The 66562-nt window shown below is 39.5% G+C and overlaps 1 protein-coding gene across 2 annotated transcripts; it reads right to left on the bottom strand.

Moving 5' to 3' along the window:
- Positions 1-1327: 1327 nt before the first annotated feature.
- On the bottom strand, positions 1328-37602 carry VANGL2 (VANGL planar cell polarity protein 2). 2 transcript variants are annotated; one of them, XM_051993661.1, is made up of 8 exons: positions 37361-37602; positions 16472-16732; positions 16004-16124; positions 10891-11498; positions 9426-9562; positions 8830-8965; positions 6636-6867; positions 1328-2074 (listed from the first exon to the last, which is right to left on the bottom strand). In XM_051993661.1, exons 2-8 carry the CDS (start codon positions 16540-16542, stop codon positions 1814-1816), a joined length of 1566 nt encoding a protein of 521 aa, XP_051849621.1. In that variant the 5' UTR covers positions 16543-16732; positions 37361-37602; the 3' UTR covers positions 1328-1813. The 2 variants fall into 2 exon arrangements, with proteins under 2 accessions (XP_051849621.1, XP_051849622.1); XM_051993662.1 differs by lacking the exon at positions 37361-37602 and having other exon boundaries at positions 8830-8958; positions 9398-9562; positions 16472-16638.
- Positions 37603-66562: the final 28960 nt, after the last annotated feature.

A 66562-nucleotide genomic window follows, 5' to 3' on the forward strand; every position in this document is an offset into this window, starting at 1 on the left:
GCTGACAACCCAAATTCAGAAAATAGGATTGAAGGACAATTTTGCCCACATTTGCTTTAAGTGATGAAGCCTGCTAGAAACATCTGGAAGCTGAGATGGGGCAAGGGACTATGTGATCTCAAAACAGCAAGGACTTAGCTCCTGATTCCAGTGCAAAGATCAGCCAAACAAAATGGAATCCCCAGAGCACTGAAGTGATGAGATCTCTCAGGTACAGGGCTTTACTTAAAGGGAGAAGAGAAGAAGCAATGAGGGCCCTCCCCAACACAGAAAAGTAGCACTTCTGCCCAGGGAAGAAAAGCCTAAGGGGGATATCATAGAGGGAGAAAGGAGATGCTTAACAGGTCACTCCTTTCAGGTACATCACCTTCTTGACAATGGAAAAACCTATCCAGGATAAAAAGAAAAGAAGTACCAGGTTCACTGACTTCCATAGGGGTCTCATCCAAATTCCATGTATCACAGGATCATAGAGAGTTACAAGACACATTCTGGTCCAACTCTTGTCATTTTATAGAAGAAAAAACGGAGACCTAGAGAGGTGAAAGTCACTTATCCAAGGCCACACAGATAGTAAGTGACAAAGCTAGGATTTAAATTCAGGTCCTCTGGCTCCACATTCACCTCTCTTCCCATGGGTCCATAGTGCATCTCAGGGGTCTTCCTGTCCCCTCCAGATCAACTAGTAACTAAGACTGAGTTGGGAAAAAAAAATCCATCCCATAAGCAAAGAGTTAGAGTAGGGAATTAGGAAAGGAAAGACAAATGAGAGAGATAAAGAGTAGAAGAGTGTTTCCCATGTCCCAGGGAAGAGCCCAAAGGGACCACATTCCTCTGGGTTCTTGCAATTCCATGAGTGAAGACATCAGAATAAGAGAAAGAAAAAGGAGAATTCTCCCTGACAAGGCTAGGAGAAAATGAGTTTCCCTTCTGGGGGGGGAGAGAGAGAGAGAGACAGAGAGAGAGAGAGAGAGAGAGAGAGAGAGAGAGAGAGATCGTGTGTGTGTGTGTGTGTGTGTTGGGACCAGGAGATCAAAAAGAGAAGGAATATAAAAGGAAAATAACCAGGAGACAGAAAAGAGGCTATAGTAGCAATAAGAAAAAAAAAAATTTCTGATGGAGACTCCTGACCCTCGTGACTTGTGCAGGAATTAAAAAGGCCACAGATCCAGGAGTCCTGTTTTCCCCAAAACTCAGAGTTCCTGAGATAATCCTAATGAGACAGGCAGGAAAAACAGCCTCATCTCACTTTGGATGCCAGAGAACTAGCCCTGACCTGGAATGATTTGGCACCATGGTTTGCTGTGATCTTGATTTCACCCCTTGGGAGAAGCACTTCCAGGAGGCTGCTGAAGAGAACTGCTACAATAACCTAGATGGAGAAAGAGGAAGAAGGGTGGAGAAGAAAGAGAAGGGGACAGAAGGGCCATGTCCCTGGTCAGCAGAGACTGTCTTGGAGAGGAGAGAACAGGAGAGAAGAAGAGAGAAGAGGAAAAAAGGAGAGGAGAGGAATCTATTCCCACAGGGCTTGAAGTTGAAAGGAATGGGAAAACCAGGATGGATATCACTCTACTTGCTGCCCCCATCTCAGGGTGGTCTTTCCCCATTCACATGGGACAGGGAAGGGAGGAGAGGGAGAGGATAGAGTGGGAGTGGAGAGTAAGTTAGGAATTCAAGTAAAAAACAGAGTTGGAGGCAGAAGGGACGGAAGCAGAACTGGCTGAGGCAACACTTCAAGCCCCCTCCCATTGCCCCCAGGAGTCTCCTGCAGCCCTCCACCCCACCTCCCACCTCGCCCCATTCTGTTGCACAGTTACACAGAGGTCTCAGACTGCAACCTCATGACAAACTTGTGCGATTTTGGGTCCACAAACTCCTCGGACAGCTTGAAGAACGGGACCTTCTTGGTGCTGACCACCAGGCTGAAGTCCTGGCGTTTGAGGAGAAACACAATGCCATCTTTGAGCCCATTGGTCACTGGCTCTTCGCTCACCAGTGTCCACTGTTTAGCCAGCCAGCGCTCCTTGTGGTACTGGATGGTGGGGCCAGCTGCCAGGTACCGCTCCAGAAAGGCCTAGGAAGAGAGAATGGCACAATATAACACTTGGTTACCCCCACCTCATTGCAGACCCTCCTTCGCTCTCTGCAGAAAGGGCTCCCCCAAAGGATCCCCATCCCACAATGTTACTCCTCTCTTTTTTTTTTCATTCCTCCTTCATTCTAATTGCAGTAGTCAAGACCAGACCCAGGTCTGGGAAGAGACCCAGCACAACAGACAAAAAACTAAACTGGGAATCAAAGGACCCATATGTGAATCTCAGTCCTGACATTTACTAGCAATATATTCCTGGGCAAATTACCCTCTCTGAGCCTCAGTTTCTCACAGGGTTATAGTGAGGATATTGTATAAACCTTATGGCATATCTACATATATATGCAAATATATGTGTGTATGTATATGTGCATACGTGTATAGGGAGAAGGAGAAAAGTATTTTCTAAGCACCCCAGGCACTCTGCTAAATCCTTTACAAAGATGATTTCATTTGAACTTCACATTAACCCTGTGGGTGGACACTATTATGAGCCCTATTATATATGCACAATATGTATGCTACAGCTTCGCACCAGATATTCCAGTCTCCCAAAAAGGAAGGTCCTTGCCTGGATCAATCATTTCATCAATCACTCTTTTAGGTTGATTACAGCCCCACATTTGTTGCCTGGCCCTTTGTGGGTAATGATGATCTGCCTGAGTTTTCTCTTCAGTAATTAGCATATACCCACCTGATCATACCCTCCCTATCCTAGTGATTTTGAATCCCCAGTTGTCATTGTATAACCCCCATTTCCTGCTACCCACTACTCACTGTCTTGTTCCCATTCCCCTTAACAAACCTTGCCCCAATGTCACTCAAGACCTACTCAATTCTTTGTGTTCTAAGATACCTTCTCTACGTGTAATAAAGTTGCCTTCTTAAAACATTTCCTCTCTCATTCTTCCATCTTCTTGTACTCACTGACTCTGTCCTGATGACAAAGCTTCCCTGGCCACCCTTTCCAACACGGGTTGCTCTTTCATTCATAACCAGATTTACTTGGTCATTTTGAGTAAGTCATAATTCACTTTGATTCCCACTGCCACTTCCACCAGGATCATCACTCAGAAACTTCTACTCTACAATTCACTCAATCTGTACTAACCACCTAATCAAGATTTCGAGAACTATTGCTCAACTTCTCCTTCTTTCCTAAGAGTTCCACAACTCTCTTCCTTAACTCCTGCCCTCATATATACATATTGATACTCCCTCAAACACCTGAACTTCTAGTTCCTTGACTTAATTCATTTCCTGTGTCCCACTCCACCACCATAGCTCAGCTACACACGAGATGGTCATACCTCTAGTGCCATCATGGACAAGTGTTCTATTTCCATGTCATACACTTTGAAATTACTTTATCTCATCATCAATTTTTTTCATTCCTTACCTACATCTATCATACAATCCCGGTTCTTCATCCTTATCACAACCTCAGATTTTTCCACTGCTCAGTTCTTTCTCAGACTATCACCCCTTCACTGACTATACTCTCTTCCTTTCCCCATCTTGACACCCTTGATAATCCGGTTCAATTTAACACCATCCTCTTTTCTTCAATCATTTGTCCTGTTTATACTAGAGCTGATCTTGCCTTGCTGAGGCCCAGCTTTCGATTTTTTCTGACATCTGCTGCCTTCAATCTTATTCATCAAAGGCCAAAAAAAAAAAAAAAATCTGAAAAAAATCACATAAGTATGATGACTGGATACACTGCAAATTTATGTTAAATAATCTCAACTGGATCTTCACTGTAGCAAAAAATCCTTTTATATCTCCCTAATCAATTCACTATCTTATTCAATATAATAGCTTTTCCAAACCTTTCCATCCCTTCTCATGACTATACCCAAGCTAAGACTGCTGCTCTTATTTCACTGAAAAAAAAAAAAAAATGGAACCGATTTCACTATAAACTCCCCCTTTTTACCTGATCTTTACTTAATATCATTCAGAATCCTTCTTCCATATTCTTTTCCTTCACCCATATGCCATGCCTTTCTTCTTAGAAAGATAAATCCCTCTACATACCATCTTATTCTACTCCATCTTTACCAGCATATTGCCCCTTCTATTAGCTTCACTCTCTTGCTAATCTTCAATTACTATTTCTACGCAATCAATTTTCAGGTTTATTTCATAACAAGTAGTCTTGCAATTTCCAACTGCCTTAGAATATCTCAAAGTGAATGTCTCATAAACATCGCAAGCTCAACTCATTACTTTTCCCAAAAACCCAGCCTTCTCCCTAACTTGCCTATCACTGTTGAGAGTACCAATCATCTTCCCAGTCACCCAAACTCACAATCTAGGAGGCAGATCAACTCCTCATTTTCTTTCACTCCTCCTCTCCCCCATCTATGTCCAATCCCTTGCCAAGTCCTGTTGACTCTACCTTTGTAATGTTTTTTATATAATCCCCCTTTCTCTGACATTGCTACCCCCTTGCTGCAAGCCCTCATCTCACACCTGAACTAATGCAAGTCTGCTGGTTAGTCACCGTAGCTCAAATCTGCCCTCTTCAGTTCATACTCAAAATCACAGCTTTGAAACCGGCCTTCCTAAAGCACAAGTCTGATCACATCACACACATCCTCCCCATTCAATAAACTTCAATGGCTCTCTAATACCTCCAGAATAAAATATAAAATTCTCTGTTTGGCTTTTAAAGCACTTAATAACCTTGACCTTTCTTACCTTTCCAGTTTTTTTATTCCTTAAATATTTTTTATTATATATTTTTTTAATTCCCTTCCATGTACTCTATAATTCAGTGACACTGGCCTCCTTGCTATTCCTCCCCCATGACACTCACCAACTGTGCCCTTTCACTGACCATTTTCCATGCCTGGAATGCTAATCCTCCTGGTCTCTGCCTCCTGGCTTCCTTTGAGTCTGAAACCCCACCTTCTTCAAGAAGCCTTTCCTAATCCCCTTAATGCCTTCCCTCTGAGGTTAGCTCCAATTTATCTGGCACAGATATAGGTAGATGGATAGATAGATAAGTATAGATACAAACACACATGTATGTGTGTGTTTGTGTGTGTGTGTACATGAAAAATCAGTGCTAATTTCAGAGGTGTGTTTGTACAGAGTTGTTTCAATGTTGTTTCCCCTATTAGAATGTAAGCTCCTTGAGAAAAAGAACTATGCATTTGCCTCTCTCTGTGTCTTCAGCACAATACCTGGTACATAGTAGGTGCTTAACAAATGTTTGCTGACTTGACATATATGTGTATGCCATATATATAAATATGCAATTATTATGAAAGTTCAGATAGAATAATATGGTGATATACAGTATAATAATGTGATATAACCTGAGACTCTGGACAAGTCACTTCTCTTTGGATCTCAGTTTCCATATATGTTAAATGAGGGTGTTGGACTAGAGGACATCTAATAGCCCTTCCAGTTCTAAATCTATAATGCAATAATATCATCATCCAGAATAGCTGTACTAGTCTCCTAAGTATTTGGAGTTGGAAAGGAGAGCAATTCCCACAACTAGCAGCAGAGGGCAAAAACAGATCACATTCGTGCAAATACTAACAGGTCAAAGTGAAAAATTGCCCTTGGTTGGAAGACCAAGATCTACAGCTGAAGCAGCTGCTGAGGTCATACCTGTGCTCTCTGTCTCTCTGTTTCTCTCTGTGTCTCTTTGTCTCTCTCTCTCTCTCTCTCTCTCTCTCTCTCTGTTTCTGTCTCTGTCTCTGTCTCTCTCTCACACATGCGTGCTCTCTCTCTCTCTCTCTCTCTCTCTCTTTCTCTCTGACAGTGCTTGTGATCCAAGGAACTTAAATAACTTTCTTTGATCACACAAGTAATAAATATCAGGAGGGAAGAAGGAAAAGAAGAAAGAGACAGAGGCTAGGAAAAGGGTAAAATAGGAAATGAGGGCTAGATGGAGAAATGAAAAAAGGAGAAAGGGATAGGAAGAGGAAATTAAAATAGAAAAGAGAAAGGAAGAGATTGGAGTAGAGAGGGATAGGGAGGGAGAAGGGGAGAGAGAGACATAGGAGCAGCAGAAGGAAGAAAGAAAGGAGGAAGAGAGGGAGGGAGAATGTGAGGGGAGGAAAGAGGGACAAAGAAGGGAAAGGAGAAAGAGTGAGAGAGGGAAAGAATTAGACCAAACTTCTCCAAATTCTGTGCCCAAAGAAGTGCCTAGAAACTCTATTTCACTCAGGAAAAAGGTAAAGGAATATGAACCACAGGGAGTGACAAAAAAAAAGTAGAGAGAAAGATGAGGGATGAAAGGTTAGAAGATAAAAGAATAACCAGGAAAAGGAAGAAATCAAGGGAGGGAGGGAGAAAAGGCATATGGCCACAATATCCTAGATCAAGAACTAGAATAGATTTTAAGGCCACTGAGTATGACCTGCTTATTTTAAATAAGGACAATGAAACTCCCAGAGCGATCATTTCAAATGGCTTGTCCAGAGTCATATAGCTATTAAATGCCTAAGGCAGGATTTGAAAGCAGAACTCCAAGGCTAGCACTCTCCACTAGGATGAGAGGCAAAACAGAGCCTACCTTGGGTGTCATGTCATGAGTGATACAGAACTCTAGATGCTGCAGGATGCTCTCCATGGTGTGGTAGGGCTGCTGCTTGGTAGTGCGTAGGTACTTCTGCATGGCTCGTGCCATGGAGGCAAAAATAGCTTGGGCAGCCTCTCTTGGATCCATCACCTCCCTTGGGTTCTTTTGTTCCTCTTCCTGTAGCCTCTTGATGTGTGTGAAGGCCTCTTCCACTGCTACCACCAGTCTGTTTGAAAGCAAGATACAGTTCACACTCACCTCTTAAAACCTCTTCAACCTTCTCTCATTAGAGAAGCCTAAGCCTTGTCTGACTTCTGCAACAAGATGCCATGTTGTCTCACAGCCTCCTAACAGAAAGAGGTAGTATCCTTTCCAGGGAGAACTCTCTAAATAAGGGGACCTCAAAACTTCCTTTTAGAACTCAGAAAATTCTTTCTGACATTTCCTATAAAATTCTACCACTACAACCAGTAGTAGCTTCCACCATATATACGTAGCTCTTTCTGGTTCACAAGGAATTTTGATCACAATACCTAAGTGTGGCAGCACAAGAATTTTTAATCTCTATTTTACAGTAGAAGAAGTTGAGGTTGAGATTAAGTGACTTACATATGGTAATAAAACTAAGTGGCAGAGCCAGGACCAGGCCCCCAGATCTTCAAGTCTTACATCTACACCACTCTATCTACACATAAACTTCTTAAAACTCTCAATAAGAACCAGTGCTTTAAGTAAGCTCTCACTCCACTTTCTTCAGGATGAAATTATTCCTGAAACTGATTTTGCATTATTCTTATCCTCCATCATCTTCCAAATTCTTCTCCTAGTCATTTTCCTTTCAAATCTCAAATTTTATTTTGTTTTGGTTTTTTAATTAAGATGAAGTAAAAAAAATTTTGAGACTATGAAGAAAGACCAAAAACATCTTGGATGCATACAAAACAAGACTTTGATATTAGGACTCCACAGCAAGGGAATAGCTACTCTTTCATTTACCCAAAGCTTTGGAGTGCAGGATATAGAAGAGTTTGAAAATTAAGTCTCTGAGAAAAAGCATTGTATACTTTGTTTTGCTTCCCATCCTAATGAATAGAGTGCTGGTACTGGAGTCAGGTAAATCTGTTCAACTCAATTTCTTCAGCTGTAAAATGAAGTAATTGAATTATATAATCTCTAAGTTCCCATTCAACTTCACCATTTCATGACCCTACAGACAAAGAATGGGACATTGCTGAAGGCTGTATTCCTTTCTAATGGAAATGCTAGTAAACCCAGGAGAGTGAAGGTATAGTGGAGAAGTATCCATAGCAGAGACAATTGGAATCAGCTCAAAGTTCTACTAGGCAGCTAGGTGGTTCAGTGGATAGAGAGTTGAGGCCAGAAGATCTCAATTCAAGTCCAGCCTCAGATACTTACTAGCTGTATGATTCTAGGCAAGTCATTCAATCTCTGTCTGCTTTAATTTCATCAACTGTAAAATGGGGGATAATAACAATATCTACTTCCCAGAGTTTTATAAGGTCAAAATGAGATATTTAAAAAGTTTTTAGCACAATGTCTAGCAAGGAAGAGTAGTTAAAACTTTGAGGACCACCAATAGTACCAAAACAAATGATTCTGGACTCTGATACTAGTCCCTAGATCAAATCTAGCCTCTACTCCTAAAGCCACAGATTTTTACCTATTTCTTCCTCCTGGGTATCAACTCCATTTTTCTTCCCCATAAATATGAGCAACTTGTTCCACAAGTCTATTCTTTTCAGAGACCATGAAGAGTCATTCACAACCTTCCTCCCCCAGATAAACATAATATACCTCCTAGCTGAATTCAAAGAATCATCAAAACATTGAGAGAAAATCACCTAATTCAACCTATACATTTTACAAATAAGAAAACAGGCCAAAAGCAGCTAGGTGACACAGTGAGTAGAACACCATCTCTGAAGTCAGGAGGACCTGAGTTCAAATCTTACCTGACACTTAATACTTTCTAGCTGTGTAACCCTGAACAAATCACTTAACCTCAATTGCTGCAGCCAAAAAAATAAAATAAAATAAAAAGAAAGAAAACTGAGACCAAACGAGAATTTCTCTGAAGTCATAAAGGTAGTCTCCATGCAATCTTAGTCCATCCTATTCCATTCACCTTTTTTTCACACATCCCCCTCTTCTTTCCCAGAACACATACCTGGCTCTACGTTTGCGCACCCTCCGCTCATGCTCTGCCTCTTCATAATAATACTCATTGTGGCTGTTGTCCCGCCTCCGAGCTGCTGCTGCAATCACTGCCCGAGACTGTCCAGTGGAATTGTTGGTGCTGTTCTCTGGGAGAGGGCAGGGAGGCAGAGGAGGGGATCAGAAGCGGGAACTGGTTTCCAGAAAGACCTGGGGCTGAGAACAGCAGCCAGACTATGCAGTTTTCAGGAGGCACTGACCCCAGCCACCTTTAGAAAAGGGCACCCAAGGAACAGCAGTGAAGGGCCAGGACTTCCAAGGAGATCCATAAGATTCAGGATTTAAATGGCTGAAGGGCTGAGAGTGCCAGGGCTGATGAGAAGCAGCCAAAGGAGATGAAACCTGAGAGGGCAGGATTGAGGAAATAGGGAAAAGGATCCAAAAGCTGGGACCCTCCACCTGGAGCCGAGGGGAAGGACAGTACAAAAGGCACTAAAGAAAGGAGTGAGAAGTGGAGGGAAAAAGGTAAAACAGAGAGAAAGAAAAAGAAGAGGAGCAAAGAAGTCCTGATAGGGAAGAGCAGAAAAATGGAAGATCCTGGCAGCTCACCCTCTCCGAGGGAGTACACCTTGAAGCCGGACACTTTCTTGGCCAGGACGGACTTGGGCAGGTTGAGGAGGGCAGGGTTGTAGACGGGGAAATCATGGTAATACTTCTCCAGGATCCACACTGCCACACGCTGGATGCTGTGGGGGAGATGGGAAGGGAAGGGAAGGGAAGGAAGAGAGGGAAGGGAAGGGAAGGGAAAGGAAAGGGGGGAAGGGAGAACACAGGGGAGAGGGAGGGGGAAGGAGGTAAGGGGAACATTCATGGTCACCTCCACTACCAGACATAAACAAAGGTGTCCAGAGGGAGGGACACATCAGGGCAGGATATTAAAACAAGAAAGAACAAAGGATGGGGAGAAGTTGCTTCTGACAAGCCCAGCTTAAGGAAGCCACCCTGAGGTCTCTCCCCCTTGGTCTCCTTCCAGCCTCCAGATCAGAGCCCTTTTCCTGGCCAGGCTGTGACAGTCATCTAGTTCCACACTTAAAGTCTATATAAGTGGGACCTTCTATGAGCTGCCACCAACAGCCTCTACTCATCAATGCCTTGGAATCTTGCTGGGCTGAGAAAATTTCCCAAGTAAGAGTTGGAAACCAACCAGCCTCTCATACTTGATCCTAAGGGACAATAAAATGGGAACTCCCAAGAACATTAGGGTCCAGGGCCAGGCTCAAGACTCAAGTTGCCAAGTTGCCAGATCTTTCTGGCAATGAAGTAGCTTTCTCATACATCCTGTCAAAACTACACACATACAGACAAAGACACATACACACACACATAAATGGACCCAAACAAATATACACACCCTTTCCCAAGTTAACTCATAAGCAGTGAACCACAGCCCTCTATTTTGGCCTCTCCTAATATAACCTTTTCAAAGTAACCTCCCTCTGCCTTACCCAGCTTCATTCATTTCACATTCACTGAGTCACCAGAAAGAATATGTTCTTGTGGCAGTCACAACCAAGGGAAATGTAAAAAGGATCCAAAGAAGCCATTGGCCCATATCCTTCTCCTACACAGAACTCCTCCCATCCCTTCTATTTCATCCCCACCTTCAGTACTCCATTTCCCCTACAAATTCTGCATGAATTCTCTCACCAAAATGCCTCAGCCTCACCATTCACATGCCCCGATCACTCCCTCAGTTCCAACACATTGTCCCTCCGCACTTCCAGCTATCCCCTGTGGCCTATCAACTGCTAGTGGATGTAGCCTTACACCCCAGGACCCCAGATAAAACTCATGCCCTCAGTCCCCCAGCATTCTTCTACTCCTTTACCCACCCTGCTCTAGAGGGTCTGCTCTAAAATTCTTTCCCATGCTAGTCTTCTCCCCCTGCCTTTTTATAACGCTGGTTCTAACCTAGTGTATCTCCTATTCCCCTCCCAGCCCATCTCACAGCCCTTAACCATCCTCGTGTTCTCACCCACTCACCCACACACACGTGCACGCACACCTGCCGTACCTGAGGTGGCCAACGTTGTAGAAGCGACTGGCCCCATCGGTGGAGCGCACGACTTTCAGAGTGAACTGAGGCTGCAGCTGGCGCAACTCCAACAGGACCACGGCGAGGTAGTGCACAAAGAGCAGGGCATCCACCAGGGAAACGGCAAACTGCACCACACCCTGATAGCTGCGCTCCCTCGCCTCCAAAATTCTAACCCCGTAGAAGAGCCAGTAGGAGACCACGAGCAGAAAGACGAGCACCATGAGTAAGGCGCGCAGCACGAAGACACGGGGCAGCGAAGCCTTGGGCCGGCGGAAAAACAAGGCCCAGCTGCCCAGCAGCAGGATGAGCAGCTTGAAGGCCACTGAGATGAAGAGTCCCTCGCACGCCGCCCCACACGGCTCCAGCTCTTCCCGCCACAGGAGCGGGGGCAGCAGGAGGAAGGCCAGCGGGGTGAGGAAGGAGAGCAGCGCCAGGGTAGCCCCAGCCACAACCCCCAGGTGACGGGAGCAGTCCAGGGGGACGCTGTCCTCCATGTCCTTGGCAATGCGTGTGAGGTCATCGTGGGAGATGCTGTGTTCCGAGGTGCCTGTCACCACTGTAGTTGTCTCACCCCAGTTATCATCCTTTGAGAGAAAGTGGAGAGGAACAAAGGGGGAAACGTGGGGGAGGGAAAGGACGACAGGAGAGAAGAAAAGAGGAAAAAGGGGGAGGAAGGATAAGGGAAAATCAGAAAGCAGAAAGAGGGAAGGAAGTTAATCAGCAAACATTCTGTTACTAAGTATTTATCAAGCACCTACCGGTATTCAACTGTATCAAGCTCCATAGTCAGAGAAATACAAAATAGCTTCTGTCCTTAAAGAACTTATAATGAAGAGAAAACAAAAATCACAAGCTCATGCATTGAAGAAATGGCTAAAATATTATGGTATATCATCATAAGGAAATATAATTGAGCCATACAAAATAATAAATATGATGCACTTAGTATTGCCACATAGAAGGTATTTAGTAAATGCTGACTGATTGGATCCAAAGAACTTGGATAGATGTACATTAAGTCATTAAAGTCTAACCTGAACAACCTACATGATGGCCATGATAATATAAAGAAAAACAGCTCCAAAAGACTATAAGAGGACTGAGGCTGAAACGTGCTTCTTGCTCTTTAAGAAAGAGGTACAGAATGAGACATGCATTTTTTAGGCATGACCCAAGGTACTGAATTATTTTCCATGATTATGCTAATTTGTTTTAAGTGAGCAATTTTACTGGGGGAAGGGATAACAGCTGTTTTTTTTTTTTTTTTTAATCAATGAAATGTTTTTAAAGTACATAGAGGGATGGGTTTTTTTTTTAATTTAAAGGACAACACAAACAAATGGAACAATTTTGTTTTAATGTGTTAAATTTAATACATACTATTAAAAAACTATGTATTATAGAAGCTTAAGGTTTCAATTCCAACCTCTTTTTTGATCCTTTTCCCCTGAATTATTGAATTGTTCATTAAGTTAATAATAATATTGTTTTTAATATAGCAACATATTTGGGAGCAGCTAGGTGGCACAGTGGATAGAGCACCATTCCTGAAGTCAGGAGGATCTGAGTTCAAATCTAGCCTCAGACACTTAATACTTCCTAGCTATGTGACCCTGGGCAAGTCATTTAACCTCAATTGCTAAAGCAAAAAAGATAATAACGTAGTTCAAAAGATCTATTGAGCTTTTTCCCTGCCACAGTCCTGCATGGTCAGCATCATAAATATCTTATCCCTATTTTGCAGATGAGGCAACTAAATTTCAGAGAAGCAAAGTTACTTTCTCATGATCACAGAGCTAGCAGGTGGCAGTAGATACCAAATACCAGATATCAAATGATACCTATTTTAGGTAAAGGTTGCTTTGTGATCTTTCCAACTCTGAAATCTTATGATTCTATCAAAAAGGAAAAAAAAATAATTCCCCTCCTGCAAAGCATCAGGATGTTAATTTGTAGTGGGGGGGTGAGGGATTTGGTGTGGAGTAATATGGTGGGAAGATCCCTGGGTATGGAGCATGAAGACCTGGATTCAAATCTCCTTCTTGACATTTCCTATATCTGTGACCTCAGAAAAAATCCCTTAACCTCCCTGAAAATCACTTGGAAACATAAGATCCCTTGTAGGAATATAAGGGACAAATATACCACTTTCATAACGACCTTCTCAATTCTCAGGATGCAGATCCTTAGATATTTGCATGTCCTCACACACTCTACTCCATGAGGCCAGCAGACCAAAAGGCAACACAGTCATTATTAAGCAAGTTCCCCAAGAAAATAAGTCTTGACCTTCCAGCCTCATCCACTGAATTTCTAACCTTCCCCTCTTCCTATTTTTTTCATCTGCTCTTAGTATCATATAATCAAGAACCCTGTCATAATGTCATTTGATAAGATGCCACCAGAGGGCTTCAGATTCTCCCCTACCCTCCTACTCACGGGATCTTCTTAGCCTCAGAATTTCAACTCTGCCATAAATATGACTATGAGCAGTATGGAAAAGGGGGGCAGGTCCCCACTGCAATGCCTATCCAGGATCCACTTTTTTGAAGCCCCCAATGAAAAAAGGACATAGTACAGGGTAGAAATAAACCCCAAAAACTCTGGTTGGAAGTCTGGGTTTGAATCCTTGCTCTCCTACTGATTATCTGTTTAACATTGAGTAAAACTCAAGACTTCTGAGTCTCAGTTTCCTCATCTATAAAATGAATAGACTGAATCAGATTACTCTGAAGGACCCTTACAGTTCTAAATCCTAAATTGGTAGCTTTTATTCTTCCAGAAATTTCTTCTACTTGGCATGGAACTCTGAAAGAGAATATTGATATTGCCATCTTAAGATTTTCCAAGCATTTTCTTTACAACATTTCCATAAAGTAGAGTTAACCCCAAATGTAAGTATCACCATTTTACAAAAGAATATTAGAGTCAGAGAGATTGTGACTTACCCCAAGGCCATCCAGAAAGAAACAGTAGATTCCCGTAGGGTCTTTCTCCTTATGCTACCTACCTACTGAATCTAAACTACCTGAACCTCAAGAGACTTAGGTCCCAGTTCTTAATCTACTACCAATTATGAATGAATGACTTTGGGACAGATCTATGCACTGAGATGGATGGACAAGGACTCTTCAGGTCACAGAAAAATAATACAGACAAAATGAAATAAAATAAGAAGCTAAAAGTCTCAAAAAAGATATTGAAGGCAGAATCTTAGGGACAGAAACCCAGATGAAATATAGAAATGAGGGGAAAACACTGAGAGGCAGAAAACTAGAAACAATCAAGAGTCAAAAGAGTCAGAGAGGAGAGTAAAAGAAGTAGGGAAGACACAGAGAGATAGGGAGACAGACAGAGATGGGGAGAGAGATGGCTACCCCACATTACTTAAGGAGCATATATATATCTGAATTTAATTTGAAAATGTATGCCTGGAAGTTTATATATGTATCACAGGAATTTGTGTTGACAAACTGGAGTATCCAGAAGGTCATGAGTGGTGTTTGTGCCCAAGTAGATTATGTCACTGTGTCTATAAGTAGTGACTAAAGTGCCACCTCCTACACGAGGCCTATCACAATCCCCCCAATTACTAGTGTCCTACCCATCAAAATTACTTTATAATTATTATGTATGACTTCATAGAGCTATAGACTTATAGCTAGAAGGCCATCCTCCCCCTCATTTTATAAATGTAGAAACCAAGGCTCAGAGAGTGCCCACGATCACATGGCTACAGGGCACCTGAGGCAAGATTTAAAAGCAAGGTGTCCTGATTCCCAGGCCAGGACTCTATCCACTCTACCAGAGCTGTCAACTCCCAAGAGTGAGCTAGAACCAGATGGAAATATAATTGGAAAATATGTAAAAATAATAATAAATAAAAATATAATAGAACACAGATAATGTTAATGTGTGGTTTTCGAAATCAATATTAAGCTGGTATAGATCTTTATATGCACATTAGTGGCTCCCATTATGTGGTTGTGATTCAGTTCATGTCCGATTCTTTGCAACCCTATTTGGAGTTTTCTTGGCAAAGGTTCTGTAATGGCTTGCATTTCCTTCTCCAATTCATTTTACAGATGAGGAAACTGAGCAGAGTTAAGTGACTTGTCCAGCTACTAAGTGTCTGAAGTCATATTTGAACTCAGACTTTCCAGACTCCAGGCCCAGAACCCTATTCACTTAGCTATCTAACTGACTTTTTTTTGTGGTTAGGAGTTGTTTCAGAAGTATTTTTTCCCCTGTAATTTTGTATACAGAAAGGTATATCTGACACCTTTTTTATACAGAATTTTAAGTTTATAGAGCACTTTATAAAAATTATCTCATATTTTATCCTCATACTGGGAGGTATGTATTAGTATTATATTTCATTTTATAGAAGAAGAGACTGAGCAGTTAAGTGACTTGCCCACATAGCTAGTAAGTATCTGCAACTGGGTCTTCCCGACTCCAATTACTTTACTGCAGCGTCTATTTAATAAATGCTTAGTGAATGAACAAAGTTCCATGAAGGCAGGGTCATTTTCATCCCTATACTCCAGCACAGAGAATCATGCCTTGAATAAGTACCTATATTCATAAATGTTTATTAAGTTTATTAAATCAAAAAAGAAAAAGTGGGAGATGGGAGACAAAATAGAGAAACAAGAGGAAGCAACTGTACAAGTGAGAATTGTCACTGGCCTGGCAGTCAAGAGACTTGTTTAACTTTTGCCTCAGACACTTCCTACGCAATAACAGGTTAACCATTTTTAAGATCGCTAGGTCAGAGTTACATAGGATCATAGATTTAAAGATGGGACCTTAGAGATTAAGTAATCCAAGCCCTTATTCTTACAGATGAGGTAAAGCAAGGCTTGTCTCAAGCCTGAGGCTTGAGATAAACCAACCACCATCCTGAGAGAGACTAGAGTTAGTCTCAGAAAGGGGCAATAAATGATAAGAGATGGGATTCTAAAACAGTTGCACCAACTGCATTTTCCTCACTTTTAAAATGAGGGGGCTGAATCGGATGATCTCTAAGGATAATTCTAGCTACAAAATTCTGCAATTAGAGAATCTCCTTCTCATGGCTTCTTACCCGTTCATCCCCTCTGGTTGATTCATTGTCCAGCAGGGGCTCCCCTGGTGCTTGTATTGTAACTGATTTGTCTCCTCGGCTTCCATCCCTGCTCTTGGAACGGTGTCTGTCCCGCCGGTCTCTGTGGTAAGAAGGGAAGGGAGCAGACATTAAAAGTCAAAGAGGACAAAATCACTATCACATTTGGGTCCACTCACACTTTACCTGCCCTCTTATCCTGACCAGCTGCCTTATCTGACTCCCCTCCCCAATCCCACTTCTACTTCAGAGAGATGCTTCTCTCTCCCTCCCTCCGTCTTCTTTTTCTTCTTCTTCTTCTCTCTCCCTTCTTCCCTCTTTCCCTTTCCCCCTCTCCCCTGTCAGTCTGTCTCTTTGTCTCTGTCTCTCTGTGTCTGTCTGTCTGTCTGTCTGTCTCTGTATCTATCTCTTCAAGTCCCCTGCTTCCCCCTCAGTGTCCATTACACTCACCTATGCTTCCGGGAGCTTCGGGAGTGGCCAGACTTGTAGGAGTAGCCAGAGTACTGGGACTCGGTGTCCATGGCCTCAGAGCGCCTTGCCTTGTAGCGCTCCAGGGCCGTGGGCTGGGGCCTCCTTGGGGGCCCCAAGGCCACTTCCTTGAGCTCTGGCTTCTTCAGGCCAAGAGGCACCTTCAAGAAGTCAACTGTCACCCTGAGGGACTCTATTTTGCTGGGCGGGTGGGTTCGTCTCAGAGAAAACCAAGCGGCACTCCTGACAGAAAGAAAGTAAAGTTAGGGTAAAAGATGGAGAATGGGAGACAGGCAATCAGGTCTCAAAGCTTCTGTCCTAACTCCTCAACTTGTGTTCTTTTCCTCAGAGAACTAAGAGGAGTTAGAGACCACTCGATTATGTACACAGGTATAAGAATACTCAGAGAGATATAGGGAAATAAGAATGACCCTAGATAGGATAGATCTGGTATTCAAAGCTTCAAGAAGGCTTTCTGAGTCCTTCCCACTGTTAGCATCTTTTTTCTCAGATTGTTTCCTATTTATTTTTATTAACAGACTCATTGATTCTCTCACTGAAACAAAGCAGCATAACAAATTATGTACAGAATGAGCCCCTCCACTTTCAATATCCCATCAAAGGATTAAGATTCAAGGAGAACCTCCAGACCTAGGAGTGGACAAAACCCAGCTCCAAAATCACACCATCAAATGCCCGCTGGTTATTACCATCTAGATGTCCCACAAGCATCTCAAACTCAACAAGTCCAAAACAAAGCTTGTATTCTTTCTGACTAAACCCTTCTTCCTAACTTCCCTCCTCATTCTTGTTGAGACACCACCATGCTTTCAGTCTCTTGAGTTCATTAAGCCAGTCTTCTCTCCTACTCTTCACTCTTCTTCACCTTGCCCCCCCAATACATCCAATTCAGTGGTCTAGTCAGTTCCACTTCACATCTCTTTCAGAAAGCTCTGAAGAACCACTTTGGCATGATACTGAGCAAGTCACAACTCTCAGCCTCCAGTTTTCTTCCCCAATATAAAATAAACTAAATCATTGTAAAGGTCCCTTCCAACTCTAAATCTATGATACTATGATTTCTTCTATCAGTGACTCCATTCCTCTTCTACACTCTCACTCACCATGCCCCTCAAGGAAAAAGCCAGAATAACTTTATGACAAGGTTTTTAAACTTTAGGTATGCTAGATAGAAAAAGTTCTTAAGGCACTAAGATTTGGATGAAGCAGAAGTGCCAGGAGATTCTTCCCTGGGGAATCAAGCCTTATCTGGAAGATTCCAGGATTGGGTGTCAAGTCAATGTTGTCCATTTACCAATGACCAGAAAAGGTGGGTTCCAAAGATATAATGGCTCCTGCTAATGACCGTATTATTCCTGTGAAGATCTGAAAGCAGTGTAGAATTAATAGAAACTCAGCAATCATCTAGTTCAATCCATACAAGAAATCAAGAATACCCTAAATAACATCTCCATCAACTATTCAGACAGCCTCCATTTCAAAAACTGATGAAACCACCAACTCCCCATTTTACTTTCTGAACATTTGTTAGGAGGCCTTTTCTTACAACCAGCCAACATCTGCCTCAGCAGCTTCTACTTTTTTGTTCATAATACTCTGAAGAAAGAAAGGAGAAGGAGGAGGAGAAAAAGGCAGAGGAAGAGGAAAAGAATGAGAAAGAGGAAGAAGAGAAGAAAGAAAAAAGAAAGCAGAAGTAGAAGAGGAAGAGGAAGAAAAAGAAGATGAAAAGAAGAAGGAAGAGGAGGAGGAGGAAGAAGAGGAGGAAGAGAAGAAATCTAATCTTTCTTCCATGTTGAAGAATTTCAAACAAATAAAAATAGTCATTGTAACTCGGTCTTCTCCAAGTCTTCTCACCAAGCTAACCATCCCTAAGTTCCTTCTTCCACAGATTCTCATGCTGCATGAACTCAAAGCCTTCCAAATTCTGAGACTCCACCGCTGGACATAACTCTCCTTTATCAAATGTGTTGACTAAAATACTATATAAATACAGGCTTACAAAAATGATCTGATCATGGCATAGTAAAATGACTACTGCTTTCATTTGCTCTGAATGAAAATTAACTAGATACTGTGCTAGACACTGGAGATAGAAAGTAAAAATTCAATAGTATTTGCTTCCCAGAAGCTTACATTTTACATGAAAGTTATAACATGGACATAGAAAAGTAAATACAAAATCAGTTTAAGTTGGATAGAGGGCAAAAATATGTTGGTAAATATTTAACAACCAGCTCTCCATAAAAAAAAAAAAGTAGGCTAGACACACTTTTAAGTTTAACTGCATTAAGTCTTTCCCCATGACTTTAAATTTTTAAAGTCTAGGAAATCAACAAAAGAATTAATGAAGCCTTGATTGGAAGTTTTTTCAAGGTGTAAATGCTCACACTGAAAGTTTAATAATCTCTTTCCCAGGTAGGAACTGGCTCTAGCACACATCTGTTGAATATTCTTAGTCATCAGATGGTATCTGTCCTCTAGCTGTCTTCATTCTCTCCCTTCTTCCTATATATTTACTTACTTATCCCCTATACAAAGGATTGTATACAAAGTCATTTCTCTAGATCTCATTTCCTTAATGTCTCTACTTAGCACACCTAAAAACCAGCGTCCTGAGAAGGGTTTTTGGTTTGTTGGAGGGAATGAGGAGAGAGAAAAAGAGGAATAGAGTCACTGCTGCAGGGAATTATAGATGCAAAGATTCACAGCTGAAAGAGACCTTTGGAGACAGATATTTTGATCTAACCTCTTCTCTTTAAAGCAAGGAGCAAAATTGAGAAGTTTCATAGAAATAAAGTGATTTATTCGAGGCCACCCTGATACAGTGACAGAAACTGGATTTGGATCCACATTCTTTGATTCCAAATCCATTATTCCTTCCACTGCAGAACACTGCCTCCTGTAGGTGGGATCAGGAAGAGGCTGAAGGATTTAAAGCCCTGAGATGGTCAAGACCAAACTTTTCCCATTGTGAGATAAGTAGGTAGTACAGTAAATAGCTGGTCTTGGAGTCAAGAAGACTTTAAGTTCAAGCCCTGCCTATGATAAATGTCATTTAACTTCTCTGTGTCCCCAGGCAACTCTTTAAGACATTAAGTGGAAGAGAAACATTGGTTGGATAAGTGATTTCATCACTGGAAATTTCCTACACCCATGAAATTATAGGTCTGATCAAAAATTAAAAAAAAAAAAAAAAAGAAAAGAAAAGAGAGAGAGACCCAGTGAAGGACCAGTAATGGTAGAGCAGAAAATATCTGAATTTGGGTTTGTTTTTTTTTTTTTTCTGTTTGTTTTTTTTTATGGCAGCTCTTTGAAAATTGTGTAAGATTCATATATACAGCTTGATCCTACTCCTTCCTCCTGCCAGAGTGCCCAACACACCCCCATCCCAGTCCTTTTTTTAGGGAAAGGGAGAGATTTTTTTTTGGGGGGGAGGGTGTTTTTTATGGCAGCCCTTTGTAAATTACATAAGATTCATATACATAGCCTGCTCCTATTCCAGACACACTTTGCCTCCCCGTGCTAGGGTACCCAAGACATCTCAGGATCCCTCTCTTCTCCTACATCCCCAATCCTTCCTTTCCCTCTCATTCTTCCACTCTCCAAATCATGAATCCTCTGCTGAAAACCTTGTTAATTAGCCAATCCCTTGTGGCTCCCCATCCTTTGATATCAGAGCCTGGGGAAACAATCAATCACATTGCCCCCCATTAAAAACAAAAACCTTTGGGTTTGCCTGGGCTAACTTGTGTAAGAGATTTAGGAGGGGAATATTCACATATGGAATAAGGAATAAATAAAGCTGGTCATGAATCCCAAGTCCAAATAATGGCCTCCTACAGAATTACAATCTCCCTCTCAATATATCCTTAAATGATCTCGCCCAAACACAGGTATCTCATTTTGGGTCTACTGACCTTTCTTATTTTAGTCAAAACACATCAAGAAATAAGGACCAACAGATCTAGCATCAATGATTACCTATCTCTTCTGGGAAGGTCTGAGCAACTGCCATAGACTAGGACTGTGGCCAGCCCTGTATCCTTAACCGGGTCTGTTTTGCTTCTCACACAATAATTGGCCTATTTCTTGAAATACCTTTAATCCCTCCTCTCAACTGATCCCTATCATATCCATTCTTTAAGGCTGTGCTCAAGCATCACCTATTCTAGAAAGTCTTTTCTTATCATCCTAGCCTGCACTGAGTTCTCCGCTTGCTGAATTCGTATCGAGTCCTCCCCTTTTTCCTTACCTGCAAACTCACATCTCCAACTACCTTCAAATGACATTTCAAACTGAATACCCCAGAAATCTTAAACTCAACATATCTAAAACTGGAAATAACACAGGGAAGGCACTAGAATTAAGAGGGGCAGAGAAAGGCTTCCTGTAGCAAGGTGGGATTTTAGAGGAGACTTGAAGCCAGGAAGTAATATGTAGAAAGACCAGAAAGGGAATAAGGAACCAGGTTGTGAAGAGATTGAAATGCCAAACAAAGGAGTTTAAATTTGATCCTAAAGATAATAAAGAGCCACTGGAATTTATTCAGTAGGGAGATGACATGATCATACCTGCACTTTAGGAAAATCAGTTTGGTAGCTATGAGAGGATGTAGTGAAGAGGGGAGTGATTTTGAATCAGGGAGACCAAATAGGCTTTTGCAATTGAGAAGTATTAAGAGCTAGATTGAAATGGTTTGTGTATAAGTGAAAGGAGGGGGTGGATGAATGTAAGAGATGCTGTGGAGATGAATGATTTGGCAACCATGTTGGCTTAAAAATAGAACAATATCAAGAATTTTGTTTGATGACCTGATTTTGTTATCAGGTGAGTCATAAAAGAGATAGTGTTTGCAACTGTCATGGAGAATGTCCAGCATAGAGGCCAAATGGAGGATAGATTCCCCATAAATATTTTCCAAGGGCTCCTATTTTAGGATGAGACATCTTATAAGGCACTGACTGCTTTCCTACCAGGACATTAGGTCATCTTGTCCATTCTCCTTTTAACCAAATCAGAGACAAGAAGAGAAAGAGCATTGTGTTTTCAAAAATCTCTGAAGGAAAAAGGCAGTGTAGTGTGGTGGAATGAATATTGTCTCTGAATTCAGAGAAAATGGATTCGAATTATACAAATGACAGTTATGACCTGAGTAGCCTTAGGAAAATCACTTAACTTTGCTGAGACTCAGTTTCCTCATTTTTAAAATGAGGGAGCTGGACAAGAATATGGTATGGCTTCTTACAGTTTTTTATCCTATGAACCTCCTCTCAGAAACCCATTCTAGTGTGTTACACACTTGCCTAGCCCCCATGTCAGGAAACTCATCTACTAAGGTAAGTAAGGTTAATCTGTTCTTTCGATCTTACTTCCTACTTTGGAAGACTAAAACTCCATTTCACAAAAATGGGGATCTGTTGAAGGTGAGCAATTCACAAAGGAAAATGGCATATAATGATAGAAAAAAAAAAAAAGCTTCAAAAGATGATGGATGAATGGATTAAACCTAAGAAAGCTCTCTGTCTTGTACTTCAGTTCAGGTCAGGTTATCAGTCTTCCCATTAACCAAAAACATATTGTACTTTCCATATGGGCTCAAAGTAATTTTCTAGATAGAACCCAGGATTTCTGGATTATGTTAAAAATTTTCAGAATTGTGATTCAGTACTCTCTACTCCAGGCCATATAAACATGGGTTTCCAAGAACAATTTATTATTTCCCAATCAATAACTTGTCCTAAATTCCTTGAGGGCAAGGACTTTTATTCACTAAGTCACTGATTCATCTTTCACCAAACATATACTAAACATCAACTGTTTTCAAAACATTCTTTTAGTCCTCAAAAATTCTCAGTATCAGCATCTACCCTCTCTTCAGGTCATAGAATCAGCAGTACTCCTAAGCCTCACTAATTCTTACCCCTTATTCATCTTTTCTATCTTCTCTAGAACCTAGCTCTAGAAGCTATCCTTTCTCTCCTGAACCTTCACTCTTTCCCTCTCCACTGTCTTTCTTATCTGCTTCCAAATATGCTCAGATTCCCCCACTCAGGGAAAAAAAAAATCCCCACATAATACTATCCCATCTCTCTCCTTTCTTTCCAGACTAAACTTTTGGGGAAATTGTCTACATCTGAATCCTCTGTCCCCTCACTCCATATTTTCTCATCCCTTAGCTTATATGCTAAAACTGCTCTCGCAAAGGTTAACATGGAATAGAGCCCCTACTCTCCAGAACAACAGGTTTTTTTTTCAATGCTAATTCTTTTGACTGTTCTGTAGTTCTGGAGAGTTTTATTCCTTCTACTGGAAACTCTCTCATCTCATGGCTTGAAATATGTCACATACTTGACAGTTCTCCTAAATCTAATTACTCCTTTTCTGTGCCCTTTATTCATCTTCTTTCTTATCTCCTTAATGTGAGTATTCCCACAGATCTGCCATGTCCCAACCTTCCCTCCTATGACAATCTTACTCACTCCCAGGATATTACTTCCCACCTCTTTATGGATCATACTCTTCATATGCCCTTTGCTGAATTTGTTCCTGGATGAGAGAATTCAAGGAGCTATAAGCAAAAGTTTCAGAAAAAAAAAGTCAGAATCTAAACTGATAGGTGTATCTTTATGTTCCATAGAATAAATCCCAAAGAGGCCAAGAATATGCTTGTTTCTATGGCCCTAGGTGCCAGCAAGTGGCCTCCAAGGAAGCCTAGTAATTCAAATGATGAACTTTATCAAAAAGATATCTGATTGGTTTCAGGAAGGAGGAGGGAAAGGAAGAAGGGGAAAAAAAAACATTAAAAAAAAAAAAACCTTTATAGCATGTATTGGGGGGAAAATTAAAATATTATTTAAAAACATTTTTATCCATTTTCTGGTTGAACATTTTCAGGGCACATCTCTCCTTCTAATCCCTTAGATGAACTCAATTCATATGAGCATATCACAGTTGGGTCCATAGCGTGAAGCATCCCTAGTATCAAGATAAATTTTAAACATGTTCCATGCCTTAGCCCTCATTCTGATCACGGCCCCCATCAAAGGGAGAACCTACCATTGGTTGATCTTTATCTCTTCATGTTATTCCCCTAATACAGAAAAAAATCTTCAGTGGCTCCCTATCAACAGTTGCCTTTGTCTAGCACTCAAGGACTCCAATATCTGGAACTTCTTATATTTAAGTATTATCTCATTTTATTCACCTCCATAGGAGGAAACCATGTTTCCTGAAATACTGCCCACCTGCACTATCCCATCTATTTCTCTGTCTTTGCTCACATGGTACTAAGTGCCTAGAAAATGCACCCTCCTACCCGCTTTGGCTTTATCCATCCTTGAAAGCTCAAATGGTTCCTCGTCATCACAGCTTTCTAATATGGAAAAAAACCTGTGGGTTTCAAGATAGGGAACTTGAAATAAGGAGAAATGTAAGGAATCTGGGATCTATAGGACTTGGTAACTAACAAGGTATGAAATGTAGACATGAGTCACTAAAGATTTTCCAATAGACAATATTTTATGCAAAGCTCCATACATAAAAAAGGATTTGATTCAATACATTCCAACAAGTATTTATTATCCCTTTCCAGAACAAGGGAAGATACAAAGCTTAAAAAAGACTCTGTCTTTCCTCTCATAGAATTTGCTAAGTACACAAATAAAACTAACACAGAATATTACATGATAAGTACCACTTTGTTAGGAGTAAGAGACAAAGTAATGAGGGGATGTTACTTATAGAGGAGAAGACTCTAGGTTTCTAGATGGTATTAAAGAAAGAAAAATTAAAATAAAGAAAATTTTTAAATTTCAAAAATTTAAAAGCAATATTTGATTTGAGACTAAAAATAAATAGGAATTCAACAGACAAGGAAGGGACTACTTCATACATAGACAAAGGGTGTAAACAAAGGCAAGAAGCTGAGAAATCGCAGCACATTTAGGGGGCCGAGAATAAACCAGTTTGACTAGAGCATATAGCCTGAAGCACCTCCCCATGCTTTCTAACCCACTTCGCCCCCCCCCAGCCAATGCCAGTGTGTTGCACATAGCAAACACTTAATAAATTTGTGTTATCGATCAATCCAGATCTCCTAAAAAGTGAGACGAGATGAGCCACAGCTCAGGAGCAGACACATTCCAGGTCCTCAGAGACTACAGATCCCCAAGATTTGGTGGAACTTACTCAAATACACAGAAGTACGCCCTAGCCCAGATGCCTAACCACTCTGACAGATACATACTCACTGGCTAGAAAAGTCACTTCAGACACATGAAGAAGAGAGCGTGATGGGGTGGTGTTATCCCCATGGATAAATTTTTAAAACAGACATAGGGCCAGCCACCAGTACTCCCCCCTCCCCCTAGTCCTTTGTTCTTGCCTGTTCAGCCCACAGGCCCCTTCCCAGCCACCCACCTCTACCCCCTGCCTGGGGAACAGGCTCAGGCGTCCACCTCCTTCCCCAAGTTACTCTTAAAGAGACAGCAAGATCCATTTCCTTCTACCATCCCCACCACCCTCTGCACTAACTAACCTCCCTCCCTAAAATAGGACAGGGTACCTAGGAAAGACCCAAATACCACCCACCAAAGGTCACTGAAAGATCTAGGACAGAATCCAAAAGTCTAGGGCACCGGCTTGCTGCTTCCCCCAACACCCAACTAACTACCAACCCAGCCACAACAGAAAGGAAAAGGGAGGAGTCCTTCCCTATTTTATTTAGTCCCAGGGATTGGGCATTGGTGTCTCCAGGGTAGGCAGGATTCTCAGGAAAGGGGGTGGGGACAGGAGAGAGCAACAAGTGGGAATGTTGAAAGGGAGATGGGGAGGGAATTATGGGCTTGGGGCGGAGCAGGGAACTCGGAGGGATAAGAGGGGGCCTCTAAATTGGGAGTCCAATCCCTCCCCCAACCTATCTTCCTCTCCAAAAAAACCTAATTCTCTTCAACAGTCCATATGGGGTTAAAAGAAGGCCAGAAGGAGGGAAAAGATCCTTCACAAAAAGAGGGGTGCCCCCTCCCCCAAAGGTCTTTCACAAATAAAATTAATGGAATGTCTTAGCCTCATCCCGAGGGAGTTGGGGGGGGGAGGGTCTTTTGTCCCTGCTGCCCAGCTTCTCCCACATTGATCACCATAGCAACCAAAGCCCCCTGTTGCCTAGGTGATGGCAGCCAGGTCCTGGAACCCATACCCATCATCCAAAGCGAGAGGTTAGAAAGATGGGATAGGGGAGAGGTTAGGGAGAAGGGGAAAGAATGGGGTTTCTCCTTCTTCAACCCCAGCTTTTGTCTAGGCTCTGGGATCCGATTTCTCCAGGAAACAATTGGAGTAAAAGGCCCCAGAAAAAAAATAAGCCCGATGCTGTAGCTTCCCCCCACCCCAGACACATACACTTGGAAAGGAGTGCAGCCTTTGAAGCTGGAGGTATACAGGCAGAATTGGCCAAAACCCAAACCAACAACAGATCCTGCCCCATTCATCAGGTCATTCAGACCGGATGGAGCTTGGCCACCTGATTTCCAAGACAACACATACAGGGCACATGTGCAAGTACCCTCACTGCCCACACAAGAGTATAAACAACACCACAGGGGGCAGGCAAACAGAAGTGTAATGAATCAGGATTAGGACCATGATACCTCTCTCTCTCAATGATATCCAGTCCTGGTCCAATTAGCCCAGCTGAAGAGTACACAACAACAGATCATGGATAGAATAATCCAGGACTAAGATGCATTGCTCAAGGGGCCCAGATTATTCCATAAGAGAAGGCTGAACCTGGAAACTAAAACTTGGGACACTAAGTCCCAGCTCACTACCCATGTGCTATGTTACAAGCCAATTTGTCTTAATAAATAAATAAAATAAGAGGGCTAAACCTAAACGATCTCAAAAATCCATACTGGCTCTCCTATGTCCTATGGCATCCTTCATAAATTATCACAAAAAAGGGGACCCCATGACTTCTAATCTCCACTAAGGATAGGAATGGAGGAACTGAGATAATGTTGCAACAGGAAAAAGGCAGGACTTTCTGGAAACAAAAGCATAAGGGTCTGAAGTTAGAATCTTCTGGGACAGGAAATAGAGGTGTGCAGTAGTTTTTAAATGGAAAGTAATCCAAACATTGGAGATTAGGAGAGTTTAGTTCCTCCTGTAGGAAGCTCTGACATGAGCAAAATAATTTCATCAAGCTCCCTCCTACAGAACTATCTATGAAGCACATTCCAACAAGCAGGTCAGAGCTTGGACCCGACTCCCTACTCTGCCCACCACAAACATGTGTATACATGTAAACACTTATTTGTGTAAGCGTGTATATGTGTGTGTGTGTGTTGTGCACAGCGTATGCCCCAAACCTTCCCTAATAACTAGTTTTTTTTTTCCCCTGGCTCTAGCCTAACCCACCACAGGTCCCAGGATTACTCCCCCCTTCTGTTATTCCTCTTCATATACTTTACATTCCAGTCAAACTGATTCCCTTGCCTTCCCTCATCCTACATCTCACAATGTTCAAACATTTTGGGGCCCACCCCACCCCCATTTCATTCCAAAACACTCTCTCTTCTCCCTTCTACCTCTTCTTTAAATCTCTGGCTCAACTACTGCCACCTATTTACAAAGCCTTTCTCTGTAGTTTGTGCTTCTCTAACATCATTAAAATTCCACTTTGTATTTACTTATCTTTGTACATATTGTTTCCCTTCAGCAATATAAAAGCCACTTGGGGACAGGAATTATTTTCATTTTCATAGTGCCTGGCACAGAATAGGCATTTAATAAATGCTTGCTGAATTTGATTATTGATAATAAGTCACTCACTTATTAAATGATAAAGTCAAGGTTTGGATCTTTGTGTTCTAACTCCAAATTCATCATTCTTTCAACTTCATTCTGCTATCTAATAGTCCAAAATCCTCATTTTATAGATGATGGATCTGCACTCTGCTTTGAAGTCCCCAGTAAGACTGAGAAAGAGTAGAATGTAGAAGGGATACAGCTCCATCTTTGCTTTCACTAGACCAAAACTTCTAGACTTTAACCTCTAGAGCTTATAATTAACTCTTAAAAGTCATAGAGCCTAGGACAACCAGTCAGAGAATTATTAAACTGCATGTCCTAAATATGCAAAATGACCTCTGCTCTGGCTATTTTTTGGTGAAGTATGGTGGTCATTGGTGGTTGTCTTTACGTTAGTGGAGAAGTCACATCTCCCCTGACTATGGACATGTCACAATTCCTCTGAACTTCTCTCTCAAAGTCAAGCTAGCAATGAGGAGAGTTCTAGATCTATGACATTATGAGAAGAAAGTAGGGTTTTGTTTTTTGCCTAAGATTCTAGTCTAACTGTAATTAGTTCTCAGTAAGTTCATAGATATTATGAGCCAAGAGAAACTAGTAGAATGGGGCAATTGAGTTAACCGCACACTTCCACATCACTGACCAGGGTTATAGTAAGCCAAAAGTAATTTGAATTACTCTAGGACAATTCATATGATATAATAAAAAAATAATAATAGCCAGAATTTACACAGCACCTACTATGTTACAGGCATTGTGTTAAGTGTTTACTTCATTTGATGCCCATAACAGTACTGGGAAATAGCTGTTATCTCTGTCTGTTTGTCTGTCTGTTTGTCTGTCTCTCTCTCTCTCTCTCTCACACACACACACACACACACACACACACACACACACATTTTACAGTTAAGGTAACAGAAGCAAGTAGAAGTTAAATGACTTTAGAAGGTCACTCAGCTGGTAAGTTCTGAGACCACATGTCTTCCTAATTCAAAGCTCAGCTCTTTATTGCACCAGTTGCCTCTGAACAACTTTTGAATACTAAGGATAATAATTTTTAATAACTCTGAAAAAAATTTCTTTAACTTTGTCCTGGATAAATGGAAATGGGGTCCAAATATGGCCTTGGGAATAGAGGACATCAAAACACTTTCAGGATTTTGGCAGGGAAGAAGACCCCAGGGAATTCCTTGAGACTGCTTTTGACTTCCTAGCTGTTGTTACCTGCTTTTACATTCCTGGATTGCTTTTACCCTAAGGGTTGTTAGATATGTTTTTAATCAAAGGAATTGTGAGATTTAAATTCTCAGGCTCTGAATGATCCACTGAACCAAATATGTAAACATAAGAAAGGTAACAGAATAGAATGTTAAGAGTTAAAAAGGATTTAAGAAATTATCCAGACCAACATTTTTACCATACAAAGGAAGAAATAGTGGTCCAAGGTCACAAAGTAGTGGGGTATTGCAAAAGGAGCCTTGAATTGGAATAAGACAATTTGGGTTTCAGCCCTAGCCAGGCCAGAGATCAATAGTTAAGAGTGAGTCTTAAAGATCTCGGGACTTCACAAGAAGGGATTTTGGAAAAGATAAGCCTGGTCAGGAAAGGATTAGACCAAGGATCCCTTCCAGCTCTGAGATTCTCTGATCTGGGACCAGAGACTTCATTCAGTTTACTTATCCCTCAAATGGGGAATATAAAACATGCACTATCCACCTCCAAGGTTGTCATGAGGAAAGCATTTTATATGTTACAAATGTGAGCTATTATTATTGGCAGACCTTTACTGAAGTCATTTTCTTAATAGTCCATCTTAACATGGAGGGAAGCTTGGATTCTTGAAGGTCCTTCTCATCAGAAAAAGCTTGGAACATCAACCAAGAGGAGATTCTGTCATCGGAAAGTCAGCTTCGCCAAATGCAGATTGGCTTGCCACCAGAAACTTGGCCACATGTTGGTCAGTTCAATTCAACAGATTTATTGTGATTTTTTTTTTTTTTTTTTGGTCACAATAAACCAAAAAGCCACCTTCTAAGGCAGGAAGGGTTCCAATCAGTAGCGAGCACACATACAATGAGGAATTCTTTGGAAGCTAAATTTTGATGTATTGATGAGAGAGAAGAGGGAATTCACTCTCTAGACTCCCATTCCCATTTCTTTCACTGTACACAATGATTCCCCTTCCAAATAGTGCCATTTAAAGTAAAATACACCAAAAAATCCCTCAGAAAAGGGTCAGTATAGACTACACACACAAACACACACACACACGAGTCCTATAACTTGTACTTGGGGGCATGGGATCCCAGAACTCTGCACTTTGAAGGGCCCAAGGGGATCCACATGGCCAAGGTAGAGAATGAGCCAACTGACCTAATGTTCAGCCCTATCTTTTCCCTCAAGCCACAGACTTACATAGTTACCAGGTCTAAACCACAGATAGGAAAACGTTTCCAACAGACCCAAAGTCTGAAACAAATAAGGACTCCATGGACCTCATCTTATTTCCTACTGACTCAAGCATTTCCCCAACCATTATTCCAGAATGAAGGATCTCAAAGCCTTTAGGTGATGGATCTTATTGTCTTCTCCCCCTGACAAGGACATGACATGGAATCTTTAGACAATAGTACAAACCTATTCCTCTAGAGAGACATCTCCCATCCAGACTATGTACTATTAACTCACTACCCAAGAGGAAAACTAAGGAACAGAGAAAGGACAACAGTCCTAGGAGTTGCAACTTTTCATCCCTATTCCCTGAGAAAATAAGCATTGCCCCTTGGGTGGTACATCTGACTGGGAGGTCAGGAAAAAAAAAAAAAAAAAAGGTGGAGCTACCGTGAGATGAAGAAATTCCAGAGAGGGGGCGGAAGGGGGCTGGGCTCAGAGAACCACAGGTTGTCCATTAGAGGTTGGCATTGGGTATCCTTGCCCCCACCCTGTTTACCTGACACTCTCCCAGGGCAGCTCCCAGCAGCTTCAGACGTGAGCTCACCATTCTCACTGGCCTGAGGGGGTGAGGGAATGACAGGCAGAGATCAAGGATCCCTCTCCATTGGATTCCATAGAAGGGGAAGGGCTACTCTGAGGTTAAAGGGTTTGTGCTTGGGCTCATGAAAGGAGCTAGGCTATCAGTGCATGGAAGGAAGAAGGGCAGAGAAGAGAAGGGTCCTTGGGACCTACATATACTATCCCTCCTTGAAAACCTGGAAAGGCTCCTGCTGGCTCCACCCAGCTCCACTCTACCCCACCCAGCCCAGCGGGCTCTGCAGAGACCTGCTTTGCTCTCTCTTCACCCCCACCCCCACCTTAGCTCTCAGGATCACATACACATGCCCCCACACACACTCCCCAGCCTCTCCCAGGCCCATTCCCACTGTTCCCACAACCAGTCACAGACCCAGCAGACTTGGGGAGGGGAGGAAGGGGGAGAAAAGGGGAGGATAGGGTGAGTAATCTCACTGGCATCTGTCCCAGGAAGGAACTAGGAGGAGGGGGCAAGAGTCATCGGGACTGATAGAGAGAATCTGGATGCCTGGGTTCCCCCTCCAAGGGCAAGATTTAGTATCCCCAACAAATCACAAGCTTCAGCTAGCTTCCTGAAAACTCCAGAGTGGTAAAGGATTCCCCACACACACCTGAGAGGAGGAGCAAGAACAGACATGTGGATAACAGGAAGTGTGTGCCCTGGATTCCAATCGATGATCTTCCCTTGTGCTCTCCCCCTCCCAAAAAAAAAAATCTGTCCTTTTCTAAACAGCCCTATCTCTCTCCCCTTCCCCCCACAATCCAAGCCCATGGATGTCCTCAACCAGATTCAGGTCTGGCTCCTCAAGCCCCAAGAGCGCTTCTCAAAGTCCAGTAATCCATCCCCTACCTGGCCCTGCCAGCTAGGGAAGCCAAAGGATGGAGCTTTGTGTGTAAATGAGGGTGTGGGGAAGAAAACACAAAGGGGAGACAGGGACGGAGGTGATGAGCAGAGAATGAGTGTGGAATAGATTTAGGATGGGAGGGTCTTAAATAAAGGACAGAAGGGAATGGGATGGAGTTGATATGTATAAGAAGTGAGAGTTATTAACCTGGGATGGACCTATATGGAAAAGGCAGTGAGATAAGCTAGGAGCTCATGTGTATATGAGGCAACTGGGTGGTGCAGTGGATAGAGTTCTGGGACTAAAATCAGGAAAAGTTCAAATCTGGGCATAAAGTCAGAGTCCGTGTGCAAAGGCTTTTGGAGGGGAGGGGAGAAACAACAGAATAAGTCTATTTGTGCTTTAAGAGGGTATAATTGGGAGGGAGAAATATAAGTCAGTCTGGAGTGAATTCAGTTTTATGTAGAATAATACATAAAAAAAGAAGAAGTAGACAGGCAGTGTGTACATAAGGACAGAGAGGGAGTAATGGAATAGCTCTAGATGGATGAGGGACATACAGATACAATGAAATAGGAGAGTCTAATACATATACTAGGGAGCCAGAAGCATCCCTGGATTTCTTTTGAAGGTTTTCTCCACAATTCAGATTCTTCCTCTTTCTAAGCAGACCAGCATACGCAGCTAGGTATAACACCCCCTCCAACTGAAAAAGGACCCCAGAGTGAAGCTCCTCCCCATTCTTTAAATTACGCCCCCGTCCCTATCCAAGCTTTTAACTCTAATAAAAGATTTTAGCATCACTCCTGTTCCCACAGAGCCATTCCTGGAGTTAAGCAGGTGAGAAAATGTGTCTCCATTCACACTCAGTTGTTTTTAAAGTTCACACCTTAGTCTCTGCACCTGTCCCTCTCCACCCCAACTTCCCCTTTTCAGACAAATAAATAATAAATAAATAAAAGAAAGGAGAGAGTCTAGGATCAGCACAAACAAAATGCAAGGTCTTTTTTTGGGGGGGAGGGACTAACTAGAGGAGGGAGAAGATATAAAAGTGATGTTTTTTTTTTTTCATATCCCCACTCATAGAATACCACCATTCCAGTCAAACATTCCCATACATCCTTATAATATACAATGGCCCATTGGAGAGGGAAATCGGACAAAATTCCAGTATGATGGCAGCAGAAGTACTCTAGTGACAATAATATTAAAAATGTTTATCTTGCACGAAGTTCTATGTATACCACAGAAAGCAACAATGCTAGATAAAAGGTGATTTCCCCACCCACACCTCCACTAATATCCCACAGAGAAATCTGCCTCAAAATAACTCTTCCATTAGACTAGAAATTGGGAAGAACTATATGCAGTGCCTTCTTCTAGATGTCCCACCACAAGCAATCAGAATAGAGGAGTGAAAGTTATTCTGTTGGAGAATTGAAGATAATTAACATAATGGTGGGGAGAGTACAGGGGTTAATATTCCCATGCTACACTCTTCATTGTTAGAACCAGTCATCTTCTTCTTGCTCCCCTATAGTAGGAACTCTCGGAAGTCAATACAATTTATCCAAAACTATGGTTCTTTCTCCTGTGCTCCCAGAGGTCCAAGATTCCACTATCTCCCTAACATGGCCATGTCCAACATATTCTTCAAAAAGAAAAAACCTACTCAAATCTTCCTACTCACTGCTCCTTCCTTTAGGGTTCCTAGGGACCTCACCACTTTTTACTCTCCTTGAGAAAATTAAGGCAAAGGTTAGACAGATAAATTGAGTACTATTCCCAGAGTCTGTAAAATTTCATACTTATAATTTCAGAAAGGATACTGTTCAAAAAGCACACTGAACCTGTAATCACAGAATCTGAATTTGAATTCTAACTCTGACTCATATGATCTGTGTAATTTATCTGGACAAATCACTTCATCTCTCTGGGCCTCAGTTTTCTCATCTGCAAAATGAGGCTACATTAAATGACTTCCAAGGTTCCTTATAGCCACAGATCTATGAATCTGTAGTCTCAAGATCCTCTCTGACTTCAGTTCTAGGAGGAGTAGATACATACAAATATAGAGCCACTGAATACCACAGAGATTCACCCTAGTGCTCCTCTCCAGAAACTAAGGCAAGAGGGCCTGAGTCACTTACATATCCCTCAACCTGAGTTGCAGAGGCCCCATAGGACAAAGGGGGCCCCAAGATGCCTGCCCCACCCCTGCTCCCAGCTCCTTCCCACTCTCCCTCTCCTCACCCCACCCTGATAACTAAGAGATTCTGGGCCTAGCCACTTCTTCCAAACCTTTTCCCAGGTGTTCAGTCTGTAATTAAGAGCCTTGCCAGGGGCATTGGGTAGTATTGACTTCATTTTCATGGGGCCCAAAAGAAAGGGTGTCTATGTCCCAGATCTGCACAGAACTGGGCAGAGTATATGGCAACTCAGGCAAACCTCAGTTAGAAATTTACCCTGAGCTTTCCCCATTGCAGACAGAAAAAAAAAAAAAAAAAAGAACAAGAGTTTCATAAGAGCAAGACAAAACTGCTAGTCAGGAGTAGAAGCACTCTCTTCAGCCCTGGCCCCAACCTGGTAAGGAGACCTCATTTTAAAAAGGTAACTTGACCAATAATCAGGCAATTAGTTAGACCATTCTTACAAAATCATCACTGGTGGACAAAAATGGGGTTAGGAGAGGGGAATTTAAAAGAAGGCAGGAAGGAATCTGATCAGGAAAATTCAAGAGATGAAGCAAGACAAAATATGTTCCCAACCTTAGTCTCCCGAAGTGGAGAAAATGTTTCCAAACAACATGAAAGTAATCAGGAATCCAGATCACAAAAAAGAAGTCAGGTACCAGGTTTAACAGATACCAAGCAATAAGACGAGATTAAATGGACTTCCTAGGAATTTGAAAATACAGAGAGATTAAGCATCTCTTTTCCTTTTTTCACCATGATCCCCTTCCTACCCCTAGGAATAAGGAGTAACAGGTATCATTAGTCCCATTTTATAGAAAAGGAAATAAAGGCCCAGTGAGCAAAAGAAACTTGGTTAGTATCACATGATACATCAAAGACTAAGACAAAACAAGAACCAGGTACCTCACTTCCCCACCCAGAGCTTTCTCCATGCAACCTTACAACTGGGGGACAAGTTATGGGTAGAATGACAAAAGAAACAAAAGCAAGGGAAGTTGTTAGGGTTGTCTGAGTTACTGACACCCATTGGGGGAGGAAGGGAACAAGAGAGTCCTAAATCTTTCCTACTTGCTGATTAGCTGCTCTTCTAAACAGTTAAGTCTCCTACCCATGAAAGTCAAGAGAGAACACATACATATTGGTGTGGGGATGGGAACAACACCAGAGATGGCAGGAGGTACTCTTCAACCAAACTCTTCTATCTCTGAAAGTGATTGTGGATGTCTATTTGACTAAGATCCCTTTGACTACCAAGCAAATCCTAATGGGATTGGGGCACAGTCCATGGACAGTGATATCTTGGAGTAGAATCTGGGAAGATCAGAGCTCAGTAAGTTAAGTAAAAATGCCTCTATTTCTAGAAGAGCCTCACTTATTAATTTAGACCAAAGCCCTAACATCTTGACCTAAAGGTGGTTAGGCTATTAATCTGTGAATTTAAAAGAATTAAAAGAATTTACTATCCTAAATCTGATCCCTTCCCTTTCCAGACTTGCTATTAAAGAGTGCCTCTTAGAGTCCTAGCCCAGTTACTTCCTCCCTAGTCCCAAACAGGGAAAGGAAAAGCCAGTTCTGCTCTCCAAAGAGAAATATTTCCATTTGGATGTAGGGCAACTGAGTCCCCACATCTCATTTATTATCACAATAATAGATGAGAGCAAATTTGTAAACAGTATGTTTCCTTTTTCCTTCCTCTCCAAACTACTCATAATAAAACCCTAGACCACATACTTCAGTCTTTAGCCTAACCCTTAGTTCCCATCCTATCCTTTAGCTCACACATTCATTTCATATACTTAACCCTAATTCCACGTTCTTATCTTCTATACTCTCAGGTCTCAACCTCCAAGAGTTACCTCAACTCTCAGTCCAAATCCATACACTCAGCTTTTATCCCTATCCCATACGACCACTCCTATCTTATATCCTCAACCTCATCTCACACCCTTAACCCTCAGGCTTCAGTATCCATCGCAGATCTTTAACCTTATCCCACACTCTTTATCCCCATTTCAAATCTTTACTCCACACCCTCATTTCCTATTCTCTTTCTTCAGTATTAACCCATATCCCATACTTTCAGATGGATCCATCTCACATATTCTCAGCTTCCATATTATACCTATATACCTAGTTTTCACTCTCCATCCTCAGGCTTGCCTTCAGCCTACATAGGCTCTTCTCAGAGCAGAAGGGTGGCCCTGAAATGTACTCCACAAACTAATAGTGAGTCCATTCCCCAAAAACATCCTGTTCTCTTTTCCCAAATCTCTCATCTCAATCTCAAAAGCTTGGCTTCCTAGTGGATTAAGATCATAACTACCCTATTTCCTTAACTTTCTTCTCTCTCTTTTCTTCTTCCTGTATCAGAATCCCAAAACTCCACAAAGGCCTTAGAGTTCCAAGAGCAGAACTGGGTGGTGAAACACTATTCCTGGAGAAAGGTTGTATGGGTAAAGCAGAGGGGAAAAAAGGTTAAGTGCTTGGAGGAAAGCCAAAAGCTATAGCAGACAAGACATGAAACTTGGAAGAAGAACCCAAGAATCAGGTCTCCCCTAACCCTCCTTGCAAGAGTTGAAAAAATGCTCAATCAAACCCAGACTTTACACATGACCCCTTCTTCCTTTCCCCCAACTCCAGTCTTATAAAGGTCTACACTTTCCACCAACTTCCCCTTGGGCATGGATGTAGAAAAGTTTTGATGTCAACATGCCACAACATACACACACCAGCCACAAGCATGTCCTGCCTGACCCACAAAAGGCTGCCCAGCCATTCTCACCCCATCTAATTTCCAACAATAAACCTACTGCAACTGTTCTCAAACCCTCCAATCACTCTTATGAAACAGAGAGACCCTTCCTCTGAAGGTTTTAAATTCACCTCACCTACCTGGATGAGGAGGACCAGTACCCACCATCACCAGGGACAGCCACTCACTTAAAGGCATACCCATCTGATATACATACGAAATATCTCAAAACACATTAGAACACACAGAAACAACTATTTCAATATACACCTCTGGTCTCAACCTACACACCCTTCCCTAAGACTAGCACACCCCCATCCAGCTCAATATTTGGGCCTGCATACATACCCCTTACAAAAATATATATACACCTTTACCAATATACATACACCCATGTAGACAAACATTCTCATTCCCCCTATACACATCTTCCATCCTCGTTATACAAGGACACACATACAGATCCCCTAACACTAGAGACACTCCAGACACTCCTTGTCCCCAAATAGACGCTGGTAGCTAGAGAGAAACCCCTACACACCCCAAATACGAAGGCACACACCTGCAGGGACAGGCGTGCACGAATACAAACACAAAGACAGGCTAGGACACACATGCCGCCCCCCAACAGTTCTCACAGTGGCAGGTCCCTTTGCCCTCCAAAGAGAGGGTATACAAGAAAAGGGAAGAGAGTGGTTGCTAGGGTTTGACCTCTGGGATCCCAAGAAAGCCCAGCCAGTCCCTTCTTCAGGGTCCACACCCGCTCCCCTCCAGTCCTCCAGCGCCCTCTGGGACTCCATACAAACCACCCCCCCTCCACCCCAGACTCGACACGCCCGAAAACCGATTCCCTCCTTAAGCTTCAAAGATTCCCTTCTACCCCCAACCGCTCTGGACTCCAGGTCCCTGGTTGAAACCCGCTCCCTCAGGGACCTCTCAGGCCCCCGCCCCGGCCCCAGGCCCAGGAAAGTCCCCGGCTTGCCAGGCCCGAGCCCCGCCCCCCCCCATGCGCCCCTTCCCCTCCCCGACCAGGGGGGCCCTGCAGGGTGGAGAGGCGGGCCAGAGGCGGGGAAGCCCAAGCCCCCCCCCCGAAACCCAAGCCCCCCTTCCCCAGCTCGGGATACCCCTCCCTAGGTCCGGCGCGGCGCCTTGTTCTTTTTCTTTTCTTTCTTTCTTTCTTTTTTTTGCAAACTTTGCCCGCGCCCCCCGCGGCCTCAGCACTCACCCGCCGCTCCCGAGCTGCCCCGGTCCGTTCAGTTCCGCCCCGGCCCAGCCGGAGCCTTTGTATGGCAGCGCAGCGCTCCAGGTCGCTCGGAGCGAACTCCGCGCTCCCGGGCAGCGCTGGCGAGGGGGCGGGCGAGGGAGGGGGGTCGCGGGGGGCTCTTGGTCCTGGTCACCCCCGTGCTCTATCGAGACCGCAACCTCTTCCCCCTCTGGGCCCCGGGGGACGGGGGTCGAGGGGGAAGGAGGGGTTCTTCAGGCTCCCATGGCGGGATCAGGGATCATGGAATCAGGGATCAAGAATCAGATCAGGAGCCGGCAGAACACAGGGGGGAGGAGGAAAGGAGAGGAGGGAGGGGAGAGGGGAGGGGAGCGGGGGGAGAGCTCACTCGCCAGCACCTCCTCCCGGGCTGTTCCGGCTGCCACCGCCCCTCCCGCCGCCTCGTCCATTGTCTGCGGAGCCGCAGTTCCCAGACCAACCGAGCTACTCACCCCTCCCCTCCCCCTGCCCCTTTTCCTCCTAGCTCTCCCAGGCCCCTCGGGTTCTTGGAAACTAGTCGTGAAGGGTGCGCGACCCCAGTCCTGGAACTGTGAGAGGAAGAACGAGAATTCCCGGCCCCCGCCCAGCCTAGCCGGCAGCCTCTCCAGGGGCTGGGGATGGAGATGTCTTCCCGCCTTGTCCGAGGCGCAGCTCCCAAACCCTGATGATGCTAAGGACTCTTTCCTCTCTTTGCCCTGGAACTCTTTTAAAAAGCTAAGGTTTAAGGATCTAGGAGTCCTCTCACATCAGCACAACACCTCCCAGTGGCTTGGGGAAGAGAGGGCAGTCTACGGCTGGGATCAATAGAGAGAGCTTTTACACACACACACACACACACACACACACACACACACACACACACACTTTCCAGTACGTTCTGGGATTTCCCTCTCCCCTAAAAAATTAATTACTCGGCATTCATGCTGAGCCCGCCCGGGAAATAAGGGGATGCTCCCTCATTAGCACTTTTTTCTCTCCTTAGGTTTGAGCTTCGGGATTAATTACAACGGGAAACCCGCCGAGGGAAGCAGGGGAGGGGAAGGAATTGGGACATATCTGGTGGAGTTTAGGTGGGGGAGGGGAAGGATGACTGGGGTAGAGGAGGGGAGTTTTCATTTTCTTAGTTTATTTTTGTTATTTGCCCTGAAGCCTAATGTAGTGGATAGAGGTCTTTCTGGTTTCTAGTCTGGCCTTTGACCGTATGACCCTGGACAAGTCATTTAATCTCCTAATTCTCAAGACAGTTCTCAGAGAAGATTGTAAATCGAGTTGTTAGAAGAAATTCTCTAGTTAAGAAATCACAGATTCTCCCTCCTCCATGACAGGATACACTGCCCTCCACTCAGTAACTTCTCACAAATGATCTATTGAATGAATGAATTCAACAAACATTACTGAGGAGCTACTATGCATTAGACACTGCTCTAGACGTAGATATACAAAGACAAATGAAAAAAATGTCTCCCCTCAAGGAGCTTATTGAGGGAAAACTGATGGGTACATAGAAAATTAAATACAAAACATATACAAAGAAATTTCTGGAACGAGGATGCTACCAACTCTTAAGATTCCTGTAGGAAATAGCAGGGGAGCTGAGATTTAAAGGAAGCTGGAGATTCTGTCAGGTTAGGTATGGGAGATTATGAATTAAAAAGCATTTATGAAACTCCTACTGTGTACCAGGCAAACAAATAAAAAATAGAAAACAGCTTTGAATTCAAGAAGCTTATAATCTAGTCAGAGGAAATAATATTATTTTATACAAGTGTGTATATACCCATGTATACATATAAATAAATATATATTTCTATATGTGTGTATTATGCACAAGATAAGTTCTAAAAGTAATGAAAGAGACTATTGGCTTTGGGAAATCAGGTAGGGTTCAAAAAGTTGGACAAGAACTGTCTTGAAGGCCATTAGGAAAACTTAGATGGAAAGTGAATCTAAAGGGTATTTTAAGCATGGGGATCAGCCAGTACAATAGAAAAGAAGTAGAGGACTAAACATCTTACTCAAGATACAGGAAGAAAACAATTTTGGCTAGGAAATAATAAGCAATAAGTAGATTAAAACCAATTAACCAACAATCAACAAATGTGTGCAAGCACACACATATGCATTTATATATAAAATTATACATGTATGTGTATATGCACATGTGTTTACACAGAAACATTTATATACCTATATATAACAAAATTAAGTATATAGAATGAAGTGCAAATAAATACGAAATAAATATTAAGAAAATAAATACAAGGGAATTAACTAAATACAAGAACTACAAGGCAGTTCTAAAAGAAGGATTCCAACAGAATTTTGAGAAATCAGAAAATTTTCAGATAGAAGATGCTTGCACTGTATCTTGAGGAACCATGAGGCAGAAGTGTGAAGAAAGGACTTTCCTTGCAGGGGGGGAGACAAGTATAAAGGTATTCTATAGGAAATGAAATTCTCTGTGTTAGAAATCATAAGAGTGTTACTGGTGCTTCACAAAGGTCCGGAGAAGGAGATGAAATAAAAGAAATGAATGGCCTATCTATTCCAAACTCCTGGCAGGGAGAATTGGAGAGGTCCACAAGACACAGCTAGAAAGGTCACCAAAATTAAGGGTCATTACCATACCCAAGCAATTCTTGAGATCCAAGGAATGGGCTTAGTTCGGTTTTCCAGTAGGTCATTAGTATTAATAGGAGTCAAATCTCTGATCTTTATACCTATAAAATTATTTCTTACTGACTCTCCCCTTTCTAGAAGACTTTTGACAGAAAGCAACTGATAATTGTGGGGCAAGAAAACTAGATAGATAGACAGACAGACAGACAAAACATCTGTTAAGAACTCATTGTGGTCTAGGCATTGCACTAGGTACTAAGGAACAGATACAAACAAGATAACTATTGCTATCTAGGAATTAGCATTCTGAGGAAATATAATATATAAAGGAGTGTTGAAAGGGGAGGGAAATGAAGGAAGAAGAATAACCACAATTACTTTGTTATCCCACAAAAATTAAGTAAAGATGAGATGTAAAATTTGAACTCGGGTCCTCTAAATCCAAAACTAATGCTTTTCCTTCTATAACAAGTATAATCTCTTTCCTACCTCTAACACACAGTAGGGCTATCATTGTCAAGCTTATAGCACTAACATGCAAATGACTGTTTTCCCTAGAAGGTTTGCTTGTTGTCACTTCTAATTGCTACTCCTAACACCTACAGCTTTTTCCCTTTTAGGGAATGCTAATTCTTAGGCTAATAGGATGAGAACTGAGAAAAAGCTGTCATTACTATCAACCTCTTCTTGATATTCTTCTCTCTTGAGGTTTCAGTAGCATTGCTGGATCTCTACCTAATCATGATTGGTGCCCTCCTTCTCCCCAGAGATTCACTTCTGGTCACTCTTTTTTTTTTGTCCTTCTGTACTGTCTTACATGTGCTCTTATCAACTTTCTTGGATTCAGTTATCATCTGCATATATAAAAAACAATCAGATCTTATTTATCCAGTCCTAACCTCTCTCCTGGCTTCCAGTATTTGATCACCAATTGTCTCTTACACATTTGGATATCATTTATATATCGCTATATACATATGTACACATAATGTATAAACATAAGTATACATATTAAGTATATATGCATTGTGCATATGTGTGTGTGTGTGTGTGTGTGTGTGTGTATGGATTAATGGATGGATACATCTATACATGTATTCATTCTCGTTTGCACTGGCCCTTCCCCAGCTATGAAATGGCCTCCCTTCTCATTTTTAGTTCCTGGCTTCCTTCAGGTCTCACCTAAAAATCGCACTTTCTACAAGAAGCTTTTTCCCAACCCCCACTCCTTCCCATGGACTCCTTAATATTTGTTTTTACATTATAAACATTTACTGATTAATCCTATTTCATGGGACCTCTCTTGTAATAAAGCAAAACAACTGAGTAAAACTAATAATATATAGTTATTCTGACAACATATGCGACATTTCACATTATTAGCTTCCTTCTCTCTGTTAATAGAAATCTGTTGTCTATCCATCCCACTTCCATCTTATTTTTTAAAGAAAAAAATTTTCTTGTAGCAAATATATATAGTCAAGCAAAACAAATTTCCTCATTGGCTATGTATGTGTGAGCACACATACAAATAAATGTATTTTATACATGTTATCTATTATGTATATGCTTATTAACTTAATATTAAACATCAAATTAAATATATATTTTATATTTGTATATGAATTTCATTCTGCTCCCTAACTCTATCATTTCTATCTCATTTTTCATTATTAGCCCTTTGGAATCATGAATAGTTATTTCATTGATCATAATTCTTATGATTTTCAAAGTTCTTTGTTTTTACAATGTTATTGTGCAAATTGTCATACTGGTTCTGCTCATTTCATTCTTTATCAGTTTATAAAAGTTCTCAAAATATTATATTACAAAAAAGAAAATTTTTGAAGATTGTAATATGTCTGGTTTGTACCTAGCTATTTTCATGTTGCCTCCCCTCTCCACTCCCCAGTTAAAGTGCAAATTCCTTGAGAAGAGGACTGGGTTTTATTTTTCTTTGTATCCCCAGTACAAAACAAAATGCTTGGAATATAATAAGCACTTAATAAATATTTGTTAATTGACTGACTATCAGATAATACTACAGATGTGAACACGGAAGCACAAGTGAATAGTGGAGTTATAGATAAAAATATTTAAATCAGACAAAAGAATAATTTCCAGGGTTGGGGGAAAACAATAGCTAAGAATAAGAAAAGGTCTTCTGTTTTATTTTTAGTTATACTGGGTGAAAAGGAATATCAAAGGAAAAACAGAACCACTGTTGCTTGGGATAGTTTAGGATAATGAGAAAAGTTAACAGAAGGAAGGGTAACAACTTTTATATTGTCTTTGTTTTCTTTTTCAAGGAGACTGATCTTTGGATTTGGGGGGAAAAGAGAACAAAAACAAATAATATGGAATTGATACCTAATATTAGAAGAGAGATAGTGGGAAAGTGCCTACTGGCCCTTCCTCACCCAAAACATTCTATCTTCTTCAGTGGGTTTAGGGCTTTCTTTCCTCTGCAACTCCTTCTCCCAGACTTCAATTTGCATATCGATGCCCCTTCACACACTCTAACTCCACATTTCCTTAATCTAATCAGTCCTCATTATCTACTCCTCCATTCTACCTCAATCACACAAGGAGATTACCATATCTTTAATTTTGCCTTCACATACTTGTTCCATTTCCAGGTCCAAAAGTCCTTTATCTGATAATAATCTTTTATCATTCCATCTTTCTCTATCCCTTACAAATCCCTAACATCACTCTGTATCTTCACTGTGATCTCCAATCCCTTCACCTCTTAGTTCTTTCCCAGGCGTCACCTTTGCACTCCCTGTGCTTCCTTCCTTCGCCAATCTTTGTAAATCTGCTCAATTCTACATTATTCCTCTGCTCTTGAATTCCTTGCCGATTATCAATTGCCAAACCCAAACCCTAAATTATTCCCACCATTTACTTTCTTTCTTCCTATTCATGAGCTGCTGAATGGAAATGAAATTATGAAACCATATTGACTAAATCCACTACAAATTTATGACATCTAATATCAAATGAGCCCTTACTGCAGCAAGGTTCTATTGCTTCCTAATTCCGGTCTTCATACAAGCTGACCTAGCTCTCCTCAAACCTCTCTCAGCACACTCTTTCCACTTTCTAATCTGAGATTGCTTCAACTCTCTGTCTCTCTATTTCTCTCTGTCTCTCTCTGTCTCTGTCTCTGTCTGTCTGTCTGTCTGTCTCTTTCTCTGTCTTTCTGTGTGTGCGTGCCTATCTCTGTCTCTGTCTCTTTCACACACACTCACACACACCCACATATCCATTCATCTCAAAAGGTTAATGATGAAGCAGAATGATAGCTGGATAAGATTAAAAGGTCAAAATAAAACTTTTTTTTTAAATAAATTAAAGTTGAGTGTGTAGGGACCTAAGATATAGCCATATAGCATTTATCTGAGATCTAAGGCAAAAAATGATTATGGAACAAATAGAACTAGAAAGGCTTCATGAAAGAGGTAACATTTCAGCTAACCTTTAAAAAAAAAGGATAGAAATTCAAGTATAGAGAAGGAAAGGTTTAAGTATAAGAAACAATGTGGGCAAAGATTATAGAATCATAATTTGGAGGCTAGAAAGGATCTTACCAGACAACTTCTCCAACCCTTTCATTTTATAAGGGACTGGCCTAAAGACATACAAGTAGGAAAGCTGAGGTTCAAACTCATATCCTTTAAATCTATATCCAGCACTTTTCCATAATACAACACAAAGTCAGAGTGCTTACGATATCATGGTGTATTAGGGAATAGAGAATAGTCTGGTTTGAAATGAAGCTGAAAAGGTAGAATAGTATCATAATGTAGAAGAACTTGCATGCCAGATTAGAGAAACTGAATTTTACTGGAACCACAATAGGGGGAACTGTTTTAGACAGAGTAATTTTATGTGGGAAAAGTAATTCTAGCAATGTTTGGAAATAGGGGTTGTAGTAGAGAGAGCAGAACAGGAAAACATATCCTGCTAAGTAATAACAAAGAACTCTATCAGAGCAGTAACAGAGGGAAGAGAGAGTACAAAAGGATGCCAGAGATATGATATGGGGAAAAAGAGATACCATGGAGGCAAAATCAACAAAACTTGTAACTTGATTGGATATGAGAAGTAAAGGAAAGGAATGAGGTAAGTCAAAGAGTATTAGATACACAGTTTGCAAAGCACTGTGCCAAGTACTAAGCGTATAAAAACAAAAATAAAAAAGGAAGATCCCTTCCTTCAAGGAACTTACATTCTGGTAGAAAGATAATTTCAAGGTAGAGTTGTTACAGAAATGGAGTCATGCATGCTTTGCCTCCTGGTACTAAAATTTAGAGGGCATTCAGAGCACTTATAGGATCATTTCCCCAAATTCTCCCAATAGTAGAGATGAAAAAGTGAAGCCCAAAAAGTTGAGTGGCTTACTCACTGTCACACAAGTAATGTGTAGAGTTCATTCAATCAGTTAATAAGCATTTATTAAGCATCTACTATATGCCTGACTCCAAATAATACTGCCTCCCTGTGATAGGATCCAAATACTGTATTTTTTTTAATTGTGAAACTACCTCTGCTATAAGGGCTGCTCTGTCTTTTGAGATTGGTAAATTCCCTAGCCTCTAAAATTATGCTTGTTTACCTCCAATCTAGTTTTGGCAGCCTCAAAACTGTGAAGCAGAAAATTAATAGAAAAGGAAAAAAATTCCTTAATCTTGTCACAAATGATATAGAATAAAGTTATTAGAAGGCCACTCATTGAGGACTCTTGGAAGCAGCATAGTTGTGACAAGATCGAGGGAAAATGGAAATGAATGTGTAGATTATTTCAAACCCAAAGAAAACAAGCTACAGAGGTGGCCCCAAAAGTAATGTGGGATCCTATTCTTCCTACAGAGAAATTAAGGCACAGGTTCTTGCTTTGAGTTCTTGCTTTGGTCTAGCTGTACCCTCCTCAAGCTCCATGATACCTAAGGCAGGCCCTTATTCAATATTTATCTAGTTTAACCATCCCAGTTTCAATAATTACTTTCTACCTTTTAAAATGACATGTTTCCACCAGATGCATCTGTCAGTATCCTTTCCTCTCCTTAAAGTGTGATGCTAGATATAGCTAACGTTTTTATGATGTTTTAAAACTTTGCAAAGCACTTTACCAGTATTATCTCATTTGGTGCTCACAATAGTCTTGGAATGTAGGTGCTATTTTTATCTCAATTTTATAGATGAGGAAACTGAGGCACAGAAAGTTTAATTACACCACTCACACACTCATACACAAAAGTGTATTGAGGCATAATTTAAGCTCTGATCTTACTGACTCCATGTCCACTAGCTGCCATGATATTGTTAAAATTGCCACATGGTAACATTATGTTTAAGTGATGTAATTATTTGAAATATCACTTGACTAATGGCATTACTAAAAAAAATTGAGTGGGAGTAAAGGAAAAAGGTTTAAAAACAGTTTGCTCATGGCAGGGGAGGGGGGGATTCTATTTCATCTTACAAGAGAGACAGAATTATTCATCCAACCATATGTGTATATCCATATATAAATATAATATAAAAAGTTTAAAATTAATTGCACTGCATCTAATTAAAGAACATTAAAGCATAGATGTTTTTCTCTTGTAAAGATAAATACAAAAATATCAATGGCATTATTATATTGTATCAAATTGTGTCATGATATAACATGTTATACCATGTTATACTCTTAAAGGCACTAGGTGCAATGAACTATAAATTGGATCAGGAAGACAGAAGTAAAGGGATGAGTTCAAATCTAATGTAAGATACTTTTTGCACATGAGTCACCTAATTTCTGTCCATTTCAGCTTCTTCATATGTAAAATGAAAATAATAATAGCAACTACCTCCCCAGGCTACTATGAGGCTAAAATGAAATAATATCTGTAAAGTTCTTTGCAAACCTTAAAGTGTTACATAATTGCTAGCTATCCATTCTTATTTTTTAATATTTATTTTATTAATTTTTTTTTTTTTTTTTGCTACATCGAGTTCTGAGTTGTCTCCTCCCTTCCTCCCAAACCCACATAAGAGAAGGTCAAAATTTGATATAGATCTATGTGTGGAATCATATAATACAAATACTTTTGTCAGTCAGTTTTTTTTTTTTAACTGAAGGTAGATAGCATTTTCCTTTATAAATCCTTTGTAGTTGATTTGAATATTTATATTACTCAGAAAAACATAGTAATTCTTTGAACAATATTGCTATTATTATATACAATCATTCTCCTGGTTTTGCTTGTTTCAAGCTGAATTATTTCATACAAGTCTTTGCATGGTGGCGTTTTTTTTTTTCTTTCTTAAAATCAATCTTCTCATTATTCTTTATAGTCCAGTAGTATTCTATCACAATCACATACCATAATTTATTCAGCCATTCCCCAATTGAGGGACAGCCCTTCAATTTCCAGTTTTTTGCTACTACAAAGAAAGTTGCTATAAATAATTTAGAAAATAAAGGGTTTATTTTCTCTTTTTTCCCTGACCACCTTGGGAAACAGACCTAAAAAATGGTATTTCTAGGTCAAAGGATATACATAGTTTTATAACTCTTTGGGCATGATTCCAGATTGCTCTCCAAAATGGATGAATCAGTTCAGTTCCACTAACAGTGCGTTGTGTCCCAATTTTTCTACATTCCCTGCAACAAATTCTTTTTTTCCCTTCTGTCATTTTAAGCAATCTGAGGGATGTGAAATAGTACATCAAAGTTATTTTAATTTGCATTTCTCTAATCAATAATAATTTTTTCATTTGACTACATATAGCTTTGATTTCTTCTTCCAAAAACTACTTATGTTCTTTGACTATTTACCATTCAGGGAATGACTCTTATTCTTATATATTTGACTCTATTCTCTATAAATTTGAAATGTGAGACTATTATTCAAAAAAGTATCTATAATTTTTTTTTCCAATTTTCTGCTTTCCTTCTAATTTTGGTTAAATTGGTTTTATATGTACAAAACCATTTTTTTTAATTTAATGTAATCAAAATTACCCATTTTATATCCCACAATGCTTTCTATCTTTTTTATTCATAAAATCTTTTCCTTTCTATAAGTCTTATAATATGTGCCATACTCTTCTAATTAACTTAAAATAATCTCCCTTAATCCACAAATCTTTTATGTCAAGTTTATGTATTCATTTTAACCTTATCTTGGTATTACTCTATTATATTATTTTATACTATAATATACTATTATATTCTATACTTAGTTTCTGTCAGACAACTTTCCAATTTTCCCAGAAATTTTTCCAAATAGTGAGTTCTTATACCAAAAGCTGAAATCCTTATATTTATCAGACTCAAAGTTACAATAGTCATTTATATTATATGTTGTATACCTACTCTATTCCACTTATCCATTATTCTATCTCTTAGCTAGTACCAGATAGTTTTACTATTACCACCTAAAAATATAATTCAAGAGCATTTTTATATGACTAAAGATGTCTTTAATTTCTTCTTCTGAAAACTCTCTGTAAATATCCTTTGACCATTTGTAAATTGGGCAATTCTTTTTATCATTTCTTATAGCACAATATACCATTATATGTACACATCACAATTTGTCTAAATAGTTTTCAACTGATGAAATAAATCTTTGCCACTACAAAAAGAATTACTGTAAATATGTTTGTACATAATAGGTCCTTTCCTTCTTTCTTTTTTCTCTTTGGAGTTTAAACCCTATAGTAGTATCACTAAGTCAAAGAATATACACAATTTAGTGACTTTAGGGGCATAGTTCCAAACTGTCATTCAGAATATCTTTTTGATATTCTTTTTGACCTATCTCTTCTTTTTCACTTGCATTAATGGGCCTATTTTCCCACAGCCCCTCCAACATTTGTAAATTTTTTTTTCATTTTAACTGAACTGATTACTATTAGGAGAACCTAAGAAGTGTTTCCATTTACATATCTCTCATTTTTAGAGATTTGGAGAATTGTTACATATAGCTTTGATGACTTACCTTGCTTCCTTTAAAATTCTGCCTGTTCATGTACCATTATTTATTTCATAATTATTTTTGTTCTTATAAATTTGAATCAATTCCTGATACTTTGTAAATGAGAGCACATGAATTTCCCAGTGTATCCCAAACTCAGCATGAAAAGAACTCATTATCTTTTTCCCTGATTCTTTTTCTTTTCAAATTTCCCTGTTTTTCTTGAAAGCACTACCATCCTTCACTGCCTCAGCTTCTGAAGTTTGGATTAATCTTTTAATCTTCCCTCACTCTCATCTCAAATCTCATTAATTTCTAAATTCAAATCTTATTAATTTCTAAATTTTACCTAGTTTACCATCACTACATTTCTCATTTTTGCTTCCTTTTACATTGAGAGAGAGAGAGAGAGAGAGAGAGATCAATTATTTCTCACTTCTCATCTACAGTACTGCAATAGTCTCCTTGCCTTTCCCTTTTCTGATCCATCATTCACACAGCTGCCAAATTAATATTCCTAATGAACAACTCTGACTATGTGATTCCCCTGCTCAAAAATTTTTCACTGATTCTGTAATGCTTCTAGGGCAAAACATGTACTCCTGGCGTTTAAATCTCTCCACTATCTAACTAGACATTTCAATTTATATTTCTTCATATATTTTATTTCCAACCATATTAGCTTATTATGTGGAAACAACATTCTCTCTTCTCTCTCCATATCTTTCTTCACACTATCTATCACATGCCTGGAATGTGCCAGATACATTGGCCACAATGGAATACATGCCAACCATGCCACAATTATTATCATCCTTAACTTCTTTCAAGTCTCAGTTTAGAAGCAACTATCTACTAAAGTTTTTCTTGATCCCTCCAGCTATTGGAGTTTTCTCTCTTATGAAATTACTTTGCATTTAAATCTATGTGCATATAATATCCATAAGTAAAATATAAGTTTTTAAAAGCAAAAACTTTGTATTCCCAGTGCTTAGCACAGTGTCTGGTACTTAGGTAGATTTCAGTCTTTATTGTCTGACTCAAACCTATTTAAATAAACAATACCAGTTTAAATAAATTAAATTGAATTTTATTTTATGGGTAGTTGGAGATGTAAGTCTAGAATAAGATGACAGAAAGCTCCTAGTAGCAATCCCTATTATAATGAATCCTCATATGGAGTCTAGGATTCCTTCCTCTACCTTCAGAAATAGGGGTGCACATTGGCTTCTACAATTCACACTTTACACTATTTGCTGAGATAAAGAAGAAACTGAAACCTAGAAATTATGACTTAGATTTCCCTAGAAAGGAGTAAGAAAAAAAGCACCTACTGTGTGTCAATAAAAACTTACAGTGCCCAGGGGTGAAAGTTCTCTTTCCTACTATGTGGCAGGCACTATGCTACTTACTTTATAAAGCTTTTCTCATTTGATCTTCACAACAATCTGGGACATAGATGCTATTATTATCCCCATTTTACAGTTGAGGAAGCTGAAGCAGAAAGAAGTTAAATGACTTGGCCTGAAGTTAAATGAGGGATCTCAAAGATTATCTAATCCAATCTTTCATTAAACCAGAATCCATTCCATTAAAAAAAAAAAAAAAAAGACAAGAGAATAAATAACTTTCTCTTGAAGACCTCTAGTAAGGGGGAAAATCAATATCTTCCAGAGAGCATGTCTAACTCTAACTCGGTTAACTCTAATTGTTAAGAAGTTTTGCTTTATATTGAGCTAAAACCAGCTTCTCTGCAATGCCTAATCTTTTCTCCTATTTCTGTGTACTAGGTCCAGGCAGAAAAAAATCCAGTGCCTCTTCCACATGATAGCTCTTCAGATATTTGAAGGCAGAATTTATACCCCATTCCTATCCTATTCCCTAAAGATTTCTCTTCTCTAGGCTAAATATTCCTAATTCCTTTGATGATCATCATATGTCATAATCTCAAGGCACTTCACTCTCTTGGTTGCCCACTTGTGGTCAATGTCATCAAGAAAAATTATTAGTACTCTTTCAGATACAATCCCTTGCAAGCTTCAAGTGCCCAATATTTTTCTTTTTACCTTCCATTAGGTGCCAAGAAAGCCAGAAGAGAAGCTGAGGAAAATGTTTAAATATCAAAAAAAAAAAAAAAAACTGTTAGGATTACACTAGATCACAATCTTAATAAGAAATTAAAAGGGAAAAGGGAAACAGGTTTTGCATCTCTCTATGTCTACTCATGAAATCTCTCTGACTTCCAGGCATTCATGGGTTGGAACTGTCAATGCATAAGCTTCCAATATGACCTCTGAAGCCCAGATAAAATACAAGCCACAGGATACAGAATCATACTATAAACCTTTGAGCTGGTAGGCCTAGACCTACCTAATTGAGGGTTACTCTGTGAGGCTTTCCTAGGTCTCAGATACCTGTTCTGAAAAATGAGGAGGCTGTATTAGATTGCCTCTGAGATCAACAACCTCTAGATCTGTGATCTTGTGCCTTTATATTATGTGTAAGGTAAAAGGCCGCTAGATGGCGCCATAGTGTACAGACCACTGGGCCTGGAATCTGGAAGATTCATTTTCCTGAGTTCAAATCCTACCTCAGACACTTACTAGCTGTGTGACCCTGGGCAAGTCACCTAATCCTGTTTGCTTTAATTGAGCAAAAATGAGCAGGAGAAGGAAATGGCAAGTATTTTTGTCAAGAAAATCTCAAATGCAGTTAAGAAGAGTAAGACACAACCGAATAGCAACAATAAATATAAAATAAATACCAGTTATAGATGTTGGTAGACAAGAATCATCAGTAGCCTATAATTATCTTATCCTACTGATATTGAGGAAAGGGATGCAAGGGAAGAGAAAGAACCAAGAAAAATATCTCTAAAGGATTCCAATAGGGACCTATGTTGTTCTTGGGAGTAAGTTTCCCTGTTTTCTCTCTGTACCCTCTTTAAGCTATTAATCACTTTCTCTGCTTTTTTTATTTTTGTGGCTTATCACCTCAGACTGGTTAAGGAAAACCCAGACTTGTATTGTTTCAGAGAAAAAGTCATTACTCAAACCTCCCCAATCTCCCTGCTAGAAGGAAATAAATATGTCTATGGCTTTATCCAAGCTATTCTTTCCTCAAATTTATATCATCACAAATATGATTAAACATAAAAGAAGCATTAGTAAACTGCTAATTTCTTTTATTTAGAGACAAAAAGGCAGACAATAACAAGAGCAGAGGGTATAAAAGGGGGACTATACCTGGTATAGTCACTGTAATTAACAGCAGCCAATGTAAAATTTTCTAAGAACAGGCTCTGCTTCCCCTGTCCCAGCTCTTACCTCTTCCTAGAGAGAAGGGCAAGGAATCTCAGAAAGATTCTTCAGAGTTGTTCAGTTACTGGAGATCTGTTCTTCCCAAATCAGATACCGAAAGAGAGTTATAGCAAGGAGTTTTACTAACCATAGCTCAGTCAGCTACAGATTGCCAGCATGGCCACAAGTGTGCCACTATTCCAACAAACTCCAACAAACAACTCAAACAAAAAAAGAAAGCTTTTGTAGAAAGGAAAAGGAATTTAGACATAAAATAATCCTGCTTCTTACCTTCCCAACCTGCTTCCTCTTTCTTCTTTCCCAAATGTCCTGTGAACACTCCCAGAAAACCCTTTAGTTCAATGACCTCATTGGCTGATGAATCCTGGGAAGCATCTCTATTTCCAAAATCATTCAGATACAATGTAGCAATCTTATGTACAAGGCCATTGTCTGATTACCCACTAGGACATGGGAGAATTCATGAAAAAAAATTGAAAGGATTTTTAAAGCAGGTCCATTCAAGCAGTGGAAGGCAAATATAGTATACACATATAAAGAACACATAGCATCTTTATCTTTGAGATAATATACATCTGAAGGTCAATCACTCATCAATAAAGGTTTTGAGCAGTCCTTTCCAAGAGCAAGAAACCAAGTAGGAGAAATAAAAATTTCATGTCTCACTATTCAACTACTTGAGGAGGTTTGAAGCTATCATTGCTAGTTTAGTTTTTCTATAGTAAAAGTTCTGTTTAATCTATATGTGAGTACTGGTTCATGAGAAGTTTAAAAGGAGAGTACAATCTCATTGGGTTGGAGAAAACATAAGCCACTCAGTCAATAAACATTAACTAAATGCCTACTAAGTACCAGGCACTATGCTAAGGAATGTGGTGACCAAAAAAAGGCCAAAATATAGTCCCTGCCCCCAAAGAAACTTACAGTCTAATAGGGAAGACAATAAGTAAACAAATATGCATAAACAAGCTATATTCAGGATCAAAAGGAAATAATCAGCAGGGGGAAAACACTAAAATTAAGAGGGATCAGGAAAGGCTTCCTGTCCAAAAATGGGCTTTTAACTAGGACTTAAAGGAATCTAGGGAAGTCAATAGGCAGAGATGATGAGAGGGAAAATTCCAGGCATGAGAGATAGCCAGAAAAAATCTCCAGAAATTGAATGTCTTGATCATCATTGAGGCCATTGTCACTAGATTGAAGAGTACTTAGTAGGGAATACAAAAAGACTGGGCAACTAAAAGGAGGCTGGCTTATGAAGGCATTTGAATAGCAAACAGAAGATTTTGGATTTGATCCTACAGGCAAAAGGGAGCCATGGGAGTTTATTGAGTAGAGGGTGGAATGACTCTATCTTATAGCTTCATGTCTTTATACTGTCTGTCCCTAATGGCTGGAATGCTTTCTCTCCTACTGTCTCTTAGAACTACTAACTTAAGAATCTCTGGCTTCATTTAAGACTCAGTTCTATATTTTGAAAGATATTATTCCATGTAGTTTGGAGATTGTGAGTCTTCAGTTTAATACAGCTATTAAAACTCTTTTTCTTAAATTTAAATAAAGCTGGGGCAGCTAGGCGGCACAGTGGATCAAGCACCAGCCCTGAAGTCAGGAGGACCTGAGTTCAAATGTGATCTCAGACACTTAACACTTCCTAGCTATGTGACTCTGGACAATTCACTTAATCCCAATTGCCTCAGCAAGGAAAAAAAAAAAAAAAAAACTAAATAAAGCTAACCAGATAAGTTAGGGTAAGATTGTAAATGACTTTAAAGACAAAACAAAAGAGTTTAATTCCTTCTGGAATCAGGAGTCACTGTAGTTTATTGTATCTGGACTAAGATGATGGTCTTATGAGGATAGAGAAAATGATAGATATGCGAGATGCTATGGAGGAACAACAGATTCAAGCAATAAATGCTTGGATAATCAAGGTAAGTGAGTGAGGATATGAAGATGACTTATGAATTGGAGAACCTGGGTACTGGAAGGATAATGGTGACAGCAATAGGGTAAGTTTGGGGAGAAAGATAATAAAAGGAGATATTATATAGATGGCAAACCATCCGTTCCCAACCGTCCTGTGTAATTAACTCTATCCCACAAAAATAAAAGGGAGCAGGGAGAATTGTGTCTTGCTTACTGATCGCCACTCAAGTGCAAAGCCCATTCTCAAGAGACATCTGTTAAACCCACAAGACAATCTGGGAGGGAGAAAGTGACATAGGTGATAGGGATGGATATTTTCCTTAATGTTACCTGCACAGATGTAGAGCTAAGGGCAGTCAAAATTAGGTTATAATCATCCTTAGGAGTTAAATGTCTAGTGCATAATAAATTGAAATTTGGGTTTTTTTTTCTTTTCTTTTCTTTTTGAGTGTGGGGGGGAAGAAATAGATTGAGAAGTTCAGGAGAATTGGGTGATAGTGGGTAAAAGATGGGTGAGATTGTATTAGAAGCAAGCACCATAATTGACTATCATGAAGAAGGTGGAATCTGTCTTTCCACTCTCTAGTTAATGGATCACATATCTCATGAAGTCATTTCCATACCTTTCAGGGGAAGGAGTCTCCACCTTGGAGACCACTGTTCTAGTATTCTTATCCTTGTATTTAATTTATCAATTTATATTTTATGACTATAATGCAAGTGTGAAAGTGAGTCAAAGGCTTTGCAATAATCAGTATCAGTGATTTAAATCTTATGATTCTTTTAAATGGCTTGCTTAATAATCACTGAATCAATAATGAGTTGTTCTTTGTATCTCCTAGAACTTTTTAGCATATCTTTTTTGCTTCTCTTCAAATATATGAGTGGAAGAATGTACATTGGTCAGTGTTTATAGATATTTTTGACCATACAAGTTGTGAAGTCTTTATATAAAATTAGTAAATATTTAATTCTCCATATTTGGAGACATCTCTGATGTTCATATTATTCTTTTTATAATCTGTAGCTATATACACATGTAATATGATATATTCTTTCTATTTAGCTTATATATATTGCTACTCATTGAATGTAATCTATGTATGTTAGGCCTGCCATGTGCTTTCTTGCTATGTTATGTCTCTTTACTAATATGCAAATACACACACACACACACACATATATATGTATATATATGTACTTATATACTTATTCTGTGGGGCAGTTAGGTGCGGTAGTGGATATAGTGCTGGGCCTAGAATGAGGAAGATTCATTAACATGAGTTCAAATCCAGCCTCAGATATTTACTAGCTATAGGACTTTGGACATATAGCTGTTTCCCTCAATTCCTCATCTGTTGTTGTTCGTCCTTCATTTTCAAAGAGGACCAATGACATAATGGGATAATGTTGATGTTGACCAGATTTAAGTGAGGATGAGTTGTACAAAGTTGTCAGCTCATTCTCTCTTCCAGTCAATGAAGTCCAGTGATGACAAGTCAGGACAACTGGCAATGGCCTGGGATCCAGAGGATGACTGTGACATCTTCTAAGTCTGATCAAACTCTAAGCACTTTACAGGCCCTGCTTCAGCCATCTTTGTGGCCACTGAAACAAATTATTCACATCTTGCCCATTCCTCCATGCCTAAAATAGACATTCTCCTAACTCATTGACAGATTTGAGGCTTGTAGGTTACCTCAACCTAGTTTAGCCTATCTGTCAAAACAGTTTATTGGCATGTGGCCACTGAGCATTCTACAGTTTTCTTGCAGCCACAGGTGAGAGTTGAGTGCCAAGTAGATACCAAAATGGATGAGTAGCCCTGAAAAAGCTAACATACCTCACTAAATGTGGTAGTCCTCCTTGAACACCCCATACTCCCCACGAAGTAATATTTATTAGTTATATCGAATAGTAGCTTGAAGGACAATTGCCTAATGAATAGACTGTTTTTTTTTTTCAACTAAATATTCTGGCATGTAATAGGAAACCTGGAATTTAATGAATGCCAAGGGACTGCTAGAAAATTCTTAACAATTATTCCTAGCTACAAAGCTTGCATTAAAGTTACAAAATAAGAACAAAGTGTTTCTCTAATAGAAAGAAAAAGCGAGACAAAGTCCATTTTGTAATGGTTACAAGTCCACCACATATAATTTCAAGGACTCCAACTTGAAACAAAAGTATTACAAATTGCGAAGAATCATGCAAGAGAAAATTATGAAAATAAGTATCTGGTCACAAAATAAAAATTATCAGCATTTTCTGTGTATACCAGTTTTTGAACATTAAACTATTTAGTTTCAATCTGCAATGAGTAGTATTTGTTTAAAAAAAAATTAAGTCTTAGTAAGCTCAATAAAACATTAGACCTTTCTTAAATTTTGATTTACCTCTAAATCTGGGACCCCAACTCTACAATGTTTTCCAAAAGTCTTAGCTTTAATAGCTTTAAAATAAACTAAGACTTTGGGATATTTCTATCATGCTGTCCCACAGAGTGCCTTGTAATTGAAAGAACTTCTCAAATCCAATATGTAAAGGGTGTCCAAGTACTACAAAAGGATTTTGAAGGATAAGACCACCAGAGAATCCTTTTCCTCAGGCTTTGGTTTTCCAGTGTTTGAACTGAGAGAGTTACTGCTGCCAAGATTTTGGTACCTTCTCCTTTCTTTCTTTCCTTTTTTTTTTTTTTTTTTTTTTGAGGGAATGGGAGGAGGTGGACATATATTGCAGAAAAAGTACTAAATAAATGAGAAAGTTTAAAATCAGTATTACAAGGATTAGTGTCACTTGGAAAGTTGGAAGCAGTTCAGCATTCTGAAGTGAGCTATATGGAATTGTAGACTATATCAGAGCTAAAAGGAAATTCAGAGAGAGTGGAAAGAGAGCTGGATTTATAATCAATGGACCTGGGTTTGAATCTTGACTCTTTTATTTATCAGCTATTTGATATTGGAGAAGTAATTTTTTGTTTCTAAGTTTCAATTTCCTTGTGTGTAAAATGACAAAGATAGACCAGATGAACTCTAAAGTCATTTCTATCTCAAAGATGTCAGTGAGAAGAAAAAGTGGAATTTGTCTGAAAAGACCAATGTGATAAGTGGGAAGATAAGGCAGCCATAGTGCTTGTTACCTCTCTCTTCACTCAGTGGCATTTAGCAGTTCTTGCCTTACTTCCAGAAAAGAGAGTTCTATTTTATTTGTTCAAATCTCTTGTATACTCACTCAGGTCCAGCACAGTGATCAAATAAAAGGATTTTTATCACCATTCAGTAAACATACAAGAAAGTCAGAGAATACATGCATGTGCTCTGAAGCTGAGAGAAAAGTCTCCCTGTGCTATTCTTCTAAAATTTACTTCTGGGAGCAAGTTTACCAATTATCCATATGCATGTGAAACAAGCAGATATTTCCTATCCTGTGAGATCTGGGCTCCTATTAACTAGTTCCCAACTTCCACACCTATTACATCTAGAAAGGAACATGGTGATTAAAAAGGGTCAGCATGGCTTCATCAAGAACAGGTCAAGCCAGATTAACCTGATTTCCTTTTTTGATAGGATGGCTAAACTATCAGTTAAATGAGAAAAAAGAAAAGCCTCATAACAAATATGCATGATCTAGTAACACTAATTCTCACATTGATCATATTCAAAAATATATGTCTCATTCTACATTTTAACTCCTTCACCTCTCTAGCAAAAGGTGGGTATAATATTTTAATCTTCTGTATTCATATTTTATCATTGTATTTAGCAGATTTGTAAAGTTTTTCAAAGTTGTTTTTCTCTATAATGTCATATAAATTGTTCTGCTGATATTCTATTACAATCAAATATCATATTTTATTTAATCATTCTCCATTAGGCAGATACACATCAGTTTACAATTTTAAGCTACTATGAAGAGTGTTGCTACAAATATTTTACATATGGGGTCTTTTTTTCCTTTGATTTCTTTGGATTATGGACCTAGAAATGGAATCCCTGAATCAAAGTGGGAGTATCTTTCTAATGCTACACAGCTCACAAGTTTCCATCAGTATACTCTCCATTTCCACCGATTATCAGTTGTTATTAGTTAACCAGAAAATTATCTTTTACAAGTAAATATTAACTAAGAACAGTTGGTACAAAACATCCTTCTTCAAAGCAGAAGCACACACAAGAACATGTAGAATTCAGGCAAAACTAAGTTCAGACTTAACAAGCACATTTGGCCAAAAGGGAAGTCCTTTTACTTTTTTTAGGTTTTTCTTATTTTTTCTTTTTCTCATTTTTTAAATTAAAGCTTTTTGTTTTCAAAACATATGCAAAGATAATTTTCAACATTCACCTTTGCAAAACCTTGTATTCCAATTTTTTTCCTCCCTTCCTCCATCCCATCCCCTAGACAACAAGCAATCCAATATATATTAATCATGTGCAATTCTTCTATACATATTTCAAAAATGGAAAAAAATGAGAAAGAAAGCAAAATGCAAGCAAACAACAACAAAAAGAATGAGAATACTGTACTGTGATCCACACTCCACAGTCCTCTCTGGATGCAGATGGCTCTCTTCATGACCATTGGAACTGACCTGAATCATCTCATTGTTGAAAAGAGCCACATCCATCAGAATTGATCATTGTAAAATCTTGCTGTTGCCATGTACAATGATCTCCTGGTTCTACTCACTTCACTTAGCACCAGTTCATATAAGTCTCTCCAGGCCTCTTTGAAATCATGCTGCTGATTGTTTCTTATAGAACAATAAGTATTCCATAACATTCATATACCATAACTTATATAGCCATTCTTCAACTGATGGGCATATGATAGTTTTTTAAATGACTTTTTTCCACTTAATAATATTTTATTTTTTCCAATTATATGTAAAGATAGTTTTCACTATTCATTTTTGTAAGCTTTTTAATCCAAATTTTTCTTTCTCCCTTCTTTCTCTCCCCCCTCTTTCCTAAGACCATAATCTGATGTAGGCTATCTGATGTAAGATATACATCATAAAATCATGTTAAATATAATTCCATATTAGTCAAGTTGTGAACAAACAATCAGAACAATAGGGAAAAAACACAAGAAGGGGAGAAAGTGAAAATAGTATGCTTGTATCTACATTCAATCTCAATGGTTCCTTCTCTGGATGTGGATGGCATTGCCATATGATAGAGCTTCTGACAGGGCTCCTTGTAGACATCTTAAACTATCTTTCTTTAATATGCCTAGTTTGTCCTGAACTCCCAAAGCAGATATTATTATCAGTAGTTGTTCTTCCTGGAAAATTGTTAGGATACGAGTTTGAAGTCCAAATCCTCCAACTCTCTGAAGTTCACAAGATCCTCCTCTGGTTAAGTTTTAGGGAGGTAGGAAGAGACGCTACTTTTCTCTTCTCAAATGATTTTCTTTGATGAACACGGTTAGAACTGCCATTTCTTCTATTCTAGCAGATGCTTAAATATTGAGCTCCAAACTGGGTTACTATCCAATAGAAGACTCACAGGATATACATTAATTCCTTTGATTGATAGATGGATTCAATAAAGATATCTAAGCCTTGTTCATTTCTACTTCCTACCTCTAATTGATTAATTTACTATAGGTAAATTTCCACCTGATAAAAATCTTAGCAACTTGTTACTTTAAGCGGAATGGGGATTGATTGACTTAATTGACTCTCACCTGTACACTATTATTGTATAAGTCTCTGATTCCCAGAAAGGTAAAGTAACTTGCCAAACATTCTAAAGCTAGTAATTAACAGAACAACAAAAAAGCAAACAACAAAGGAGTAAGTGATATTGCTGTGTCTCCTTACTTCTCAGCACAGGAAAGGTCTTTTCTGTTGTCAGTGCTTAAACAAGAGAATGTGAAGACCTATAAAGTAGAGATGGGAAAGTACAGAGAAAGAAAGATAGGAGTCTAAGCCAGTAGAGATAGAAGAAATGGTGTTGTTCTTCAACTTCAGTCATGTCTGATTTTTCATGATCCAACATGGGATTTTCTTGGCACAGATATTGGAGTGATTTGTAATTTTTTTCCTTCATGTCATTTTACAAATGAGAAACTGATACAAACAGGGTTTAGTAAGTTTCTGAAGTTAGATTTAAACTCAGGAAGATGAATCTTCCTAATTTTAGGCCTAATACTCTATCCATTTCCACTTAGCTACCTCAAGAAGAGATGACTAATCAATAAATTATATTTGAAATCCAGTGATTGATAAATTAGAAAATGTATATTATATATATTTATATATATATATAAAATAAATATAGAAAATATAAATTACTTAGGAAATAACTCTCTATTTGATTTTTTCAAACTGCTAGGAAAACTGAAAAGCAGTCTGGCAGAAATTAGGCTGACAGCAACACCTAACATATATTCCATAACATATTCTAAATCAATATGTGACTTTACTATTAATTTAGAAAAATACCATAACAATTAGAACTATACTATAAAAAATTAGAAGAGTTAAATATTATATGCCTCACACAGTTTGGATAAGAGGTAAATAACAAAGAGAAAGAAGAAATTACAAAAGATAAAACAGATAACTTTGAGTACATTAAACTAAAAAGTTTCTACACAAACTAAAGTAATACACCTAGGATAAGAAGAGAAATGTTCAAAAAATTTTTGTTTCCCTTTTCTCTGATAAGTGAAATAATTAACATACATATACAATTAACAGATAGATATCCTTGTTGGAATTATGCAAATAAAGTGAGTAAAATGTTAATTTAGATATTTCATTATTAGGCTTATGCCCCAAAGAAACCATTGATAAGAAGAAAATTTTCATATACACCAAAATATGGGTAGCAGTAATTTTTATGAGAGTAGAAAATTGGGAAAAAGTAGATATCCATTGAGTTAAACAAACTGTAACATGAATGAATATAATATTATTACTATGCTATAAGAAATTGTGAATGAAGAATAGAGAGAAAAATGGAAAAATCTACTTGAATTGATACAGAATAATATAAGAGCCCCCCCAAAAAAGTATACACAATGATTATATAAATAGGAAAAACACACACACACAAATCAAAAGTGAATATTGCAAAATTATAAAGCACAAAGATGACACAAAAAAGAACTATGAGAAGATGCTCCTGTTCCATACCTTTATATAGATAGAAAGCCCACAAGTGTTTCACATTGCATATATTTTCAAACTTTTTTTTAATGTATTGGTAGTTATTACTGATTTCTTTCCTGTTTTTGCCTTAAAAATACTATTTGTTATAAGAGATGGAAAGGGGAGGAAGGGATACTAGGGGAAACTAGGGTGATTTTAAAAAAAGACATTTTAAAAACTTATTTTTATATAACATATATATATATAACTTATAAAACATTATATTTACATACATATGAGAATGTTGGGTTACTATAAACTCAACATTCATCAACAATGAGACATGGAAATCATAAAAACTAGAAATCTTAGGCTGCATTTTTTAAAGTTACAAAACCCAGAAGAAAGGAGACAATAGTTACATCTGGGTATTGTATTCAATTGTCATTGCCACATTTTAATCTAGCACTCCCACATAGATGCTTTCAGTCAGGCTAACTCCAGTTGAGATAGAAGGAAGAGAGAAACAGAGACAAAAATACAGAGATTTTATTATGTTCCAAGCTGTGATAAGTACTAAAGAGAGAAATACAAGCAACCAAGGTAGTGTTGGTCTTTAAAGACCTAACAACCTATTGAATGAAGGCAACACATAAAAAAAAGTTAAAATGAAGGATAGTATATCCAGGTGGAGACAAGACAATTGGCAAGAAAGTATAGAAGTCTGGAGAACGAGTGAAGCCAGGAAAAAAATTGATCACAGTGAAAGTACCACCTGAAATGATGGCTCTGATAAGGAGTTAACCAATCAAAAAAATGAGGTATCACAGTAAAGTTTTCACCTAGATAAGCAGATGACTGGTGAGGTAGAGAACTGTAGAGAATGAATTAACCCAAAAGTAAAATGATACTCTGTTGATACATATCTACTCCAAAATCCATAACTTACCAGTTCTCCACAAATGATTTTATTTTTATTAGTCAACCAAAGCCCACAAAAAATATTTAATGAAATAATGTAGCATAAAGAATATCAATAGACCATTTACCCTATAAACCTGAAACATGCTCTTTCACAAATACACATTCATTAAGAATATATCTTGGAGATATATGTAGAAAAGCTCACACAGGAATCATATGTTGCCATAGTGCTTATGTAGAAGGGCAACTCATGTCTATGGGACTGAAGAACAGATGATATCATTGTATTGTCCCCATTAGATTTGCCTAACTAACTTGCCTAAGGTCACACATCTAGTAAGTGTCTAAGGCCAGATTTTAATTCAGGTCTTCTTGGCTCTAGGTCCAGCATTCTATCCATTGTGCCATATAGCTGCCCCTAGATCATCGTCTTTTCTTTTTAATTGGGTCACATTCCAACCTTTATTATTTATATATGGCTAGTATGGAACCTAAGTTATAGACATCCTAGCTTTGAATAAATCTATATTAACTCCCTCCAAAAAGTTTTTAAAAAATCGCAGTCTTTGAAAAATATATGTGATGTGCCACGTTATATGTGTGAACATGCAACACAATGAACTGAAATTTATATATAACATAGTTAAAATCAAGAAGTAGGATGACAGAAGTAGTTATAAACCTTGGAATCAGGAAGACCTGAGTTGAAATTCTGTCTCTAATACTTATTGCCTTTTGTGACCCTGAAAAATTCATGGATTTTTTAGTATCATAAGAATTCTCTAAGACTATAAGTTATAGATCTGGTATTAATCTGCATTAGAAGAGGGAATTTCTTTACTATATTGAAATCATAGATTGAAATCATATCTTCCCCTTAAAACAATAGCTAAGATGGCTATCTGTAACCAGAGAAAAATGTACATAAATTATCTCGTACATAATTTGACAACGGAATTACATACAGATAGTCAAGATAGATGCAACAAACTCAAAATTACACATATCAGAGTATATATGACAAAACTACATCTATATGACCAAGTTAATAATAATAATTTTCTCGAAATACAAGTTAAATAACACATAATTAGCTACCAGTGCACTAATGGCCCTCATCCTGAGCTTGCTTAGCAAAAAGGACTATATTTGTGCTAGCTATTATTATTATTATTCCTAACCTATTTCCATTATTATTATTCCTTCTTGAAATTTTAGGGTAGATGGAGCATATAGGTAAAGTAAGAAAGGAGAGACATGCAGTAACCCAAAATATAATTCACATACAGGACCATAGCACATGTACTTTACAGCAATAGTATATGTAGGACATTGAATACTAGCAGACATATTAATAACACAAATACATATACATATATATGAAACATATACTTTTGTGTCATATATAATGAAACATAAAACAGGAATAGCATATTGAAAAGAGAAACACATGTAATACTTAACAAATATTACTACTACATATAAAATATTCCATGCACTCCAATAATAGACTTCAACTCCCTTTTTCCTAAAGTATCAGAAATAAGTTTGGTCACTGGAATCTTAAATGGCTCTCCCTGAGTTTGTGGATGACCCAAGCAGGCTATTATAGTTCCTAGGATATATAATGATAATATAAGTATATAATAAGTATGCAATATAATTACATTGATAATAATAATAATATAACACAATAAGAACATTAGTCTAAAAGGGTGATGACTCTCCCTTCTGTTTCAATTGAGGTTTTCCTGGAGCTGAAATAGATTTCATTCAAATTTCCTAACACTCGATTGGATATTAATCCCAAGTTTCTTCCTCCTATGAATCATCATCTTTTGAAGTATAATTTAACTATAATAGCCTCTCTGTAAGTAAGTTCTTCAGATCTATTAAGTGACTGTACTTGCTCATTTTCTTTGATTAACTCTCCAGCAGGTAAGAGGTGATTGCTAACCATAGTCTTTATAGAACCTTGAACTCTCTCTGGAATCATATTGTATACTTGGAAATTGTCCACCCTTTCAGTTACTTTGTTTGAGATAGCTCATTATCTGTCCAGTACTTTGTGTGCTCCCTGAAAACCAAGGTTTCTTAGGACAATTGTATTCTTTTGCTGACAACAAATCTAAATATAATAGTTTCTTGTATCTATCAGAGCTTTTCTGAATTAAGGCCATATCTTAATGTTAAGTCTTCTTCAATTGATTTCTTAGTCAACAAATATAGTCTATATTGTCTCCATCTTCTAAAGCTTTGAAGCATATCAATAGAGAAGTATGACATGAAGCCCATGGCATCATTAAATGCATACATTAACAATAAATGACATTTTTAATATATGCTTGTTATTCAGGCCTTCAGATCCCTAAGATGTTTAGCAGTGAGCAGTTGAAACACTAAGATTGTGTAAAGATCTCCTAAACGTTATATGGTGTTATTTTAGACCTTGATTCCTACCAAAGCCAATACTTTCTTAAGCAGCTTATTCTCAAAATCTTCATGAATTGAGAGGACTGGGCAATGAGTGTGTAGTACTTAGATAACCCTTAGATTTGCTCTTTCTGTTAGTCTATACAGAACATGAAAAATATCCTGTCCTTTGTCTCTGCCCAATATGTAAAGGCTTGGTGAGCCTATTTGCAGCCAGGAATGACTGAGTACTGTGTAGTTATGAGCAGTTTTCTCATTAGCTGAAAACCCAGGAAAATGAATGGTGATTCAAGAGACACACAACTAAGACGGAATTCAAATAGAAAATGATGTTGAGAAAGTAATAGGTGCAAGATTTGGTAACTGATTGCTATGTGAAGTAAGAGACAGTGAAAAATCAAGGATAATCCCAAGGTTGTGGACCTGGGATACTGGAAAGATGGTTATGTCTTTGACAGAAACAGGAGAGTCTGAAAGAGGAAAGGACTTGGAGAAAAAAGAGAATGAATTCTGTTTTGAAATGTCAAGTTTAAGATGTCTCTGGGACCTTGTTTGAAATGTTCAGTAGGAAACTGGTGATGAGGAACCAAAACTCAGGGGAGATACACAGTGTGTTCCAAAAGTTTTAGGACAGTTTTAAATGACCAAAAACCAGTGTTTCTGTAACACTATGTATAGGTTGGAAAGTCATTTACACATAAGTGATAGTTAACCCCAGAAAATCCAGTGAAGTTACTGAGAGTATATAAATGGAAAATAGCCTAAGAAAAAAACTTGGGAAACACCCAAGTTTGGTATTGGATTTGGTATGAATGATGATCCAAGAGAATAAGAAAGAACAGTGAGAAGGAAGGAGAACCAGGAGCAGTGAATATTACAAAGAGAAATTACAAAGATAATATTACAAAAACCTAGAGAAGCAAGGATCAACAGTATCAGATGTAACACTTAGGTTGAGAAGAATGGGGACTGAGAAAAGTTTATCATATTTGGCAACTAAGAGATTCTTGGTAATTTTGAAGAGAATTCAGTTTTGTTGATAACATCAAAAGGAAACTTGAAAAATATTGAGGAATAAAAGAAGACTAAATGATGAAGTGGATGTAGTTGGTTTATTTTTTGTGTTTTTTCTTTTTCTTTTCTTTTTTATTCCTTTCTTTTTTTTTTTTAAGTAGAACTTCAATCTTCTCTTGCTCAGACAGGAAGGAAGCTTCCTGCTTTCCAGCCTCAGACTAGAACCTAAGAGACAATCTGCTCAGAAGTGATTGGAATAAAAACTGCCAGTGGACACCAGGGGGCAGCAGCCAACCATCAATTACAAGAATTTAGCTGTGAGTTGAAGGAGGTGAAGGTATAAGGGGGAGACAGGAAGTCTTTGGATCAAACTCCTTCACCTTTCCAAGCTCCACCGAAGAAGCCTAGGTCTTTAGATTGATTAATTCCCTTCCCAATAAGGAAGCCTCGAAGGTTCTGGCTGCTCTAAGGAAACCAAAAAATCTTACTTCTATTGGTCCTGATCCTCCTAAGCCCATTTAATACTTTGAAGAAGGACTTTGAAGGCTATTTTCCTTCCTTCAGAGAGTGGGTGACCTTCACCTCCCTCCCTTAGTTATCCAGATTCTCAGTCTATTTTTCCTTTTCTCCATCTCCATTCCCCATCATCCAAAACCATCCCTATTTCACTATCTCTCACTGACATTGCCTAAACCCAGAAGTTTTTATCTGTATCCGGCACAAGAATAGCAAAACCAAGTTCAACCTAGGAGAAAGAGCAAAGTGAGAGAAAGACAAGCCAGATGGAGAAAAGGAGTTCATGTAAGAGGCCAACAAAGAAGTCAGAGAGGAAATAAAAAGTAAAGGAGGAATTGGAACAGGGATGGGGGAGCAAGGAGAGATGGGTGGAATGAGGGAGGGGAGCCCCATGTGCCCAAACTGGAGAAGGGGGGAGAGTAGGCAGGGCCTCCATTGTACAAGCACAAAGGAGCCATATGCTGGGCAGCATAAGACAATGTGTGTGTGGTGAGGGAGGGTGAAGGGGGGGGAGAAGCTAAGTGGCTGAGAGCAGCCCCCTCCACACTCTACCCTGAAACCCCTGGGGCCCTGCCGTCTGCTTTGCCACTGGAAAAAGGAGGGGGCAAGAAAGGAAAGTACCTAATGGCTGGCATTAGGAGCCTGTGTGTGATTTAGGGAGGGAGAAAGGCCTGAGATACAAAGTGGAAGTGGTCTGTGTAAAGACTTGAGACTGGGGAAGAACGAGGAAGGACAAGGCCTGAAAGTTTTTTCTCTTTTGCTGCTCCTGCTTACCTCCTGCCTACCTACCAACTAAAAACCTAGATTAGGAGGTAAAGTACAGGCAAGGAACCTGTATCTATTTACAAGCTCTCTTCTCACCACAGGCTCCTAACGTTGACCTCCTCATCTCCTCCCTCCCCACAATTTTTCCTACTGCTACATCACTCAGTACCTCTTTCCTAACTCTTCTATCTTCCCTATTTCCCGCTTCCTCCATCTCCATAATCTCTAAATCCTGGCTTCCTCTTTCTCTAGCCTTGGGGTTTCCCACTTTCGTAATCCCTGATCTCCTTCTACCCACCACTCTTTATTCCTCGTTTCTTCCCCTGTTCCTGCTCCTGCCCCTGCTAGTGCTCCTCCTCCTCCTCTCATCCTGCTGAGCAGAGCGGCAGCCGAAGCCAATTGATTATCCAAAGAAATTTGGAGCGAAAGGGAGAACAGCTGCAGCTCAGCCCCCCTTCCCACTGCCCCTGGTCCTGGGGGAGCCCCAAGGGGAGGAGCCCAGTAACCCCTTCAACACCCCAGCCTGGGGTGGAAAGAGGTAAGAGAGTGAAGAAACATCATTGAATAAATAGCT

This window comes from Antechinus flavipes, chromosome 4, assembly GCF_016432865.1.
Source record: "Antechinus flavipes isolate AdamAnt ecotype Samford, QLD, Australia chromosome 4, AdamAnt_v2, whole genome shotgun sequence".
In the NCBI taxonomy this organism is placed as follows: domain Eukaryota; kingdom Metazoa; phylum Chordata; class Mammalia; order Dasyuromorphia; family Dasyuridae; genus Antechinus; species Antechinus flavipes.

Bases quoted from the DNA above. Each gene is read 5' to 3' on its own strand.
- VANGL2 (XM_051993662.1), bottom strand. From the start codon at position 16,542: ATGGACACCGAGTCCCAGTACTCTGGCTACTCCTACAAGTCTGGCCAC. The intron at 6,868-8,829 runs GTATGTGTTCTG...GCTTTCAAACAG, and splicing joins GTGCGCAAACGTAGAGCCAG to ACTGGTGGTAGCAGTGGAAG. The intron at 2,075-6,635 runs GTAGGCTCTGTT...CTCTCTTCCTAG, and splicing joins CTCATGACATGACACCCAAG to GCCTTTCTGGAGCGGTACCT.